The 71,738-nt window shown below is 36.8% G+C and overlaps 6 protein-coding genes, 1 long non-coding RNA gene and 2 pseudogenes across 7 annotated transcripts; 6 read left to right on the top strand and 3 right to left on the bottom strand.

Moving 5' to 3' along the window:
• Positions 1 to 5,266: 5,266 nt before the first annotated feature.
• LOC112089714 lies at positions 5,267 to 6,764 on the top strand. Its single transcript, XM_024160464.1, has 2 exons — positions 5,267 to 5,438; positions 5,620 to 6,764. The coding sequence occupies exons 1-2, from the start codon at positions 5,267 to 5,269 to the stop codon at positions 6,762 to 6,764; spliced, it is 1,317 nt and encodes a 438-aa protein (XP_024016232.1).
• Positions 6,765 to 21,180: 14,416 nt separating this feature from the next.
• On the bottom strand, positions 21,181 to 22,092 carry LOC18025915. The gene has a single exon (XM_006409405.1). It carries the CDS (start codon positions 22,090 to 22,092, stop codon positions 21,181 to 21,183), a length of 912 nt encoding a protein of 303 aa, XP_006409468.1.
• A 4,231-nt stretch (positions 22,093 to 26,323) lies between these two features.
• On the bottom strand, positions 26,324 to 28,351 carry LOC18025914. Its single transcript, XR_002901296.1, has 6 exons — positions 28,213 to 28,351; positions 27,468 to 27,527; positions 27,283 to 27,339; positions 27,083 to 27,148; positions 26,564 to 26,812; positions 26,324 to 26,460 (listed from the first exon to the last, which is right to left on the bottom strand). It is a non-coding gene; the product is annotated as an uncharacterized LOC18025914 (long non-coding RNA).
• A 5,545-nt stretch (positions 28,352 to 33,896) lies between these two features.
• LOC18025913 (coatomer subunit gamma) lies at positions 33,897 to 39,222 on the top strand. The gene is made up of 18 exons (XM_006409403.2): positions 33,897 to 34,040; positions 34,360 to 34,457; positions 34,546 to 34,596; positions 34,738 to 34,851; positions 34,939 to 35,139; positions 35,218 to 35,319; positions 35,788 to 35,895; positions 35,973 to 36,206; positions 36,402 to 36,652; positions 36,791 to 36,962; positions 37,045 to 37,200; positions 37,295 to 37,345; positions 37,534 to 37,671; positions 37,750 to 37,947; positions 38,020 to 38,151; positions 38,242 to 38,415; positions 38,494 to 38,733; positions 38,837 to 39,222. The coding sequence occupies exons 1-18, from the start codon at positions 33,995 to 33,997 to the stop codon at positions 39,029 to 39,031; spliced, it is 2,661 nt and encodes an 886-aa protein (XP_006409466.1). The 5' UTR covers positions 33,897 to 33,994; the 3' UTR covers positions 39,032 to 39,222.
• A 327-nt stretch (positions 39,223 to 39,549) lies between these two features.
• On the bottom strand, positions 39,550 to 43,796 carry LOC18025912 (glucan endo-1,3-beta-glucosidase 7). Its single transcript, XM_006409402.2, has 5 exons — positions 43,443 to 43,796; positions 42,345 to 42,713; positions 41,417 to 41,746; positions 40,386 to 40,662; positions 39,550 to 39,752 (listed from the first exon to the last, which is right to left on the bottom strand). The coding sequence occupies exons 1-5, from the start codon at positions 43,794 to 43,796 to the stop codon at positions 39,550 to 39,552; spliced, it is 1,533 nt and encodes a 510-aa protein (XP_006409465.2).
• An 11,953-nt stretch (positions 43,797 to 55,749) lies between these two features.
• LOC18025910 (adenylate-forming reductase 03009) lies at positions 55,750 to 58,247 on the top strand. Its single transcript, XM_024160817.1, is given in 3 exon segments — positions 55,750 to 56,138; positions 56,140 to 57,172; positions 57,742 to 58,247. Coding segments are annotated over 3 exon segments (1,692 nt in total). The 5' UTR covers positions 55,750 to 55,824; the 3' UTR covers positions 58,087 to 58,247.
• A 5,464-nt stretch (positions 58,248 to 63,711) lies between these two features.
• On the top strand, positions 63,712 to 64,565 carry LOC112089966 (annotated as a pseudogene).
• A 948-nt stretch (positions 64,566 to 65,513) lies between these two features.
• LOC112089713 lies at positions 65,514 to 66,624 on the top strand (annotated as a pseudogene).
• A 2,469-nt stretch (positions 66,625 to 69,093) lies between these two features.
• Positions 69,094 to 71,178, top strand: LOC112089712. The gene is made up of 5 exons (XM_024160463.1): positions 69,094 to 69,447; positions 69,490 to 69,933; positions 70,175 to 70,264; positions 70,349 to 70,690; positions 70,945 to 71,178. The coding sequence occupies exons 1-5, from the start codon at positions 69,094 to 69,096 to the stop codon at positions 71,176 to 71,178; spliced, it is 1,464 nt and encodes a 487-aa protein (XP_024016231.1).
• Positions 71,179 to 71,738: the final 560 nt, after the last annotated feature.

Here is a 71,738-nt window from a genome sequence, read left to right as displayed (position 1 = left end):
TGAAACTTTCTATTTTGAGAATATTTCTATTTTAGGAAAGTTTCTAAATTTGGAAAGTTTCTAATTTGGGTAATTTTCTAAATGAGGAAAGTTTCTATGTCGGGAAAATTTCTATATGAGGAAAGTTTTTATATGAGGAAACTTTCTATTAGAGGGAACTTTCTCGGAAATAGTAAATTTTAAAGGGTATGGTTTTAGTTACCCCGAACATGATGTCAGTTTAATAGCTGTGATTTAATCGGTTAAAGCCGAATATAATTTCGGTTAATGAGAACCAGGTTTAGCCGGTTTTAGGCGGTTTAGGAGGAACCCTAGGGGAGCCGAATATGATTAGGGTTTTATCTAGGGTTTTAACGGTTTGGAAAACATATTTTGGATGTGATTTCGAGATCTATAGGATCTGTGGTCGATGGTTTTAATAATTTCACAAGGACAACAAAGAAATCACGTGAAAAGGACTAGGGTTTAAGCATTATGACTTATAATTTTGAAGATTACAAAATCGTGAATCAAGCTTAGGATTTAGGGTTGATTTTCTTAGTTTATTCAATCAAGTGTTTCAAGCAAGAGAATCAACAATCAAATAAGCTGCAACAAGCTTATTAAACATGAAGAAAATCGAATAGGTTTATGCCATAAACATGGCCAAAAACGGTTGTTAGGTTTTTGTAGATTAGGGTTTTATAAAACGAGTTTAAAACCTTTGAACATGCATAAACTTGTAATTTAAACAATCAATCAACAAGTTATCAATCAATCATCAGAGTATCAAACACTTTCAATCAATTAGAGATCGATTTTTTTTTATAGGGTTTTGAAGTGTTTAAACAACAGGTTCTATGGCTTTCAGTTTTAGAAGATACCTTTTCCACCTTTGGATTTCTGACAGGCTAATGAAACTGGGAGCTAATAGACCTCAGTTAGCCGCTACAAATTCCAAAGATTGATCACCAAAACTGGAGAAGCTGCTAGTTGAAGAAGGAAAAACTCGGATCTGGTTTTTTTTTTTTTTTTTTTTTTTCGGTTGATCGTCGTGTACTGTAAGTGTGCGTGAGGGCGCGTCCGACGTTGGATCGACAAACGGTTTTCACCAGTAGATTCGTCTCGTCGAGGGCTTCGATTTGATATGTAGATCGTCTTTTGGTTCCTCACGGTTTGGAAGATATGCGTCTTTTAAGTTTTGACTTGCTTTTAGGGTTTTGGTGGTGGCCGGATTTATTAGGGTTTTTCGCTCAGAGAGTCTTATCGTGCTGATAACGTGTTGTGAAAACTTAGAAACTTTATTAATCACTGGAATGTATATATAGAGTACATAGGGAATCTAGGTTAAGTACAATGCCCTGATGGGCCTAATGGGCCGGTATAAGAGTCCATATATGATATGTGTTATAACAACCTAAAAAAAATCTGAGTATTGATCTTCTTCTATTTTCTGCGACAAAACCTCTCTCTTCCTCATTTATCTCCATCTTCTTCCTCAAATCGAACTCTGTGTGTTCGTAGTTTAAACGAATCGAGAGAAGGAGCTGCTTCAAACCCATCTCCCAATCTTCTTCACGAGTGATTTTCAGGTTTCTTCAAAGTGCGAGCTCGTTAATCTCTTGCCATAAGTCTTTGTTATTCAATATTTGAAGTAGATTTCATCTATTTGTCGAACCCATTTTTCGTGTTGTTGATTCGCATTGCTGGTTTTTTTGCTTTCAATTCGAGAATTAGTGGTACCTGTTTCGAGTTCTCTTTGCTGGTTTCATGTAAATAGATTTATTGATACCTGTTTCAGAAGCTTACTCCATCTAAATTAGTGACTTATATAAACTTTGCTTTGTTGCTCAAATGTTAGGACTTAGTTGCTTTGTTGTTGATAAACTAAATTGGATTTGGGTATTCTGCAACATAAGTTACTACTACGGAAGAGGTTCCTCTGCAAAAGTTATCAGCATGGTTTTACCAGAAGCTCTCTAAAAAGAATCTCTTAGAGCTTCTCCAATCGGACGACATAACTGCATATATAGCGTTCTTCTTTCTCCAACCGAATTTAGTTGGAATTTCATATGCAACGCCAAAAAAAATTTTTATAGAGTTTTGTGAATAGTAGAACACCAAATTTGGTGTTGCACTATTCACAAAACCTAAAAAAATAATAATATTTTATTATTACCTTTATTATAATATAAATATTATAATATTTATCAATGGATTAAATTTCATAATAAGAATTAATATACCAAATTGTATTTTTATCTCATCATTTATAGTAATATAATTTTTAAGTGTAATTAATATGAAATTTAATTGTAATTAATATAAATACATAAAATATTTAAGTTAATACACACTATCATTAAAATTAAATAAAGTTCAATTAAAAATACTGAAAATATAAAATTACAAAATTAAAATCAAACAAATTAAAAATTTAAATAAAACAAGATAAGTTTTAAAGACATAATATAAATTTAAACAATATTTTCTAAACTCTTATAATAAATCGTATAAACCCTTATAAGAAATCTTATAAAGCCTTACAAGTGATCTTATAATTCCTAGTAATCTTATTAATTTTTAAATAATTTTGAGAATTAGTACTGTGTATTTTAAATTTAATAATATAATAATAAAAATATTTTTTTTTAGTATGAGATTTGGTGTTGTGGTTGGATATGGAAAGAAAATACTATTCATCCAAACACCAGATTTGACACTATTCACAACTCCAAAATATGGTGTTTAGATGAATAGTGATTAGAGATGGTCTTATCTAACCTTGTTGACAGTTTTTTATGTAAAGTCGCTATCTGGTATGTTTTGTTAACTGGTTAGATCACTGTCATCTTAAAGCTGTCACAATTCACTATGTTTGTTCAGTTGTTCGATTATCTTTGGGTATTGGGTCTGGAAGACACTAGTAAATAGCGAAGAAATATTTACCCCTGATGACACTTTTTGAGTTTGTCATACTTTTTGACACTTTGCTTTGAAGTAACACTTTTTCTCATCTTTACCTTGTGAAATGAAAACATGCCACCTCTGTTACCAAACCAAAAATCATTCTACCACTTTAACCGATTATGATTTAATTCTCTTAACCCAAATTTATTAAACCAAAAATCTTTCTTCGTTCCTTTTTTCTTCTTCTTTCTTCTTTCCCCTGTTACTTTTCAATTCTCTTTCATCTTTTTTGCCAACATCTGCAACCCAAGAAGAATCAAAACCAGATCTGAGTCTTTATGGTCTTTCTTGGAAAACACAATACCCATATCCATAAACCCTTTAAGCTCCTTGTACTCCAAATCCAACATACTCTTTCCCTTTCTCATTCTCACATTGCTATGCTTTTTTCTCATGGAAAAAAATCTCGTATTTGGCTTGGTACTTTCGATTCCGCCGAGGAAGCTGCAAGCGCTTATGACGTCACGGTGTGGACGTATCCCTATATTGTTCATCTCTATATGTATTTTCTTCAATGGACTATATTTTAGTGTGGATGCAGCGGTGTGGACGTATCAGTGTAATCTTATATATACCAAGGACGTTAACTAGTTTTGTTAGCCAAGGAAGTGTCTACATATTACAGTGTGAACGTATCCATGAAAGAATCAGCAATTGAAAACATCTATGACTTTCTTAATTAATTCATTAAAGGCTTGCTTCTTATAATTAAAGTGTAGCAATATGTGATGAGGCCATCGAACCATCACCAGACCCAAAGATCGTTCCTGAGCTCAAAGAAGCACCCATGACCCGTTCCAAAGCAAGGAGGCTTAGAGAAGGGTTCAACTTGGCCGTGGAATCATTACTAAGTACCATGGAACTTGGGGATGCATTCAAAACCGTGTCTCAAGAGCATTACACGCGAGACAGCCCCAAAGGACCCGATTTAGAGATAATGGAGGGTTTCGCGCGTCTGAGCCTCAAAGAGAGCCAGCCTCAACTAGAACCAGGTATACATGTTTACTTGGCAGGAAATAGAACACGGAACACCAAGAATCTCGAAGAGACCGCATTGGACCCTCAAGATACAACCGTTTCAAGACTCAGAGCCAATAGCGAGCAAATGAGACAAGAATATGAACATGAAGTGGGATGCGTGAAGATACTTGAAGAACTCGCAGGACACAACGTTAGCAGGACTCTAGACGGAGAAAACATCAAGACTAACGAAGAAAACCTCAAGACTAACGAGCTACTCAACGACGTAACAAGCAAGCCCACAACCCGCCGAGACCAGGTATTTTCCATTTATACGATCTGTGCAAGTAACATGGGAGTATCCTAGTGGTATCTAACACACTAGAGAGCATCAGAGGTGCACGAAACAAGTCCAGAAAAGGTTGCACATGATTAGTTTCTTTTCCTTTTTATTTTTAAGTGAACTTTCCATTTTTGTGTCCAAATGAGACGCTTTGCCATTTTGCTTTATTTCTTTTTATAAGTCCTGTTGTTTTGAGTCCTTAGTGTCGTTTTTTTTTATTTCTTTGAGTCAAACACTTGAAGGTTCAAAGCTGACGGACTGTTTATAAAGTCCCACACGCAGCTCTTGTACTTCAACCTTTTTTTTTCCGATATCAATAAAATAACGCCGTTTTCTTAGCTTGTATCTAAGAGCTTTCTTGCTTGATCTTGCGTGTGTGATTCACCAAGAGTTGAGCCGCAGTATCAGAGATCCTTTCATTATCTCTGTGGTGCTTTCGATCCACCTCAAAACCCCTAACCGATCCCTCAAGAGAGAGCGTTAAAGCCAGCTTGACAGATCCCATCTCGATTCAGGTCTTGTGGAAACAAGCCTTGTCTTACCATCTCCATCCACTGATCTTCACGAGAGAGCGCCATAGCCAGCGTGTTGATCCCACCAAGCCATCGATTCCGCAATCTTATAAGTCTCACCCGAGTCTTATATCATTTTGGTATCAGAGCCAAAGGTTCATGCCTTTGGTTTTCTATCCCTTGCATTCTTTCATTTTTATTCATACTCATTTAGTTTTGTTTAGACTCATAAAACCATAAACCCTAGAAAAACTTAATTGCTTGCTTTCGTATTCATTAGTCAAAAAAAAAAGAACAATCCGTTGCATTGTTAGTTTTAAGACCGTTAAATTCATGTTCATCGCAAAGTAAAATTTGAAAACCCTATAAAAAGTTATTTAGTTTCATTTTAGTGTCGAGAGATATAGTTTATTGCCTTATTACTATTGTTATTCGTTGGTACCTTTGACTTGCTTATTGTTTTCGTTGAGTACAAGAACTTTAAGAAAGCCTAGCTAGCAACATGGCCGAGGGAGAACCTGTTCCGAACTATGCTCTTGTTCAAATGATGACCGCAATGAGAGAGGAGCTGAGGAACATGACTCAACAAATGGGTAACATTCGTCAAGAACTTGGAGCAAGAATAGACCGAGTTGAGGCACAACCAAGGAGAGCCCCAGTTCGAGGAGCACCAAGTGCTAGCCGGTGACGCGAGTGATGATGAAGAGATGCCCGAGTTGGAAGATGAACTTCCACCCGATCCTCTTCAGCATCAACATCAGAGGAGACCGAATCCTCTAAGAAGAAATCCAGCTAGGGTAGTAGATACCCGAGAGCAAACTCATGATCTCTAGCTAAGGCCTCCTACTTTTGCAGGAAAATCGGACCCCGAGGCATACTTGGATTGGGAGAGACGACTAGAGCACATATTTGAGTGCTATGGCTACGCTGAACGCAAGAAGGTGGCTGTTGCAGCTGCACAGCTCACTGATAATGCCTTAGCGTGGTGGGACAGAAACATTGCCGAGAGAAGAAGGCAACGATTTGGACCGGTCCCGACTTGGAGCGACATGAAATTCCTCCTACGGCTTAGGTATCTGCCTGAACACTATCATAGAGACTTACAAAAGCGTTTTCGTAAATTGTCTCAGGGAAACAGAAGCGAAGATGAGTATTTTGAGGAATTTGAGAAGCTAATTAACTCACTGGAGTTAGAAGAATCGGAGGAGGCCTTAATGGCCCAGTTCATTGACGGCTTACAAGAACGAATTGCAAGAAAGGTGGAGAGAGCCCAATATAGTGGACTGCACGAGTTATTACACCTAGCTGTGCAAGTGGAGCAGCAAATTAAGCGCAAAACATCTCTCACCAACCGCAACCGCACGAGCCAGCCCTGGAACGCCATCAGTTCTAAACCAGTGGACAAGGGCAAAGCCGTGGAGATTGAATCAATATTCAAAGGCAAAAACACAGAGGCTCCCAAGTTCAACCGAACCGAGCAAGGTAAGTCCTCTAACCCCACCTCAAGAATTCGTGACATAATGTGTTTTAGATGTCAAGGTAGGGGTCACATGTCAAGGGAGTGCCCAAACCAGCGAGTCATGATCATTACCCTTAGCGGTGACTATGAATCGCAAGATGAACAAGAAGATGAGTCTAACGACATGGATGAAGAGGTTGAATATCCTGATACTGGTGAACTCTTAGTAACTCGCCGAGTGTTAAGCGTTCTAGTTCACCCTGAGGAAACAGCCCAAAGAGAGAACATATTTCATACTAGATGCACCGTCAAAAACAAGGTATGTAACCTTATCATAGATGGTGGTTCATGTACTAACGTGGCTAGCAAGTATATGGTGGACAGGTTAGGTCTTGAGAGAACCAAGCACCCTCGCCCTTACAAGTTAAGGTGGTTAAACGATCAGACTGAGCTCAAGATCTCCGAGCAAGTATTAATACCTTTTAGCATCGGCAAATACCATGATCAAGTCACTTGTGACGTGGTGCCAATGCAAGCATGACATCTACTACTCGGTAGACCGTGGCAATTTGATCGAGCCACAACCCACAATGGCCGCACCAACCATTATTCTTTCATGCACAAAGAGCGTAAGTATAATCTTGCGCCTCTCAGCCCCACCGAGGTACATGAAATGCAAGTGCACATGAAAAAAGAATCCGAGCTAAGTAAAAACAGTCTTTATTTATCATCTAGTGATGTTTATAAAACCATGAGTGCCAATGGCACCGTGCTACTGATGATGTTTAAAGAGTGTTTAAGCGCAGGTCTAGGTGACTCTGAAATACCTCCTGAAGTACAAACTATTTTGAACAAGTTTAAGGATGTGTTTCCCGAAGAGATACCCCCAGTGTTGCCACCACTTCGTGGAATAGAGCACCAAATTGACTTAGTTCCCGGTTCAGCATTGCCTAACAAGCCAGCTTATAGAATGAACCCCGAGGAGACTAAAGAGCTAGAGAGACAAGTACAAGAACTAATGGACAAGGGTTATATCCGTGAGAGTCTCAGTCCTTTTGCTGTGCCAGTTCTCTTAGTACCAAAGAAAAATTGTACATGGAGAATGTGTGTGGACTGCCGTGCCATCAACAACATCACCATCAAGTATAGGCACCCCATTCCACGCCTAGATGACATGTTGGACGAGCTAAGCGGATCCACAATCTTCTCAAAGGTGGACTTAAAGAGTGGATACCACCAGGTTCGAATGCGTGAAGGAGACAAGTGGAAAACCGCATTTAAGACGAAGCAAGGCTTGTATGAGTGGTTATTTATGCCTTTTGGCTTGACTAATGCACTAAGCACCTTCATGCACCTTATGAACCAAGTTCTTCGAGCTTATATAAGTAAATTTGTAGTTGTTTATTTCGATGATATACTTATATATAGTAAGAACCTTAGTGATCATCTTCAACACCTCGAACTAGTGCTTAAAACACTTCGCAAGGAAGGCCTATATGCTAACCTTAAGAAGTGCACATTTTGTACTAACAAGCTTGTTTTCTTAGGTTTTGTAGTAAGTGAACAAGGATTACAATTTGACGAAGAGAAGATCAAGGCAATACGCGAGTGGCCTACTCCAACTACAATCGGTCATGTTAGAAGTTTTCATGGTCTAGCCAGCTTCTATAGGCGTTTTGTACGAGATTTCAGCACAGTGGCCTCCCCACTCACCGCGGTGATCAAGAAAAACGTGTCATTCACATGGGGACCAGCCCAAGACGCAGCTTTCGAAGCCATGAAGAGTTGATTAACACAGGCACTTGTCTTAGCCTTACCCGACTTTGAAGAAATGTTTGAGGTGGAGTGTGATGCCTCAGGGGTGGGAATTGGAGCTGTACTACACCAAAGGAAGAGACCAGTGGCATTCTTCAGTGAAAAACTTAGTGGAGCCACACTAAATTATCCCACCTACGACAACAAATTATATGCCTTAGTCCGAGCATTGGAGACCTGGCAGCATTACTTGTTGTCCAAGGAATTCATCATTTATACTGATCACGAAACCTTGAAGCACGTAAGAGGACAAACCACACTTAAGAGACGCCATGCTAAATGGCTGGAGTTCATAGAGACTTTTCCTTCTGTGATCAAGTACAAGAAGGGACAAGAGAATGTGGTGGCCGATGCACTCTCAAGAAGGCATACATTGATCTCTACAATGAAGGCCAAGGTACTCGGCTTAGAGCATATCAAGGAGCTATACAAAGAAGATCCAGAGTTCGGAGAAGCTTATCAAGGACATGGCAAGGGAGCTTATACCTCATATCACCTACACGATGGGTTTCTTTTCCGAGACAAGAGACTATGTGTTCCACAAGGGTTTTTGAGGGAGCTGATGCTGAAGGAAGCACACGGTGGAGGTCTCATGGGTCACTTTTGAGTGGACAAGACACTAGCCGTAATCGCTGACCACTTCTTTTGGTCGCACCTCAAGAAAGATGTGGAGAGACACTGCTCACGATGTGTTACTTGTCATAAAGCCAAGTCCAGGTTACAACTTCATGGTCTATATTTACCTTCACCTATCCCTAACGCACCATCGGTGGATATTTCTATGGATTTTGTACTAGGCTTACCCAAGATCAGGCACAAAGACTCGATCTTTGTTGTTGTTGATTGATGGTGTGTCGGTGAGGGTGTCAAGTTTTACCCTAATTGAAATCAATAGCCGCAAGTGCACAGCTGATCGATTGTAGTACTTAGGGATCGAATCCACAGGGAAGGGGGATCTTTTCCTGCAAAAAGCCTTTGAAGTAAGTATAAAGTAAGGAATTCTAGAACCAAAACGGTTTTGTGGGGGTTTGGTAGTGTGTTTAAAATGTAAAAACGAAATCTTAAAAGAAAATACGGGAATTAAATGACGTAATAACTAAACTTAACGAAAATGACTAAAAATGTAAAAAACGGATATCTAATTGCTTAAATGAAAATGAACTAAAAAGGAAAGACAATATTGAACTAAAGCTTGAAAGAAAATCGGTGTAAATCAATGGGAAAGAAGGCGTTGGGCTTCAGGGAAGTTTTCTCAGGGGTACGAACGATTCAAAACATTGCTAGAGAGTAAAATTGATAAGATCTTAGCTTAAACTTTTCGAACTGGAGTCACGGACGTATGAATACGCCACTGTCGTGATCATAGACAACTATCTCTCTAAACCCTGACCAGTAGGTTTCCACTCTGGCCTTGGAAGAGAAGAGATGCATAATGTTTAAGACTTGTCCTAATTCACAAATCGCCCATAGGTAGGTTTCCACTCCTATGTTTGTTTTGCTCTCCCAAACTAGATCTGATACCTGATGAACACTTTCGTGTCACCAAGCATCTGGATCAGATTGTAGTTCATGACGCTACTCTCATGCAGTAAAAACGAATTCAGAAGAAAAAGTTCTAAGATTCAGCTCAAAAGCTCATGAAATCCTCATCGAACATATAAATCCCCATTGAAAATCCCTTAATCCCAACAATAAAACTACTCAGACATGATGAACGAAATCAAAGACATAGTATTAAGAAGTAGAATAGAAACCGAAATTGAAAAAGAAAGAACAAGGGTTCAAGAGAACAAATCTCTCTCTCCCTAAAAGCTAAAGCAAAAACAATAAAAGTATGAAGTAATGATAAATGGTATTCGGTTCTTTTTGATTTAGGGTTCCTAAGACATGTATTTATAGTGCTCAAGACCTCTCTGGACGTCACTTAGGGTTTCTCCAAATGTGGGCTTCAGAAATGGGCTTTTTGGGCTCGGAGGTTGATGGCTGCGGTCGGGACAAGTGTGACCGCGGGGAATGAGTGGTTTGCCGCGGTCGGGATGCTCCTGACCGCGGGAAATTGCTTGTTGGCCGCGGGTGGAAGTGCTTGCCGGCTGGTTTACGGGACATCTTGCTCTTCGCGTATCTTTTGATTGAACCGTTGGATTGCCAAGCTGTAAAGTGCACTGGAAAGCTGATACTTCCATCTTTAAGGTCTCCAAATTTGAGCTGGATCAGACGGTGAGAAGGCCTTCAATCAGGGGTGAACTTCTGACGATTTGACTCTAAGCTGAAATCTGGTTTTCTATCCATTTTGTTAAGCTTTCCCCTAAGTTTCCTGAAAAGAGTCTTGAAACTACAAATACTAGAAAAACGTGATAAAAGTACTTAAAAAGAATTAAAAACATAGAAAAAGTATTTCAAAACGATCCATAAAAGTGGTCAAAATACGGTGTTATCAACTCCCCCAGACTTAAACCTTTGTTTGTCCTCAAACAAAGCAAAAGCATAAACTGGTTAAGTGACAACAAAAATAGGAATTGCACAAATCTCATAGACATGAACACCTAAACTAGGACCAAAGATAGTGCATCAATCCACAAATTAGTCTAGAAAATTCTCACCAATGCACAAGAGATACTAGTCCACTTTTTCCGTCATGCAAAACTTAAACAATTTAAATCTTGATTCTAGTCAACTAGCTCTCTACATTCATTAAGTTCAATAGTGAGTTCTCATTAAAGACATTATCCAGGGTAGACGGCGTTTGGCATTAAAGGGCTATTTAAGTGGTGGAGTTAAAGTGTTTTGGGTTACCTGAAGATCTGGAGGATGCAAGATAATATCCAAAACCGCAAGAGAGATAAGGATTTGTTGATGACCACAGTTTTCAGTTACTTCTTCTTGCCAAATGTTGTTGCATAATCCTTCCTCCTTTGTTGTAAACAGCTGTTCCCCCAGACTTAGATTCTTTCCGGGAATCAGAAAACAATCTCCAAAACTCCATAAAATCAAACTCCAGTTGCCTTGGGACTTAAAATTCGAATCTCTAGACTCTCTAAGGCTTTTATTTCCTTTCTTTTCTTATTTTCGGATTTTTTTTTTTTTTTGAAAAGGAAATTCTTTTTAAAGAGAGAGAGACTAGATGACGAGATTGTACCAAAATTTGAGATTTTTCTAAGGCAAACTGAGCTTCCTCTTGTGTTGAATCCTTCCGGGAACTCTTCCGGCAAATCGCAGGTCTCTGTCCTTGGTGACTGAAAATTGCGTCGTTCCTCTTTCTCTCCAACGTTTTTTGCACTTATCTGCATATAAGACAATAGAAAACAAGAGTGCATGTGGTTTGAAAGAGGATTGGTTAAGGTGGGGAACTAGCTAAAGATGAACTAGCCATTCAGGATCAACAGAGAGTGGTAAAAGGATAAAGGAGTCATGAATGTATGATTCGTTTCCCTGGTCTAATGCTTCAATGAGAAAATTAAGTCCAAATAAAACAGAGCTAGTGTATCCCTTCATCTAAATCGAAATTATTCAAATTCCTCTGGGGTACTTTCATTTCAAATGTGCTTAGCTACCGCCTAGTCTAGTCCTAAATCATGAATGAGCATGTCACTAGGAACAGTCTAAAGCACACAGTCAACTATCATTGATTCATGTTCACCATTCCCATTAAGACGTATTTTGTTTTGAAAACCGGTTTTGAAAAACTTTAAGGAGAATGCAAAAAGTGTAGATAATGCAAGACTCATGAAAGAAAAGTGGTTAGAAAGGGATGAAATCCTACTCCCCCAGACTTAAATACACTGTCCTCAGTGTGAAACAAGTCGACATTGGATGAGAAAAATGCATAGATAATCGAATTGGTAAGAACAAAGAGAACTTACCTGGATCTGGGATGCTGGTGGAGATGAACCGGATTCATTCGAAGAGGTTTTGGGAAGGTGATGGGTGGTGATGAAGGTGGTGGAAGGTGATGAATGAGGTGGAGGGTGATTGGTGAGGTGAAATGAGGTGAAAGGGGTGGTTTGGGTCGGCTTTGGATCTCAACGACCAAGTGCCGCGGTCAGGGGCTGCACGACCGCGGCGAACCATTGCTTGGCCGCGGTCAGGACTACGCGACCGCGGTCGAAGGGGTGTTTCCCGCGGTCCGAACACCTGCGACCGCAGGGGCTTATATCGCGGCCTCTTCCTGCTTCTCCTTGGTTCCTGCTGGGCCGAGCAGTCAGGTACCATCCTTCTTTTTGGTTTTTTCTAGTTTTTTTGATTTTTTTGGTTTTTTTGTTTTATAAGAAACACCTGAAACTAAGAAAAAGAAAAGATCAAAAGAAAAAGAAAGAAAAATCCTAAAGAAAACAATACCTAAATGGGTTGCCTCCCATTAAGCGCTTTTGTTTTAAGTCGTTTAGCTCGACTTTTGGTGTTGGACGTGACTTATTCCAATGAAGAAGACCTTGTCCTGAGACAAGTCTTTTTCGACATCTCCTTGCTTTGCTTAGCAGGTTCTTCGTCACTCCAAAGTTCTTCTTCAAATTCTTCTGCTGCAGAACGTTTTCCTGCTCTGCTGTTGTATGGAACAGCTTCTGTGAAGACATCTTTGTCGATATTAGCAAATGAAATCCTCCGGTTTGGCCAGTCCATTATAGCTCCGGAAGTTGTTAGAAAAGACCATCCGAGAATCACTGGATATGTTGCATCTCTTGTCTCGACAATTTAGAAGTCGACAGGCACTATGCAATCTCCTATTCTCAAAGGAATTTCATGAGCTATTCATTGAGGTGTTGCATTGGAATCATCAGCTAAACTAATCTTTGCTCTAGTCCTGCGCAGGTGTCTAATACCAAGTCTCAAAGCAATTGTCTTGGACATCATGTTAAGACAAGCTCCAGAATCACATAGCACATTTTTAAACATATCTCCTCTAATAGAACAAGAGATAAGAAACTGACCTGTAGTCTTGACCTTATGGAGAATTCAAACTTTCCTTTCTCTGTAGGTGTTGGCTGGTGTCTCAAACGCAGAATAGGATTCACAAAAGAAAGCTGCAGCGTCATATTCAATGATTGAATCAATGTATGGCATCTTTATCTCGCTGCACGTCTGGTCTTCTTGGATTGAAGAGTCAGCTAAATCTTCAACACATTCCTTTGCCATCATACAAGGTAATGATTCATGCCAATCTGGTTCTTCATCTGAAACTTGGTTTTCTTTTTCCTGAGTTTCTTTTTTAGGTGCTGGAGGTTGAAGTTGGGACAGAAGATGTATTATTTTCCTCTCAAAACCTGGAGGAGCATCTGAGCGACCAACTCCCGCGGTCAGAGGAGTCGCGACCGCGGGAAACAAGGCTTTGGCCACGGTCGGAACACTCAGACCCGCGGCTCCGGATGAAATCTGCTCATAGTCCGTCTCTTCCTTCTTGTACTTGATACGAACCTCTCCAGCTTCTTTATTGGGTAGACTAGCATCATATGAACTCATACCAGGGCGTTGATGTGCATCTTCATCAGGATATTTGGGAGATTTCTTAGAAAACCTCTCAATTTGCTCAATGTTGGGCATCTGCTCCATTCTTGCATCAATCTCCCGTGCTTTGAGCTCGAGTTTGTTCAGCCTGTGCTCGATCTCTTGCAACTCTTCGTCTGTCTTCTCTCTCTACCAGGAGGCGGATTCTCTGACTTCTTTAATCTCCTGTTTTGATTCAACAATATCACTTGAGTTTTGTATGATGTCATACCCTTGTCTTGTCTGCTCTGTTGCGACTTGGTGGATCATCCCAGCTAGTGTTTGTGAGTCCTTGTGGGTTTTCTCTTCCAAAACTCGAACATGATTGGCCATATCATCGAATTTCTTGTTGAACTCTTCAAAAATTGAATCAATTTTCTTGAGCAGGGTGTTTTCGGCGAGAATCTGCTGATCAAGGAACTGGTTTATCATCCCTTCGAGGCGTCCCAAACGTCTGCTGATCCTCAAGTTGTCCTCTTGCTGGCTAGGGTTCTGAAGTGGAGGATTATAGGCGTGTGGCTCGAAGTAGGTCGGAGGAGGGCCATAAGGATCTTCCCGGCGTCGAACAGTCTCTCTGCGCCGGTGGTAAGGGTGGTTTGGCTGGCTGTATCGATCCATGTAGCTAAAATTTCGGGCTTGATGTTCTTCTCTGCGTCTGGTGGCTTGAGGAGTGTTATAGAAACCTTCCTCATAGGGTATATTTCGATTTATAGGATCCATATCTTCTGAAATGGAAACAAAATAACCAAAAAATGGAAAATTGCAGAAAAGGGGGTTCTAGAGTCGATTTACTAACCTTTCTCGGGGTTTTGCAGAAAAGAAAACGCGTGCCTTCCCCGGCAACAGCGCCAAAAACTTGATGGTGTGTCGGTGAGGGTGTCAAGTTTTACCCTAATTGAAATCAATAACCGCAAGTGCACAGCTGATCGATTGTAGTACTTAGGGATCGAATCCACGGGGAAGGAGGATCTTTTCCTGCAAAAAGCCTTTGAAATAAGTATAAAGTAAGGAAGTCTAGAACCAAAACGGTTTTGTGGGGGTTTGGTAGTGTGTTTAAAATGTAAAAACGAAATCTTAAAAGAAAATACGGGAATTAAATGACGTAATAACTAAACTTAACGAAAATGACTAAAAATGTAAAAAACGGATATCTAATTGCTTAAATGAAAATGAACTAAAAAGGAAAGACAATATTGAACTAAAGCTTGAAAGAAAATCGGTGTAAATCAATGGGAAAGAAGGCGTTGGGCTTCAGGGAAGTTTTCTCAGGGGTACGAACGATTCAAAACATTGCTAGAGAGTAAAATTGATAAGATCTTAGCTTAAACTTTTCGAACTGGAGTCACGGACGTATGAATACGCCACTGTCGTGATCATAGACAACTATCTCTCTCAACCCTGACCAGTAGGTTTCCACTCTGGCCTTGGAAGAGAAGAAATGCATAATGTTTAAGACTCGTCCTAATTCACAAATTGCCCATAGGTAGGTTTCCACTCCTATGTTTGTTTTGCTCTCCCAAACTAGATCTGATACCTGATGAACATTTTCGTGTCACCAAGCATCTGGATCAGATTGTAGTTCATGACGCTACTCTCATGCAGTAAAAACGAATTCAGAAGAAAAAGTTCTAAGATTCAGCTCAAAAGCTCATGGAATCCTCATCGAACATATAAATCCCCATTGAAAATCCCTTAATCCCAACAATAAAACTACTCAGACATGATGAACGAAATCAAAGACATAGTATTAAGAAGTAGAATAGAAACCGAAATTGAAAAAGAAAGAACAAGGGTTCAAGAGAACAAATCTCTCTCTCCTTAAAAGCTAAAGCAAAAACAATAAAAGTATGAAGTAATGATAAATGGTATTCGGTTCTTTTTGATTTAGGGTTAAGACATGTATTTATAGTGCTCAAGACCTCTCTGGACGTCACTTAGGGTTTCTCCAAATGTGGGCTTCAGAAATGGGCTTTTAGGGCTCGGAGGTTATGGCCGTGGTTGGGACAAGTGTGACCGCGGGGAATGAGTGGTTTGCCGCGGTCGGGATGCTCCTGACCGCGGGAAATTGCTTGTTGGCCGCGGGTGGAAATGCTTGCCGGTTGGTTTACGGGACATCTTGCTCTTCGCGTATCTTTCGATTGAACCGTTGGATTGCCAAGCTGTAAAGTGCACTGGAAAGTTGATACTTCCATCTTTAAGTTCTCCAAATTTGATCTGGATCAGACGGTGAGAAGGCCTTCAATCAGGGGTGAACTTCTGACAGTTTGACTCTGAGCTGAAATCTGGTTTTCTATCCATTTTGTTAAGCTTTTCCCTAAGTTTCCTGAAAAGAGTCTTGAAACTACAAATACTAGAAAAACGTGATAAAAGTACTTAAAAGCAATTAAAAGCATAGAAAAAGTATTTCAAAACGATCCATAAAAGTGGTCAAAATACGGTGTTATCATTGATCGCTTTTCAAAAATGGTGCACTTCATACCCTGTGACAAGACTAATGATGCCACACAAACCGCGGATTTGTTCTTTAAAGAGGTGGTGAGATTGCATGGAGTGCCAAGAACGATTGTCTCTGACCGAGATTCTAAGTTCTTAAGCCACTTTTGGAGGACCCTTTGGAGAAAGCTTGGCACCAAGCTTCTATTCTCTACAACTTGTCATCCTCAAACGGATGGGAAAACTGAAGTGGTAAACCGTACACTATCTACTTTACTTAGGGTCACTCTTGGTCGAAATTTGAAAACATGGTTAGATTGTTTGCCTTTCATTGAATTTGCTTATAATCATGCTACCCACTCGGCTACTAAGATGTCTCCTTTTAAAGTTGTGTATGGATTTAATCCACTGACACCTTTAGATCTCTCGCCAATACCCCAAGCTGAACAAGTTAATCTAGACGGCCTCAAGAAAGGAGAGTTTGTGAAAAAGATACATGAAAAGGCCCAAGATAACATAGTGAAGAAAACGGAGGAATACAAAAGGAGAGCTGACAAAGGACACAACAAACTTGTATTCGAACCAGGAGAGTGGGTCTGGCTACATATGAGACCAGAAAGGTTCCCACAGCAAAGGAGCTCCAAGCTTGCCCCTCGCGGAGATGGACCCTTCAAAGTGCTGGAGAAGATCCATGATAATGCCTACCGATTGGAACTCCCAGGTGTGAGCTAAACATTTCACATAGATTTAATGTTGCTGATTTGTCTCTTTATGATGCAGGTGAAACAGTTTAGAGAACAAAACCTCTCGAAGAGGGAGGGAATGATGAGGCCATCGAACCATCACCAGACCCAAAGATCGTTCCTGGGCTCAAAGAAGCACCCATGACCCGTTCCAAAGCAAGGAGGCTTAATGAAGGGTTCAACTTGGCCGTGGAATCATTACTAAGTACCATGGAACTTGGGGATGCATTCAAAACCGTGTCTCAAGAGCATTACACGCGAGACAGCCCCAAAGGACCCGATTTAGACATAATGGAGGGTTTCGCGCGTCTGAGCCTCAAAGAGAGCCAGCCTCAACTAGAACCAGGTATACATGTTTACTTGACAGGAAATGGAGCACGGAACACCAAGAATCTCGAAGAGACCACATTGGACCCTCAAGATACAACCGTTTCAAGACTCGGAGCCAATAGAGAGCAAATGAGACAAGAATAGGAACATGAAGTGGGACGCGTGAAGATACTTGAAGAACTCGCAGGACACAACGTTAGCAGGACTCTAGACGGAGAAAACATCAAGACTAACAAAGAAAACCTCAAGACTAAAGAGCTACTCAACGACGTAACAAGCAAGCCCACAACCGGCCGAGACCAGGTATTTTCCATTTATACGATCTGTGCAGGTAACATAGTAGTATACTAGTGGAATCTAACACACTAGAGAGCATCAGAGGTGCACGGAACAAGTCCAGAAAATGTTGCACAAGATTAGTTTCTTTTCCTTTTTATTTTTAAGTGAACTTTCTATTTTTGTGTCCAAATGAGACCCTTTGCCATTTTGCTTTATTTCTTTTTACAAGTCCTGTTTTTTTTAGTCCTTAGTGTCGTTTTTTTATTATTTCTTTGAGTCGAACCCTAGAAGGTTCAAAGCTGACGGACTGTTTATAAAGTCCCACACACAGCTCTTGTACTTCAACCTTTTTTTTCCCGATATCAATAAAATAACGCCGTTTTCTTAGCTTGTGTCTAAGAGCTTTCTTGCTTGATCTTGCGTGTGTGATTCACCAAGAGTTGAGCCACAGTATCAGAGATCCTTTCATTATCTCTATGGTGCTTTCGATCCACCTCAAAACCCCTAACCGATCCCTCAAGAGAGAGCGTTAAAGCCAGCTTGACAGATCCCATCTCGATTCAGGTCTTGTGAAAACAAGCCTTGTCTTACCATCTCCATCCACTGATCTTCACGAGAGAGCGTCATAGCCAGCGTGTTGATCCCACCAAGCCATCGATTCCGCAATCTTATAAGTCTCACCCGAGTCTTATGTCATGCACATTAGAGGCTTGCTTCTTATAATTCATTAGAGGCTTGCTTTTTATAATTACATTACTAACTGTCTACAAAGCATTGTCCATACTATATCGTCCATTATTAATTTTCTAATTGTTAACGTACATTAACCATTATCGCACTTCTATGGTTGTATCCATCGCCCACCGTTATGTCTCACTGATTGTTTTGTTATCGCGTGGACTTAACTGGACGCCATGTGGCCACAACCATACCCAAATTATAAATGTAACAAATGGAGGTTCCATATCCACCCTCGGCCATATCTCAGCATCTACGGGTTCAAGTAGTATGTTCATTTAGTAGCATATATCTATAAATTCGTAATGGCCATATCCATATTCGTCATGTTCAGCAATAAATGTCCATGTCTCAGCATCTAGGGATTCCAAATAGCATGGTCACAGTCTCATTATCCACATTTGTAATGGCTATATCCATATAATGGGTATGAACATATTTCATCTTTATTTAGCATACTATTTGTGGTCTCTCCCACCTCTAACTCCATATCCACAATAACAATGGATACATCCACATAGCCTCTATCTTACTACATTGAACTCTACTACATTGAACTCTACTAACATCCAGATAAACTGCCTCTGACTGCTTTAGACCCATTATCTATGGATGCATCCACATTCACACTTACTCATCTTTAAATAAAATACATAGTCTCACCTTCCACTCTTCTATGGTTATATCCATATTCTTTAAATATAGCTGGTCATTTCTTTTATATACACACCGAAATTGTTTTCAAATACTTACGCACCCATTATTATCGAGACGTCCACACTAACTTTAGTTCTTTTGATATAAAATACTTAGCATTTTCATCCATGCTTGTATGGTTATATCCATGTTCTTTAAGTATAGCTGCTCATATGATTATATCCACATTCACGCTTGTATGGTTATATCCACGTTCACAGCTGCTCGCATTTGGTAACATCCACGTCATGTGGATAACACAATCGGTTTCATTGTTCAACTTCGTCATGTCTGCCACCGATGAAGGTGCTTCAAAGTAAACTCCAACTTGTTTTACTGTTCCTATTCTTTTTCATAAAGCCTTTAACTGTTCAGCATCTCTCCAGCTATAATCGTCTTTTGTTAACTATCGGCTACGAACACCGCCGCAGAAGACATATATCAGAAAGATCCACTGTTCCAAAAAAGGATCGACACATAACAACTATCAGAATTGGTAGACAAAGTGACGAACTGAAGATCGCGGCGGTCGGAGGTGATCGGAAATGTTGTCTCATAATCAACGTTCATGATTGAATATGAGAAGGTGAGAGAGAGAGAGAGTTGTTTGCAACATGGATCTCAGAAGCTTAAATCTATATCGGAGTGAAACCAGATTCCAGTTCGGTTAAGCAACTTAATTCAAACCGGCTATTGTTATGAAAATGGGAAGGAGGGACTGAATTGGATTTTCCAGTCCACAAACTACAAAAAAGTGTCATCTTGTTTGCAAGTGTCAAAACCTGTAATATAAAACTTAATAAGTGCCATCACGTGTAAGCGACTCAATAGCAAATCAGATTGGCCAAACTACCCTGAATTAATATTTAGGTTTCACGTCTCATCACCTTTTGTTGAGAAAGAAGTGACAAACCTGATAGTATTCTCTTTCTTAGTCAACTCGATCGTTTATTAATTGGGCTTTGCAAGTTATGCATTGTGTAGTAGACTAGTAGGTTATGGCTAAATAGTTCATAGTAGAATATGATGTGTTAAAAATCCTTTGAAGGCCATGAGGGCCAAAACTACGGTATGCTCACATAGGTCTTCCTTCTCCTGCTACAAACAGGCACATAGGACCTTGAAATCTGAAAAGAAAGACCCTTTTAGTCAATCATGCAAACGTCAATACATAAAAAGAAGAAAGAACATAAAGAACTGGGTGTTTTTTTTTTTGGGTGTAAACAGGAAATGCTTGAAGAAGTGTGAAGAGAAAGGAGTAGGAGGAAGCAGAAGAAAAGAAGAGCAGAAAGAGTGGAGAAAGCAACAAGGAAGGGAGAGGCTTGGACGTTCTCTGGTTCCTAAAGCCTTGCACAATGGCCAGCTAAAAACTTTTCAGTTTTCATCGATTCTTTTTTCTCTATTGATTCATTCTTTTGTTAATTTCATTTTATTCAACTGTAATTAACATGTAATTCTGAGCAATTTGTATCAGTCTCACTTTTACAGACAAATAAATATGTTTAAATAAAGAGAGTTAGAGAACAAAAAGAGGATTTTCAGATCCATCAGTACTTATTTAGATCAACAACAACAAGAACAAAAAAAAAAGAACTAAATCTCCCTATCATCGATTTTGAATTATCCCAAATCGAATACATATACGTGATCAACACAAGAAGAAGAAATTTATAGATAATTAAAATTTGAATTAAATGAAAAAAACAGTTAAAAAAAAAGAAAAAAACGGTTAGCCGTGCAGCTATTAACCGAACAAACCCGCAGCTAGATGCTGCGACCAAATGAGCGGTTGACAAACGAACAACTGCTTCTGGTCGTAGCGTCTAGCCGCAGGTCGCAGTCGCGTTCGCTGGCTGCTTACAAACGAACAAGCCCAAGTTTATAACTATAACTAATTTTAATTTCAAAATATATCCCAAAAATTTATATTCACAAAAACCCCTAGATGAGTGTTTCTTTTTTCCTTAAGGGCACGACCCTGCCTCTTTCCCTATCATTCAAAAATCACCAGATGTAAAACTGCGCAGTATTGTTAGAAGTTGAGGCGCAAGACACTAGAGATCTTCCAATCGATTAAAATTGATGAGTCATTCAAAGAATAAACTAACAAAGAAAAATTACGTTCTCTGGCTAGAAAGACATGCAAATTCATGGTCTTCATGTTTTTATTTCCCGAGGATCTTCAAAGTGTTCATGAATTATTCTTCATTTTGTTTCCATTTCATCATTTCCAAGAGTACTGTTTCTTTGAGTTCAATAACAGGATTTTTTCGCATTTATTATTAGAGTAATCATTGCATAAAGAAATTAAAACAAAACGACAACTTACGCATTGAAAAAAAAAAAACCTGCGTGATCCCTAAAAAGTCCTAAAGTGGACACACGATGAACACCAAAGCAAACCCTAAAAACCTAATAATCAGCCGGACCACATTTCAAAAAAATGAGTCAGAGGCTGAATGTTTCGCAGGTCTTGAGCTGCCTCAATAGACCAAGATAAGTGAGGTAGAGAACACGATCCTTTGCACCGGTTCGATGTTGCTTAGTCTTGTCACAAAAGTACCTAAGCTGTTCCAAAGTACAACATCCCAACATTTGCCCTAACAAAAGAAACAACCAGTTGATTTCTTCCTTCTTCTCGCTAATCACCGGCTTCATCCCACTCTCGCATGAGCCACACGGAATCAGTTTCGGATTCGTCCAAACAATAGGTGCTCGTTGACGCAGCGCCTCCTTGTTGTTGTTAATGTATTGAAACAATTCGTCAAACTTCTCCTTGAGATTATACTCCACGGTTTGAGTATTCTCGCATGGCCTACAATGAACTTGTCCAGAGATCACGTTTATATTCTTAGAAATCAAGTACCTGAGGCTTTGAATAAAGGCTGGTCTTGTGGTGGCCCATGGATACGGTGGTTCGATCTCCTTATCACCAGCGTTTTTCTCAACCGCAACCGCTCTCGACGAATTATTACGACGTGCTTGATGTCCAGCGGGTGGCCGGCCTAACCTAGCTCCCGACCGGGGAGCCTCCAAGGCCACAGCTTCATCTTGGATCTGTTGAGGAGGCTGAAGGAGTTTCCCTGACTGTGGATAAGGCGATGGAGACGGCAAAAGAGCCGTCCCGGGCGGTGGAGATGGAAGAAGAGCCATCCCGGGGACATTCCAAGGGTTTATGACGTTGTTGTAGTATCCATGAGGCGTCATGTGATGTGGAGGAGGAGGAGGAGGAGGTTGGATACTTGGTTGAGGATCACTTACTGATCTCAAGAGTTGCATGAACTGGCCTTGTTCTTGATGAGGACCAATCCCCAAGGAGAGATCAAGGCTGATACGATTGTTTTGATTGTTTGGATTCATGGTTTAATCAGAGAGAAATCTAAGTTTCTCTGTTTTTTAGGATTTTTATGGGATGAAGGAAAACATGATGAAGCTCTATGATGTGATGATATTGAAAGGATGAACACTTCAAAACAAATAATTCGTGTATATATATTTTTATTTGTCAACAGTTGAGTGTATCAAAATCTGTTATTTTCCCGCATCAAAAATCTTGTTTTCATTCAGGAATAAAGATTTTAGTAGATATTACTCTTTTCTAAAAAAAAAGTAATATTGGTAGAATTTATCTGTAACAAAATTTAATATATAAAAAAGATTTTAGAAAAGATTTTGTTGACATTGCAGATCGTATGCATGATTTATCATGAACAAACTGTTTTACACTTCTTACACCTAAGCATAATATTCTGTGTTTTTTTTGTTTTTTTCTATCGAAAACTAAGTACACACATTTTCGTATAGCACATTTTCCGATGTCAAACGGGCTAGTAGCCCGATCCGATGCGGATTTTTTTTTGAGGTCTGGCGGGCTAGTCCACCATAACCTGCGGTTCCAAATTGATGTGTCCAAACCCGACTCGTTTATATTCTACGGTTTTACGGGCTGGCCTGCGGATTCATACTTTCTTTTTCATCTTAATGTTCTTATGACATTTAAACTTATAGAACCAGAAAATCTGCAAGAGGAGAATAAAATTTTGCTCGTAACTGAATCACAATATGCATAAGAAACAAAACTAAAGAAAATTCGTGTCTAAGGAAATTCGATGAACAAACAAATAAATTCGATAAACCTCTTATACAAAACTCTTAACCCTAGGATGCCATAAGATTTGAAAAATCAATTTAACGGTAAAAAATAGTCACTTAGTTTTAAAAAGCAAATAAATGAATTACAAATAATGATACACATCAAAACTGGTAATTTAAGCTAGATAACCATCAAGATACAAGCAACAAGACATTCACATATTAAAAAAAAAAAAGATGAACAAAGCTTATTTGTTTGTACAAACAAATGTGATTCTCAAGCAAACCTATTTATTGTCAATTCAAGATTTAAGCGTATCTTATGATATAGTCGATGAACAAAACCAACAAAAAAAGCAAACTTATGACATTAAAGTGAAATTAAAACTCTAAAAAAAAAATACTAGTTTTTAGCTGGGAAGACAATGACCAGATTTTATCCCAAATTCAAAAATTCAATCACAGAACTGAATCGAATATAAAACACATATCAGTTTGATGATTCTTTGATCTCATTGAAATGAAGTTATCACAAAGCCCAATAGCTGAATTGTATAACTCCACTAGCTTCGATTCATTCCATGAAATTACTACTTCGAAATCCACCAATCAAAAATGACAAAATACTTCACTTTTTGAACTTTACAAGAAAACATCAAATTTTGCGGGTTGACCCGCAAACCCGCGGATCCACTCTGACCCGGCCCGCAAACCCGCGGATCCACTCTGACCCGACCCGCAAAAGCCCAACTTCCACGCGGGTTTGGACCGTGAAACCCGCTATTTATTTGGACAAAATTTTATGGAGCCCAAGCCTGCACCGCTGCGGTTTTACTTGGACCGAACCCGCGGGTCAGAGCCCAATTTGACACTCTTTATGAAAGAAAACAGAAAATTAAATACTATTTAATACTCCCTCCGTTTTTTATTAGTTGTCATTTTAGAGAATTTTGTTTGTTTTAAATTAGTTGTCGTTTTCAGTTTTCAATGTAATATTTATTAGTTTTTTATTTTTTATGATTATTTTTATTATGAAATTTGTTTTATTATTGGTTGAATTGTGTTTAAATAGATAATTAATAATGTTTTTATATTGAAAACCTAAAACAATTAATATTTTCTTAATCTGTGTGCATAACCTTAAAACGACAACTAAATAAATTCGGAGGGAATACTCCATATAGTTCATTAGTTCTAAATATATGTAATCAGAGACACACATCATATACTAGTACAATTTTTTTTTAAGATATAAGTTTTCAATCATAAAAAAATTATAATTGTTAAATTAAAGTTGACGATATATTTTTTCACTTAAAATATTATATAGTATCAGATGTTTCTCAAACTAAAACCTCGTGCTAAATCACCTAGCTATCTAGAAAATAAAATAAAAGAAAAAGTGTTGGATAATAATTATCCACGTAAGTAGAAGTAGATAATAAAATTTGTTTTCCATTTACTCTACCTACACCTTTCCCCTTCCCTGTATAAATATATGTTGCACAACAATAATGAGAAGCTCTAAGAAAAAAAAATTAGTTTTGTGCTCCCTCTCCCTCTTATCTTTCTCTTCCCTTACCTAAACAAAGAATAATACAATATATATATATATATACATATACAAACACAAATAATCTTACCTTATAATATATAGAAAAGAAAAATTTATAAGACGTTATCAGCACGAACGTTTATCGATCCGTTCTTATATCCAAAGAGGTAAGATTTAAATTTATGTTTAATTTATTTCAAGTTTATGTATTATTTCAGGATGATAGGCTCTGCCTTCTCCAAACCGTTGATTTAAATTTATGTTCAATTTATTTTCAAGTTTACGGGATGATAGACTCTGCCTTCCCCAAACTGATCGTTCTAGTAGGTTATGCCTTCACGATCATTTGATCATATGGTAGACTATATCTCCTCGGATCATATATATGGAGTGGAAGGCTAAGTCTCCTCCTTGATTTTATATTTGTAGAATAGAAGGTTATACCTCCTCCTTAAAATTAATGCTTCCTCAATTATATAGAAAGTTCTGCCTCTATATTGCCTAAGGGCATGTACATTAGAGGATTTCATTAAAAGTTCCTTAAGAATATTATAATATTTTTTTATAAGCAATCTTCTAAGGACCAGCCCTAAAAACTCTTCTGCAAGAATCAGCCTTTATATTTTGGACTTCCTTTTCATTATTTTAATTCAAAATATTCGTTAGCAACCCAATTAAAAAATGTGAAGGGCTCTCAATGAACATGGTCTAAGTATACATTTTTATATATGCATATTCCAAAGTTTTTATCATGTTTCTTTAAAAACAAAATTTGAATTAATTTTTTTTTGTTAAATTTATGATATATATACAGTTATCATGTCAAATTTGGCGAAGCTCGAAATCCTTGTCTTTGATGTGTCTGGTAAAAATTACATGTCATGGTCAGTAGGTGAAAAAATGCATCTAAGAGGAAACGGGCTTCTCGATACCATCGATAAGTCGGAAACGACATCAGATGAGAAAAATGCAAAAGCCATGATATTTTTGCTCCACCACATCGATAATAATTTAAAAGAGGAATACATCACGAAAGAAGATCCTGCAAATCTTTGGCAATCTCTCAAAGATAGGTTTGACCACCAGAAATATGTGATCTTACCGAAAGTCAAACATGAGTGGTTGAACCTCTAGTTCCAGGATTACAAAAGTGTTGGTGAATATAATTCCGCAATGTTCGGAATTACTTTCAGGATGATGTTATGTGGACAGGAGGTAAGTGATTTCGACATGATCGAAAAAACTCTCCAAACATTTCATCCGGGAAATGTAATCTGCAACAACAATACCGGAGAAAAAGTTACACCACTTACTCGGAGTTGATGCAAGTCCTCCTTGTGGCTGAACAAAATAATCAGCTTGTGATGTTAAACCATAAAACTCGTCCAACTGGATCATCGCCATTCTCAGAAGCGAATGTTGTGCCATCCAGTCAAAATAATAGGACTGAACGCGGATGTGAGCGCGGTCGAGGCCGTAACTACGGTCGCGGACGAAGTCATGGACGAGGAAGGCAAAATGATGTCGGTTGGGAAGCAGAAAAACATAAAGAAATTGCTTGTTACAGATGCGGCATGAAAAATCATTGGACCACTAAAAAAACGGCAGTTAACGTCGCTTATACATGGACGTAACGTCGGTTATAAACCGACGCTAAAAACATAGCGTCACTTACTTAACCGACGTATTAAGGCCTGACGTAAAATAACTTTGCGTCATTTTAATAACAGACTCTAAGTTTAGCGTCAATATATTAACATCGCTTTTAACATTTTTGACGTCAGTTTTATCATTTTTAACGTCGGTTAAAGTCTGACTCCAATACGCAAAAACATAAATGAGTTACTTATTCAACCGATGTTATGTGTGTATTTTTCGGGTTTTCTTTTAAATATATAAATTAAAATGCAATGAACTAAAACACTGAAAAAAAAACTATCGGTCCATTAAAATTTAATTAATCAAATATATAGTTCTACACAAACATATCTGTCTTACAAAATGTAAAATTCACACAAGCTATAAAATTCCAAACAACTCTTCAAAGCCTTCCAAATTGCAGCTCTAGTAACTCTACTTGCCTGAAAATCAAATAAAATTACATAATTTATAGTCAATAGAAAATTGTATTGACCGATATGGTTGAGGCATGAAAAAAAAAATGATTAGAGTTGGATGAAATACCTCCAAATGTTGAAAGTTTGAACAACAAGTGTTGCCTGAGCTAGCAAAATGGTACCATCCATCCAAAGCATTTGATCGAGAACGGCATTATGAGAAGCCCCCGAAAGTCCTACTCTTTAAGGCATGAATCAATTGACAATATATTTTATATGCGTAATCTTCATCTATTACCTGATCACTTTGATATATCGTCAGCTATACATCTATATTTTGATTTAGTATGAACTTGACATCATCGTTTATGTCTGCCTGTATAATGGTGAAGCAATGAAAATGATTAACTGAGATCAGAAAATTGAAGGCCTCACAAATGCTCTCTCTAGCCAAGAGGAAACCTCAAAAGACTCTACCAACAACTTCAAATTTAGACTCAAGCTGAAGCTTTTTGTTTCAACATTAACTGATTCTCTCAAAGATGAAACAAAACCCCGTACGAATCTCAGAAACAAAGAATATGGGAGGACAAATGTGAACCCATTCATTGTTATGTGTGACACTCAGTTACACGAACAGTCATACCTTAAGGAACAGAGTGGTTATCCATTGTCGTGTGTGACACTCAGTAACTGAAGACGAGAGAGAAGCCTGGACAATTTAGAAAGAACTAGTCACTAAATGGAGTGTTAGACTGATGATAGTTGATTATTAGTTCAATATAAGAAACAAATGGTTGAACAATTTACGAAGACTGGAGCTTGCAATTGTAGTGTTTTTCGTACCTCACATTGAATGACCCATGTGTTGAACGACCCATGTGTTGAAGTCATTGAAAGTATCTGCAAAAAGGAAGCAAAGATCACTCTGGTATTCAAATATGTTCGAGCACAAGATTGCCAACAACCCAAGGCTTTGATGCAAGATTATTAGAGGATATTCATGTGACAAGCCTGCGATGTAAACTTACCTATAAAAAGGGATTGGAGCAGAAGGATTTACTTTGTTTCCTCTCCTCTATAACAGATGCCTGAAAATTGCAATAGCCAAGCTACATTAAACTCAAAATCTAGAGCACAAAAGATCCAACTCAAGGCTTCTCACATAAGATAAGACTAGCTTTAAGCCTTTAAGAGGATGATGAATATACAGCAATTACCAAAATATCCAAAACTCAGAATCGCAAAGAGAGAGTCTTGGCCCGGGCCAAGAAATCTAGCATTAGTAACAGAAAAATCTCAGCTCGGGCACAACAATTTCTTCCAAATTCTGAGAAAGTAGAGAAATCAAATCAACTTGGGATCTGATTAAGTATTACATTAAACTCAACTTTTCCTTTTTTGTGATTCATAGTCGAAAATCTTATCTGAAAAATTCCCCCCAATGAATCCTTGTTGATTTCAACCTATTCAATCAAACACAACAATATTTTCCAATACGTCACGGAGAGAGTGACTGAAACAAAATAAAACCCAATCGGAAATCCCCTTAAGCCTAGAACAATGATTTCTGAAAGTTCCACCTCCAAATATCTTCATGGATCCATGTCAGAATCATGTAATCAATCAGAAACACAGTAAAATCTCATATAATTCGACTATACATAGCAATTTGAGAAGCAAAGCATCTAAGACAGAAATCTAACCAGTGGATCAAATTGAGATACGGATAGATCGTTGAAACTAAATCTGAATAGAGGATCGATCGATATTAACCTGGATATTGTCGAAAATTGATGAGAATGATTGAGCTCTTCGTCTTCGGAGAGCTCTTCGTCTTGGAATACCCTCTGTATGAGCTCTTCGTCTTCGGAGTTGCACACTCGCAAACCTGGATATTTTATTTTGCACGTCTATTTAATTCAAGAGCCATTTATTTATATTTAGTATTAAGAGTTAAGTCGGTTAACGAAATAACGCTAACTCCCTTCTAATATTAAGTTTTTAAGTCGGTTAACGAAATGATGTTAATTAAGTGACGTTTTCTGGCGGATTTCTTGACACGTACACCAAGACATTTAGTCGATCTGTATCGAGCATCACAATTTCCTCTCTGATGAAGTTGGACCTTCTTTTGATGGTATAAGTGATTGTACGCATCTTGATATCACTGATTTCCGTGTTGATTCTGAAGAATCAATAGAAACAAAGCAATTAAGATCGATGTAATATAAAGTCTTATTAAGAAGACAAGAAAAACCAATGTATTTTTAAATAAAAAATGTAATATATTTTCTGAATAGAAAATAATTTCTAAAATCATGTTGTGGTTTATTAATACATTTTTTGCATATTGTGATCCAGAACATGTCATCGTTTGAGATTCAGGATGAAGATACATGTCTAGCAGACAGTGCTACGCAGAGCCGTGCTTAATGAAGAAAAATAAGGCATTTGCCTTGGGCCTCTTTAATATTAAGCAAGTTTTAGGGCCTCTAATTTTTATATTTTTATTTAGTATATTGGTCAATATGTATTTTTGTGTTATTTTTTGTGGTTGAAAATTTATTATAAATTAAGAAAAAAGCATTAGTAATCTATAATATATTATAAATAATATTTAAATCTAATTTACAACTTATACTCCATTTTATAGATATTATAGCAAAATAAAGTATTTTTTTAGAAATAATTATAGCAAAATGGAAAAAAAAAATTTGTCATTTGCCTTAGGCCCTTATCACTCTAAGCACGGCACTGGTGCTACGACACATATTATACTTAAAGATAAAAAATATTTCTCTTGTCTCAAAATAAAGGACTCCGCCGGAAGTGTGAGTACCATATCTGATAACGCAAACATTATAATAGGCTCCGAAAGAGCTTATTTTTCAATGCCAAGGGGAACAAAGTTTGAAATAAGTGATGCATTATATTCTCCAAATCTAGTAGAAACTTGCGAAGTTTTAAAGATATCCGAGGAAATGGATATCATATAGCAAGTACAAATAAGAATGGCATTGAATATCTTTGCATTACATCTGAGAGGAAACATGTATTGGAAGAATTACCAATGATGTCCTCTGGGTTATATTGCACAAAAATAAATATGACTGAATCCTATGTTACAGTAAACTTGGGGTTTACTAGTACATTTAGAGTATGGCATGAAAGATTTGGCCATCCTGGATCAGTCATGATGAGAAGGATTGTACAAAATTTGAGTGGCCACCCATTGAAAAACCATAAATTTTTTTAATCAGGAGAGTTTTCATTTCAGACATCTTCTCAAGGAAAACTCATAACTAGGCAATTGCCAGCCAAAGTTGTGAATGAATCCCTTGTATTCTTAGAGAGAATACATGGTGATATATGTGGGCCGATTCACCCACCGTGTGGGCCATTTATATATTTTATGGTATTAATCGATGCATCTAGCAGATGGTCACATGTGTGTCTATTGACCACAACAAATATGGTTTTCGCAAGATTCATTGCCCAAATAACCAGGTTAAGAGTGCAATTCCCTGATTATGTCATAAAGAAAGTCAGGTTTGATGACCTTGGTGAATTCACTTCAGCGGCCTTTAATGACTATTGTATGTCATTGGAAATCAATGTTGAGCATCCGGTTCCACATGTTCATACACAAAATGGCATGGCTGAGTCTTTAATAAAACGGTTGCAGTTGATTGTAAGACCGTTAATATTGAGAACAAATCTTCCAATTACTGTATGGAGACATGTTATATTACATGCTGGGGCATTAGTCCAGATGAAGCCAAGTGCATATAATGAATATTCCCCGATACAGTTAACATCTGGCAAGGAGCCAAATGTATCCCATCTCCGTCTTTTTGGATGTGCGGTCTATGTTCCGATAGCCCACCGCAAAGAACAAAAATAGGGCCACAAATGAAATTAGGAATATATATCGGCTATATGTCACCAAATATAATTAGATATCTTGAATCGGTAACTAGAGATATGTTTACGACACGTTTTGCTGATTCCCACTTTGATGAAATTGAATTCCCAGTGTTGGGAGGAGGATCAAGAGAATCACCAAAGGATATCACATGGTGTACACAAACCTTGGCTTATCTCGATCCCCCTATCCATCAACGCGAGGTGGAAGTTCAGAAAATTATACAATTGCAAAGTTTGGCAAACCAGTTACCTGATGCGTTCACAGATACGAGAAGGGTGACAAAATCATATATCCCCGCTGCTAATGCTCCATCAAAAATAAATGTTCCAGAACAAGTTATTGATGGGAATAAAGCAAATGAATCGTGGGTTCAGTTAAAGCGTAGGAGGCCGATGGCCTCGAAGGATAAAAATCCTCGAAAGAAAAAGAAATTGGGAGACAAGGTTCCAAAAGAACCAAATAAAGAAAAATGTCTTGAAGACATTGGTGAAAAGGTTATAGAAGAACCATATAAAGATATATGTCTTGAACACATACATGAAGAGGTTCCAGAAGAATCAGTTAAAGAAGTTCATCCAGAAGACGAACATGATAATAAAAAGTATGAGATTTCCATTAACTTCGCCCAAAGTAGGAAATTATGGGCTAGAAGTGAGATAAATAATACAAATATAATGTTCTCCTTTTCAGTATCCAAAGAAATTGATAAAGAAAATGATGATCTAGACCCAAGGTCCATGTCAGAGTGCCAAAAAAGGCATGACTGGGAGAAATGGCAGATGTCAATGAGAAATGAATTAATCTCCCTGAATAAAAGAAATGTCTTTGGATCTATAGTCATTACACCTGAAGATGTAATGCAAGTCGGGTGCAAATGGATCTTTGTGAGAAAAAGAAATGAGAAAAACGAGGTCACAAGATATAAAGCCCGACTTGTGGCACAAGGTTTTTCTCAAAGACCGGGTATTGATTATGATGAAGAAACATATTCTCCGGTCATGGATGCAATCATATTCAGGTACTTAATGAGCCTAATGGCATCTAAAAATCTAGACATGTACCTTATGGATGTTGTGATTGCATATCTATACGGATCACTTGATAGTGACATATATATGAAAATCCCAGAGGGAGTAAAGATCCCAGAAGGATCAAAGATTCTTGAAGCATCTAAAGAAATATGTTCGGTCAAATTACAGCGATCACTTTACGGATTAAAACAGTCCGGACGCATGTGGTATAATCGCTTGAGTGAATACTTGTTGAGTAAAGGATACATCAACAATGCGATATGCCCTTGCATGTTTATTAAGAATCCTCATCAGGATTTGTGATCATTGCTGTATATGTTGATAACCTGAACATAATTGGAACTCAAAAAAAGATTGATGATGCAAGACTCACATGAAAGAAGAGTTCGATATGAAAGATCTTGGAAAAACAAAATTTTGTCTAGGGCTCCAGATTGAGCATTTCCAAGACGGAATATTTGTGCATTAGTCAAATTACACCAAAAGGGTGTTAAAACGTTTTAAAATGGATAAAGCAACTCCTTTGAATACTCCAATGGTCAATAGATCACTTGATATTAACAAAGATCCATTTCGACCTTGTGAAGATAGCGAAAATGTATTAGGTCCTGAAGTACCTTATATGAGCGCTATCGGTGGGCTTATGTATCTTGCATATTGTACTCGACCAGATATAGCTTTTGCTACTAGTCTACTTACAAGATACAGCTCATCTCCTACGGGCAGACATTGAATGGGATAAAGCATATCTTTCGTTATCTCCAAAGTACGATTGATCTGGGTTTATCTTATCATAAAAACCCCAAAGTTGGTCTAGTTGGTTTTGCAGATGCAGGATATTTATCAGATCCGCATAAAGCTCGATCGCAAACTGGATATGTTTCTATAATTGGTGGAACTGTGATCTCGTGGCGTTCCCAAAAACAAACTTTGGTCACCACTTCTTCAAATTATGCGGAAATCATTGCTCTTCATGAAGCATGTAGAGAATGCATATGGCTCCGATCTATGCTTCAACATATACAAAGTGCAAGTGGAATAGTCATCGATACAGAACCAACAAAAATATTTGAAGACAATGTTGCATGTGTCGCTCAACTTAAAGAATGTTTTATCAAGAGTAACAGAACAAAATCATATTCCTCCAAAGTTTTTCTCTTACACTCAAGAACTCGAGAAGAATCAGGTTGTGGATATTCAATATGTTCGCTCAAGTGACAATGCATCAGATCTCTTTACAAATGCGCTTTCTACTACATCATTCAGAAAACATGTCCATAATATTGGAATGCGCCGACTGCGAGATATATGAAGAAAAGTTATATCTATCACTTGTAGGGGGAGATTACGTTACTGTACTTTTTTTCTTTGTCATGATTTTTATTCTAATATATTTTTCCATGATAAAGTTTTTAATGAGATAATCCGTAATAAATTATTAGTGATCCATAATTAAGAAGGAGTATTAGATAATAATTATCCAAGCAGGAGTAGGTAACAAAATTTGTTGTTCATTTACTCTACTTACCACATTTCCCTTTCTTTATATAAATATATGTTATACAACAATAATGAAAAATTGTAAAAAAAAAAAGAAATCAGTTTTGTACTCCTTCTCCCTCTCTCGTCTTTCTCTTCCCTTACTAAGACAAAGAATAATACAATGTATATACATATACAAATACAAATAATCTTACTTTATAATATATAAAAAAAAATTATAAAAAAGATCATTATTGTAGCAAAACTTTTTTTGCGTTTTGTCCCTACAACACTATTGAATTCTAAACTCAAATCTTATATAATTCATAATTATATTTTCAAAAAAAAAAACAAATAACTACAATATTTAAAATAACAATAACATATTTTACAGCTTATCAATCAAACTTTTATCAACATTTAAAGTATTAATTTACAATTAGTACATCTAAAATCTCTACATCTAAAAACCTACCGTTATTATCTACACCGACTTTTATGACCAATCGAGGTCAATGTTTAGTTTATATTCTATTATTTCTATTCTAGAAATCTGAAAATCCAAAAAACATAAACTGAAACAATTACAGAAAAAAGAAATTTGTGCCTCCACTATGGTCAATTATGAAAATTCATATTCGAATTTTGAAGTTGTGGAACCGTGCTGGAACTTACATCAATTCTTCAATTTTTAAATCTTCATATCCGAATTTTGAGGTTGTGGTTAAAATTTACATTGACCTAGACGACATTAGTCCAATCGTTAAAAGTGTGTTAATTCGGATTGTTAACATTAACTAAATCGTTCACAATTGCCAAGTCAACTGCTCTATAAAAAAATTAAATTAAATTTTTTCAAAGGTTTCCGAAAACGCTTACCAAGACCGTCAAATACCAGAGATATGACGTGGCGGAAGATCGGGCACTTTGTACTTGGGACTAAATCTGATGCGGATGCAGCGGATCGCAGCTCTCTCATCGTCTAAAATTTCCCTAAGTTTTTCTAACTCATTTTGGCCTTTCTTCTCAATATTCTTCCTTTTCGCGCATTTTAGTAAATCGAAAGCAAGAGATCTGAACAAACCACTTGAATCGAGATCTCAGAAGATCAGCTATGGCGCAACCACTCGTGAAGAAAGACGATGATCACGACGACGAGCGTATGTCTTTTCATTTCCCCTTTTTTGTTTCCACCAAATCTGGTTTTCAAAGTCTCATATCAGTTGTTAGCTTCTAGATCTGTGTGGTTTTATGCATCGTTCTTAATTGCAATTGATGCGTAGATCTACAGCCTTCGATTCTGATGGACTCTGAGGTTTTGGGAAATTACAGAGTGTTATTCAGATTTCACGAATTGATTACTGCGTTTTGTGAATTAGAATCATGGTGGAGAATGTGTTGTTGTTCCTCAGATTGTTATCATTCTGGATCCGATTCTATATGGTTACTTATTTTGGTTTGCTAATGTTTGTGGCTCAGTGGAGTATTCTCCATTCATGGGAATTGAGAAGGGAGCAGTGCTTCAGGAAGCTAGAGTCTTCAATGACCCTCAGCTTGATCCTAGAAGGTGCTCGCAGGTAAGTCTCCAAAAGCTTTTGTATTGTGTCTTTTTCTGCCTTTCTTTCTGTGGCATCTTACCAGATGTTTCCAAATAAAATTTGGTAGGTTATTACGAAACTTCTTTATCTGCTTAACCAAGGGGAGTCATTCACCAAGGTCAGTTTTTGTTATGGTTTCATGGATTCCAGTTTTGTTCATCTGAAACCGATATACATGCTTATGGAACAATTTATAGCGATATTGTTCCTCAATGCATTGTTATTACTGAAGTTATCATCTTCCATGCTTCTTGTGCAGGTTGAAGCAACAGAAGTTTTCTTTTCCGTTACAAAGCTTTTCCAATCTAAAGATACTGGTTTGAGGAGAATGGTGTACTTGATCATAAAGGAATTATCTCCATCAGCTGATGAGGTTCGCGGTCCATATATGGCTTAGAAGCGGTTTTCTACTCTTTACCGTTTGTATAACTTCTGATAAGTTGTTTGGCTGTCTCTATAGGTTATTATTGTAACAAGCTCCCTGATGAAAGACATGAACAGCAAGATTGATATGTATCGTGCAAATGCAATCCGTGTCCTATGCCGAATAATAGACGGATCCCTTCTTACACAAATTGAGCGTTACTTGAAACAAGCTATTGTGGATAAGAATCCTGTTGTTTCAAGTGCAGCTTTAGTCAGTGGCCTTCACTTGCTAAAGGTATCCTTTATACACCAAATATATTAGGCTGTTTCTTAGTTTAGCTTTAGACTGATTCACTTACATTGTTGTTTCCAGACAAACCCAGAAATTGTTAAAAGATGGAGCAACGAAGTTCAAGAAGCTGTCCAGTCCAGAGCAGCCCTTGTTCAGTTTCATGCCTTGGCTTTGCTGCATCAGGTACAATGCTTGATCTCGTATTACGAGAAAGTAATTTTTTTTCCTCTTTTCTGATCATGAGAATTTAGGTAAACGCTCATTGATAAGTAGCATGTATGACTAGAAATATAATTAAGCTTCTGTTGTTGCTTTGTAGTCATATACTTATATACAGTATGATCATTGCTGCAAACCTTTCAAGTGTTTATGTGGACACGTGTGCTTCATTTCCTAGCTACTCTTTCATGAGACCATGCCACAGATGTTGATTCGAAAACCTGAGCTGCTTATCTACCTATATGGTTCAGTTATATTAGGTCCGATTGACTACATATCATGTAACTCTGCTGTGGGGTCTTGTAGATCGTATAAGCTTAGCTACAGTTACATCGATGTAGATGTTTTTCAAACTAGATGTCTGCCTTCTTTACTATATGGTAATGAGAAGTGAGCTAACGAATGCTTACAATTATTAAATATTATGTCCAGATACGCCAAAATGACCGCTTGGCTGTTAGCAAGTTGGTTGGTACCTTGACCAGGGGAGCTGTCCGCTCTCCTTTGGCCCAGTGTCTCTTGATACGTTACACCAGTCAGGTTCGTCCTCTATAATCATGATAATGATATGTGGGTGAAATTTTTGGTTTGATCCAACTTTAGTTTTTACTATTTAGATAATCCGGGACATGGCCAACCACAGCCAGTCCGGGGAACGTCCGTTCTATGACTTTCTGGAGAGTTGTCTTCGCCACAAGGCAGAAATGGTGATCCTTGAGGCTGCCAGGGCTATCACTGAACTTGATGGTGTGACAAGCCGAGAATTAACTCCAGCAATTACTGTTCTCCAGCTATTCTTGAGTTCCCCTAAACCAGTGCTGAGATTTGCCGCTGTCCGGACTCTGAACCAGGTGTACACTTGTTTTCTTGGAAACATCTCATTTAAAAGTATTCACTTTATTCCTGGAAAACGCAGAAAGCCTGTTCCTGTGCTTTCCTAAAAAGCTTCGATATTGTCTTTAACTAGAGATACTGCACCAGTGACAGACAATGAAAAACTCTTCTCTTTATACACTGTATACTGAATGTTGGTCTGAAATACACAGGTTGCAATGACTCATCCCATGGCTGTCACCAACTGCAACATTGATATGGAGAGTTTAATTTCTGATCAAAATAGAAGTATTGCTACACTTGCTATCACCACACTCCTGAAAACAGGGAATGAATCTAGTGTGGAACGGTTGATGAAGCAGATAACTAATTTCATGTCAGATATCGCCGATGAGTTCAAAATTGTGGTCGTGGACGCCATAAGATCATTGTGTTTGAAATTTCCACTGAAGTATAGATCACTGTAAGTGAAATTTTAGGTTTTGTTATTGGTAGTTTTGGTCTGTAGAATTGCTATTTTTGCTGACGACTTCGCGATGTCAAGATTTTTATTGCATCATTGGGGCATTTGATAAATCTCCGTCACCCTTTTCATGTGTAGGATGAACTTCTTAAGCAACATTCTTAGGGAAGAAGGGGGATTCGAGTATAAAAGAGCAATTGTAGATTCTATTGTTACCATTATCAGAGATATTCCAGATGCAAAGGAAAATGGATTGCTCCATCTTTGCGAGTTCATTGAAGATTGTGAATTCACATACCTTTCAACACAGGTACTTTTTTGCCATCTAAAACCTGGGCTTGTAATTGGAGTTTACGTTTTCTTTGGTAACTAATTTTTTTTTTCTTGCATAGATTCTTCATTTCCTGGGAATTGAAGGGCCGAACACCTCAGATCCTAGCAAATATATCCGGTATATATATAACCGTGTGCACTTGGAGAATGCAACTGTACGAGCTGCTGCGGTTTGCACACTCGCAAAGTTTGGATTTATGGTTGAAGCTTTAAAGGTATACTAATCTCATTAAGCATTATTAATTTTTATTTCTTATTTATCATTCTTTTTTTATCACAAAGATAATTTGTTTAATGAATGTCTTGCAGCCCCGGATTACTGTCTTGTTGAAGCGTTGCATCTATGACAGCGATGACGAGGTATGTGCCTAGTCGTATTGTAAAGTTGCCTTGTAGTCATTTATTGCACTAGTAAATCTGTGGATATCTGTATGCCTCGTTGTGTACCGGTTGCATCAGTATGCATGGATTGCTCTATGTGCATGCACTTTTCTGCATTAGTATAACATTTTTTTTCCTGAGTTTCAACCTCTATTTTTTATCTTCAGGTTCGTGATAGAGCAACACTGTATTTGAGTATACTTGGTAACGATGGCCTTGTTGACACTGACAAAGATAGCAAAGAGTTTCTATTTGGTTCTCTGGAGGTACCTCTTGTCAACATGGAGACAAGTCTGAAAAACTACGTGAGCTTTCCATTTCTTTGTTTCGTCCCTTGGTCAACTCTTTGGAACGTCAGTTAGCTTATATCTTTGATTCTGCAGGAGCCTTCTGAAGAAGCTTTTGATGTTGACTCAGTGCCTAAAGAAGTCAAATCGCAGCCGCTTGCAGAGAAGAAAGCCAAGGGTAAAAAGCCTACTGGTCTCGGTGCTCCACCACCAGCACCTGTTTCTGGTTTTGATGCATATGAAAGACTTCTATCAGCCATCCCAGAGTTTGCTACCTTTGGCAAACTTTTCAAGGTTTGTACAAAACTTTCTGCACATCGCTTCTCTTATTCACTCATCCTGATTGGTTAAACATGTTCTTCTCAGTCTTCTTCACCTGTGGAGCTAACTGAAGCAGAAACAGAATACTCAGTCAATGTCGTAAAGCATATCTTCGAGAGTCACATTGTCTTTCAGTATAACTGCACAAACACAGTACCACAGCAATTATTGGAGAGGGTAAATAACGAGCATGATGATATATTACTGTGTAGCCACTGAAAGCCTTTTCTCCTTGACAATTCTTTTTCCTCCTCCCTTGTTTTGTAGGTCAATGTCATTGTAGATGCTTCAGAAGCCGAGGAGTTCAGTGAATTATCTTCAAAGGAACTAAACTCACTCCCATACGATTCCCCTGGTCAAGCCTTTGTGGCGTTTGAGAAACCAGAAGGTGTCCCCGCCGTTGGAAAGTTCTCAAACACACTGACTTTCATTGTTAAGGAGGTACGCACATGCTTCGTACGTTTTCACTTTCACTCGCTTTTAGTTGACTGACTGAGAAATCACATGGATATGGAACAGGTTGACCAAAACACAGGTGAACCAGAGGACGATGGTGTGGAAGATGAGTACCAGCTCGAGGACCTCGAGGTTGTCTCTGCTGACTACATGGTGAAAGTCGGTGTCTCCAATTTCAGGAACGCATGGGAAAACATGGACCCAGAGAACGAGCTTGTAGATGAGTATGGGCTTGGCCAAAGGGACAGCTTAGCGGAAGCTGTAAAAGCTGTAACCGATATTCTTGGCATGCAGTCTTGCGAGGTTAGGGGCGTCTAATACGTTTCTTACTATCGAAGCTCTCACATTGTCGTTCTCAACTCTGATATGCAATTTGTTTTCTTTTTTTTTGGTGTTTTGGGTTTAGGGGACGGAGACGGTTGCGAGCAACGCAAGGTCACACACATGTTTACTATCAGGTCTGTACATAGGGAACGTGAAAGTGTTGGTGAGGGCACAATTTGGAATGGACAGTACAAAGGAAATTGTGATGAAACTGGCTGTTAGAGCAGAGGATCGATCGGTGAGCGATGCGATTCACACAATTGTTGCCTGCGGCTAAACTTAAAAAGTGTTCTTGGTAGAGAGAAAGTTTATGAGAGTTTATAACTGTTTTCCCTCAGATTCGCAGGGAAATTTTCCCCTTTGTCTTTTGGTTTTTGATGGTGCTTCTTATTGTCATGGTCTTAAACATTTTTTTTTGGTGGGGATTTGCTACTTTTTTACCATTTAGTATAAATATTCTTTTGAGCATTTGAGGAATTAACCACACAAAATCCTTCTACCAACTAAGAACACCCATAGAATTAAGAAGTCTATCAATCTTTACTATGTTACCTAATAAGTTTTCTCATGTTCAATCAGTGTCAAGTGTTCAGTTAAATTAAGTCATTTGATCCTTAAAAAGCAACCTCTCTAGGGTTTTCTTTCTATTGATAAAATCTTTTTTAAACAAAGAGCAATGATGAATGTTTAATCATAAATTATTTTATAATAATTGGAGAAAAACAAAATCATTAGATGAATTGAAAGAAGGAAAAAAATAGAGAAGTATGAACTAAGACTATTATAAGGCAACATCTACATAATTCGCAAGGAATGAAAATGAAAGAAAAACGAAAAAGAGATGATGAAGATAGGCAAAGACAGAAAAGATGAGCATTCTGAGCAATTCTGATCCATTGCTTTGTCTGAAGTCACATATTTATTCATCACTCCTTTTATGCTTCCATCTCCAACTTCTCCAACCTCTCCTGCTCTTGGGTAGACGCAATTGTTATAACCTAAAAACAAGAGAAGCAGGTACAGAAAAGAAATGAATATTGGTGTGTGATTAGAAGTAATGTAGGAGACTTTCTTATAGCCTTAAAGTTAATTTACATATTTAAGCTAATCAACTTTAGAAATTGGAGATGAGTCATCGAACTCTTAGTGTAGGCCAATAACATGAAAAAAGACAGTTAATATCAAACTAATCTATATCTAACTTCTACTTAAACACAAGTTTAAGTTTATTAGTTTATATTAAGAAAAATATATCAAGTAAAAATAAGAACCTAGCTAGATAAAAACTTATATGAACATGTTGGACAATATATGCTTGTTGATGCGGAGTAAGTCAACCTAACCCCTAATGAATGGTTAGGTTTGTCCTGAACTATTGGTATATGATTATTGGATTTATGGTTTTTCGATTCGTTCTTTGAGTAGATCACATGTAGCAGAAAGAATCAAGAATTGATCGAACTAATCAATGCATATTGATTAGAATTTATCACTTTCTTGATCCACAAGAAAGAAAACTATAGTCACAGCCTCTTAGTAAGATTTTATTCCATTTCCACCAAATGAAAACTTATGATACAAACTCATGATTTTATAACAATTAAAGATATATGAAGAAGAGAATAACTTACTCGGGTTATCGGAAGTGATCCTCGCGGTTTGAGAGAAATCGCAATCCGTCGGGTTTTCAGGAGATTTCTGGAAATTGAGATTCATGGCATAGGCTGCATGAGAGGCGATATTATTAGGCTCGAAACACGCACCTCCTGGCATTATCGGACGACAGTCAATGCCCTGTCCGCAAACCCAATCTAGACTTGCTTGCAATTGCTCTTCAGTCGCATCCTCCTTTGGGACACACCAACCCGTAGATGTTGTTTCTTTGCCCAATGGTGGAGACTGTGACGCCTACTACCATCACAAATAGCATTCTCATTAGATATGGTTAAGTAAATTGGGTCAGCCCAGATACTTCTGAGGTCTTAAACCAAATTTGTAAACGGTCATTTTTCTTTTAATTTTTTTCGTAATCTACTATATACTTCTTACATTCAATATAAATGCATATTTTGATAAACTCAACAAAATAGCACCAGGAAAAGAGCTTTTTTTTTTCCTAACAACATGCATTACGTCGGATTTGAATTCGGATGATGACATAGCGGTGGCACTAAGTTGTGAGAAAGAACAACCGTGAAAAGTGTAATGACAACTAAAAACTAGGAAAACTAGGGAAACAGAAAATAAGCAATATGCAAAATTAAAAAAAAGGAGAATGTTGATAATTACGTATGAGTGATTTAAACGAGAGACTGAAGCATATGAATGGCACTAAACTATCATTACTTCCCAAAACGTGGCCTCAATATATGAATGATTTGATCGTCGAAATAATAAATATATATGAATAATTTAAATATGGCATAAAGCATAATGTTTTGTCATTTAAGGTTGGGCATGGTATATATTGAGGTAAGATCGTATATTCTTTACAAAGTATTTCATGTTATTTAATTTATAGCTAATTCCTATTAGGATTGGGATACATACTTGTATATATATAAATACTTTGCTTGGTGAATTTATACAATCAACACTTTTTTACAATTCATTACAAATGCCTTGTTTTATAACCTTAGAAACTAAATCAATTATTGATTACCTGACTACTAGTAGTTTTAGTGAGGCCAATGTCGTAAGCCATGGAAAGATCAGGCTTAAAAAGCCCAAAAGATCGCTCAAAGGAAGGTCCAGGCTTGAGATTCTCGTCGAAGAGAGCGAAAGTGTATGTGTCCACGGATTTTCCGGGCATGAGCGGAGTGCCAACCATGGACCTTAAGTGAGCAATGAGGTTTCCATTGTAAGCCTTTGCGTTTTCAACACTTGGACCAACCTCGTTGATATCACCACTCGTTGGCCAACCTGTTTCAGCCACGACCACTTCCACTTTCTCGAATCCCATCGATTTCAAAGCTGAGTGAACCGCATCAACCTAAGCAAAATCCCATGTTTTATTGGATCAGTATAAGAAACAAATGCTTCTTTGATCTTATTATAGTGACATTATTTGAGTTCTTGTAAGTGGAAATGCAGAGAGACACCAAGATCCTTGCTACAAAATCTATTGCGAATATTAATGTTAGATCAAAATTGATAGATAATTGAATTTCCAACGTTCAACTACCGAGTTTTCACATGATTTACAATCATTATATAATTACAATAAAGAATTGTAGATCTCGGTGTAAGTTGTAACAATAGATCATATTAAATGAACCATTGAGAATGAATAAACAATGCTTTGCTGTTAAATTTGATTAAATTAATTAATAGTATTGTCCTTGACCAAAAAATAATACTTAATTAATAGTCCTATATATCATGAAGTTTCAGCTTGGTTGTGATTTGTAAGATTAGATATAAAACAGTCCACCAAATTCAAAACCAAAGACTTAGCTACTTTGAGCAGGATTAAGAAAATAATTATAGCAAACTCATGTTATAAACCTTTTCTATATGATATTATATCAAACTAATTAATATTCCTCATTAATTAATTTTCTAATGACTCTTAGCCTCTAATTAATTACCTGAGCATCGAACATGTTCATGTACTTGATTCCGGTATTGGAGTCGACCCGTCCAGGGTTAGGCTGGAAGAGACAAAACGACAGCGTTTCAGGTCTCGGGTCGCTAAGGTACGCAAAGAACGGGTACGGGTTAATGACAAAAGACGACCCGGTATCGCTAAGAAACTGTAGAATGCCCTTTAAACCGGCCTGATAACTGGGAGCAAACAAACCAGCCGATGGCGGTTCAGATTGACCCAACACCGTCATCGCATGAACCGTAGACACCTTGATTTTCCCGCCGAGCGAAACCGCCTCGAGGGCCTTATGGACATTTTGCATCGCCGGGAGAAGCTGGTTTACCAGATTCAGATCATTCGACAATAAAATCTGCATTAATTGCGAAGGTTTAAAGGGGGTATTGGGAGTTAAATTTATGAAGATTCTATTTGATTTTAAAAATCATGAGATCTATAAGAGTTTTGTTGGATTTATAAAATTTAGAGAGAGTTCTATGGATTTAAACAATTTATTAAGAATTTTTTAATATGACAGATTTTAAAAATTCAAGGGATATAGGTAGTATTTTTGAGAATCATGATTTATGAATTAAATTATAAAGAATCATTATGCCAATAATACTAGATTATAACAGAATCATAGAATCATTAAAATGCAGATTTTTTGAATAATAATAGATTTTGATTAGATTATAAAAATCATCATATCAATAACAACTGATTTTTATAATCTCTAAATGAATAACAGAGGAATCTATTAAGAATGTAAAAATCCACAAACCAATAATTATAGAATCTTAAACTCTAAAAATCTTTATAAATCAACTCTTCAATAACATCCCCAAAGATTTTCTCGAGAAGTTTGATAAAAAAAAAAAAAGATTTTCTCAAGAAAATAAAAGAAATTATTGTTTTTTAATAATCGGAGTCATCTTAGACCAAAAATGACATTTAAAGAAAGTTTTGTGTGTTTTCAATAACCGGAGTCATCTTAGACCAAAAATGACATTAAACCGGTCTGGACCTTTGGTCCCTAATCTTTCCGGTACACCGGAGTCAAGATTTTAGATATTCTTGAAGCTTAAGTTGTGGCATTGACCTCGTTGCCGACATTGATGAGGATGATTTTGGAGGCAGGATAAAAAGGGAGGACATTGACATCGATCCATTGAGAAGCGACGTTGACGTCGGAGGCGAGAGAAGGAAGATCGCCGTTGGCTACTCCGATGACGATTTCGACGCCGGTTCCGGCCAAAGATTTGATGATGGTGGGATCAGCGCCGTATAGCCTTACTTTTTGAATGGAGGTGGATTGGAGGAGTTTGGCCGTGTCAGATGGTGGCGGGAGGTTGTCGGCGAGCAAGCCGTAGTTTACTCCGATGTATGATTGTGCATTTCCCGACGAAACAGAGAAGAGAATGAGGAGGAGAAAGAAGAAGATGGAGAGAGCCATGGAAGCATAGGAATGTGGAAGAAATGACATAGCCAAACTCTTTATCATTTTATTTGAAAAATAACGGAGGATAAAATTGTCATATATTATCGTATGTTTTTTTTTTCTTTCAAAACATTATACATAGTTAATCAAAAAGGTATTCACTATATCACGTTATTTTACATTAAACTATAATATAAAAAGCACTAGTTATTAGAAATTGTGCCACCATGTCATTTAAAAAAAAAATTACTTGTGAAAAGATGTTCTACACCTAATTAGTTGTATTGCGTGAATAGCGAGAAGCTGGTTTTTACAGAATCCCAAAGCTCACATGTGCTGGTTTTACGACAACGCACGTGCTGACTTCTTTGCTTGGATCTCTATGTCTCTTAACGATATTATTAAAGGATATGTAACTGAATTTTTTAAGGTTTTTTATAATATTTGAATTCGTCAGAACTGACATGTGTATTTTCAAAAAATATTCAAAATCTTTGCTGCGATAGGATATAATACTATACTCTATTGATGGCCGTGGTAAAATATAGCAAACAAAATAATATTATGGGATTTACAAAGACTACTTGAAACAAGAGGCTTTTCATTAAAAGGGATATATATGGCTAACGAAAATGTTGCAGAAGATTTTTTTTTCCTAACGATGATCTTATAAATTTGAATGAGAATCCTACGAGGATAGCATTTATGTGTCTTTAAAAAATGAAGAAAGAGCTCCATGGAGATGTTACTCTCAAAAATGAAAATTTTGTGCGTATTTCATGATTTCTTATATATCTAGATGTCCCTTTATTTTCACTTCTAAGTTCTCACTTGTAAGAGTTTTATGCGAAAGCGTTTAAATCGAAAATATATGTTTGCCCAATTTAGCGATGAATATAATTCGATATGATCTGAAAACGGATGCAGAGATCGGGGAAGAGATCACAGATGGATATCAACCACTTATCACCGTTCAAATGCCCTTCCAATTGATCTCTCCAAGCTTTTCCTCTCTAAAACGTTTTCTCTCTCCTCTGTAATTTCTTTGTTTACCAACAGTCACAAACTGTTGTAAACCAACACAACATTCTCTCTGCAATGTCTCATATATATACATATTGAAGAGACACAATTTGAAGAGTCACAACTCTTCATATATGGAAGTTATAAGAACCAATTTCTCATAACTACTGGTTTAATCAAACCAGTTTGGTATGCTGCCAAATCATGGGCGCAAACCGACTATAAACCAATATCTCCCACTCGCACATGATAGGGAGCATAATAAGCATTGAAGAAGTATTAGAGACTAAGCTTGAGAATCGTAAATTGGAAATCATACGGCAAATGAACTGTGCGACCCTTGCGAATACACCTACACTTGGGAGCTAAAATATGCACCTGTTAGGGATACATACAAGCTACAACCCTAAAAAAAAATTTGAATTTCAGCATGTCTCGCTGTTCCCCAAACTCATTTGTCTTTTATATCAGCCATAACATATCTTATCCCTAAAACATATGTTGGACATTTTCTTACATCATGTGTTCACTATATACAAACTCCAATTGAGTGATATAGTGGCTGGCCAGCAAACACATATGTCAATATAAAAGCAAATAGTTTTCCCTTCCTTTCTCATGTCTATCGGATCTGAACTAACTGCTTTCCTAGCATGTTTCATAAGGCTAATTATTTCATCACCGTCGAAAAACATACTAAAGTAGCAAACATTAGCTCATCCCTTCAAAACATAGCCGAAGGTTCAAGGGTAACTTTGGAACCATAAATAGGTTAATAGGAACTCACATTGCAAGAGATAGGGATTATAAAAAAAAAATATCACTTGCTTCCTATATGGTCGTATTAGCACATGTGGTATGACTCACATGCTATAGCGATTACCTCTTCTTTTGAGTATTGTCCTTTTGGATAAACCAAGCACCACTATATGGATCAAGCTACTACCAGCTCGCTTTCTAGCGCCTGATTATGTACTTATCCAGCTATGCCAAGTATTTATGATTTTGGGACAATCATGATCGATATTTAAAAAAAAATATCTCATCTTAACTTCTTATTAAGGCGACATTGATAAGTTATATAAAGCAAGCTCCCACTAGCGCCAAACTCATCACGTCTCATCTTAGCCTTTCACAAAGAAATCTAAGGCGATTGTTCATGTGAGTGAACCAATCTCTAACTTGGGGACACTTCTCAAAATTTATATGTAAGTATGCAAACTAAAAGAGACCATTGTAAAATGTTTGAAATATTCTTAGATATGTATTAAAAATCAAACATAAATACAATGTCAAATAACTAAGCTCCATTAGTACATACATCAAACTCTACGCAAACCTAACGCTCGAACATGTGCAAGGAACACATCTCTAGGAATGGGCTTAGTAAATGGATCAGCGACCATCTTATGCGTAGATATGTACTTAAGGACCACTTCTTTCTTTGCCACAATGTCTCTAACGAAATTATTCTTAATTTCAATGTGTTTTGTCCTTCCATGATACTTGGGGTCCTTCATGTAAGCGATACAAGCTTGACTATCACAATGGATAGTCACAGGACACGAAGCCTCTCTTGTGACTTGTAAGCTCTCTAAGAACCTCCTTAGCCATACAGCCTCTTGAACTGATGCTGAACATGCAATGAACTCAGCTTCCATCGTGGATAATGCTGTACAAGACTGCTTTTTGCTACTCCAAGTAATAGCACCATCACTGAGTAAGAAATCATATCCTGAAGTTGACCTAGGCTCATCCAGATCGCCAGCCCAATCGGCATCTGTATAACCCGTCAAGCGTAAATCACTTCCTTGATAACACAAGGAATAGTCCATTGTCCCCTTCAAGTATCTGAGGATCCTCTTCACTGCCATCCAGTGTTTCTTCCCGGGATTTGATTGGTAACGACTTACCAAACCAACCGAATAACAAATATCCGGCCGGGTGCACATCATGGCATACATCAAACTACCTATAGCACTAGAGTATGGGACTCCTTCCATCTCTCTTTTCTCATCATCGGTCTTAGGGCACATATTACGGCTTAGGCCTTCACCTTTTGTGATTGGGGTTTCAATGGGATTACAGTCAAGCATCTTAAACCTTTCAAGGATTGTTCGAATGTAAGACTCTTGTGAAAGAGCCAGTAATTTCCTTGAACGGTCTCGGTGTATCTTAACACCAAGTATGTAATCAGCTTCTCCCATATCCTTCATCTCGAAATGAGATGATAACCATTGCTTAACGGTTATTAGAAACTCCATATCATTTCCAGCTAATAAGATGTCGTCAACATAAAGAGATAGAATTACAAAGGATTGTCCAGTACCCTTGACGTAGACACAATGGTCTTCACTAATCATCGTAAACTCATAAGATGTTATAGCTTGATGAAAACGAAGATGCCATTGCCTAGAAGATTGTTTTAGGCCATATATTGAACGTCTGAGCTTACAAACTTTGTGCTCCTGGCCTTTTACAACAAACCCAGCAGGTTGTTGCATGTAAATATCTTCTTCTAATTCCCCGTTAAGAAACGTAGTCTTAACGTCCATCTGATGTAATTCTAAGTCTAGTCCGGCAACTATAGCTAGAATAAGGCGAATTGAGGCAAACCTCACCACAGGTGAAAACGTTTCCTCATAATCTATACCCTCCTGTTGGGTATATCCTTTCGCTACTAGGCGAGCCTTGTACCTATCTATGGATCCATCCGCCTTACGTTTGATCTTGAAAACCCATTTGTTTCCGATTGCTCGACGTTCAGGCGGAAGATCAACCAAGTCCCAGACATGGTTAACTTTCATAGATTCTAATTCTTCTCCTATTGCACTATTCCATTCAACTGAGTTTGGGCAAGAGAGAGCTTCTTGAACTGATCTAGGCTCTTGATTATCATGTAGAGCAACCATAAAAGCTTCCCCTTCAATCTCAAAACAACATCTAGGAACTTTTCCACGGTTACTTCTACGTAGCTCAGACTCTTGTGCTTCCTCCATAGAGGAATCACCAACCAATGTCTCTCTCCCACTAAGTTGTGATAGTTCATGTGGAATTTCATCAACTTCCATGAATTGGTTAGTAGAAGGAACACTAGTTGTCTCTACTATCTCTTCGAGATGGAGTCCTTTATCAACCTCTCCCCTTCTAGGAAAATCATTTTCCAAGAACGTGACATCTCGTGATTCGATTTCTGTTACACTTCCATCTGATTGTTCCCCGATAAGGACATAACCTTTAGAATGCTCAGAGTATCTTATGAAGATACACTTCTTCCTCTAGGACCCAATTTTCCATGAGGATGAAAAATATCGCGAACAAATGCTGCAGACCCCAAGGTCTCAGATGCATTAGGTCGGGTTTTCTTTCCGTCCATAATTCATAAGGAGTAGTAGTAACAGATTTGGAGGACTCAAGGTTAAGTATATAGGCAGCAGTCAGTAATGCATCCCCCCAATATGAAATTGGAAGGTTAGCCTGCGCCATCATAGACCTAACCATTTCAAGAAGAGTTCGATTTCTTCTTTCCGCTACACCATTTTGCTGTGGTGTATAAGGGGTAGTCAATTGTCTGACTAGGGCTGGGCAATAAAACCGAAACCGAAATATTCAACCGAACCGAACCAAATTTTTTCGGTTCGGTTCGGGTTCGGTTGTCGCTAAAATCCGAATGGTTTTTAAAGCTGGTAATTTTCGGTTTTCGGTTCGGATCGGTTATTATACTGATAACCGAAATAAACCGAATTAATTAAAACCTAAAATTAAACCGAAATAAACCAAATAATCTCAAGCCCTAAATTATCCTAAGCCCACCGATACTTCATCTTCCCCTTTCTGCAACTTCAATCGACAAAATCTCTACTCTCAAACTGGAATCCCGAAACCGAGCTGGTCCTTTGCCTTCTGAGACGTCGAGAAATCGATCTCAGGTAAGTTTTAATTTAAGCTTTGTTTATGTGCTTTATGATGAGTTTGAATCGATTTTTTTTTGTTTTACACAAAGTCTGCATCAAATTCGAATTAATTTGGTTTGGTTTTTGCTCTTGACAATTTGTAGATGTTATGTGCTGAATCGATTTATGGTGATTTTGTTTGATAATTTGATTTATGTTTGTTTGATTTATGTGCTTTAGTGTTTGAGTCGATTTTGATTTATATGCTTTAGCTTGTTTGAATTATTTATCTGCTTTAGCTTGTTTGAATCGATTTTGTTTAGCTTGTTTGTGTTGAACTTATCAACGACAACTTCCAAAAGTTTGGTCTCAATTAAGATAATTACAAAGGTCTGGTCTCAATTAGATAGCATAATTTTGTAGTTTGTCGTTGTCTAATTTCTGTCTTTTGCTGGTTTTTGTTCTCTGTTCTTAATCCATCTTTGATTGTTTGAACTTGGGCTTGAAGTAGCCATTAACATCGATTCACAAATGTAATAATCTATTTTCCTTTTTTGTTGCTAAAATGATTCTCATTGTTTTTTTTATGTTTATAGGTATCAGATGCATTCTTTGAAGTTTGGAATTTGGAGTTTAGACTTGGTATGATTGGAAGTTGGAACTTTGTTTCTTTGTCTTATTATTTTCTGGATTGGAACTCAGCTTCTCTGTTTGGATTGTGATTGTCACTTATCTTTTATGTTTGTGTGGGATTGAAAGCTGAAACACATTTTGTTTTTGCAAAAATTTCGGATATATTGGATAATTTTCGGTTTTTTCGTTTTTTTTTTCGGTTGTTTCGGTTTTTTTGGTTGTTTCGGTTTTTTCGGTTTACAAAAAAACCAAACATCCATTACCACCAATTTTTTCGGATTATAATCGGTTGTATAATAACAATCCGAACCGATCTGAACCGATCCGAACCGAACCGAAATCATCAAAATAACCGAATGGATATTTAATAAGAGAACCGAACAACCGATTAACCGAAAATATCGGTTCGGTTCGGGTTCGGTTAACCGAACGCCCACCCCTACTGTCTGACAATACCCTTTTCATCACACAGTCTTTTGAACTGTTCAGATAGATATTCACGACCTCGATCCGTTCTTAAACATCGTCCTTTCCAACTGATTCTCGACCAAAATGATATATCGTCTAAAGCACTCTAGTGCTTCTGACTTATGTGAAATTAGGTACACATACCCGAATCGAGTGAAATCATCTATAAAAGTGATGAAATATGAAGCTCCATGCCTCGCCCTCACATTCATCGGACCACATATATCTGAATGAACTAATTGCAATGGAAATTCAGCTTTAGTCACTTTTCCAAATGGTTTTCTTATTGCTTTTCCAGCCAAACATGGTTCACATGTGTCAAGATCAATTCGGGCTAGTGAGCCTAGAAGACCTTCTCTAGCCAATCTATTCATTCGATTGACTCTAATGTGACCAAGTCTAGAATGCCACACATTCATTTCAACATTTTCAGAACTTGTGATATATGAAAAAAAATTATCAACATTACTTCTAGTAGTAACATTTGTAGTACAATCAAGTACAATAAAACCATCACAAGCGTAACCAGAACCAAAGAACACAGACCCTAGAGAAATATGCAAACACATGTCATGGAAGTTCAAACCAAATCCTAACTTAAGTAGAGCCAAAACAGAGACTAAGTCCCGACGGATTTCAGGAGCATACAAGACATCATGTAATATGAGAGTTTTTCCGCCACGCATGTGTAGCTGGCAAGTGCCGATACCCTGAACAGCAACTTTGGAGTTGTTTCCCACATACAACCATCTTGTACCTTTAGGCACCCGTCGGTACTCTACAAATGCTTCTCGACTTCTAGCTACGTGGTCTGTTGCTCCTGAGTCTACAATCCACGAAGGATGAGATTCTGTAAGCATTACACAACTAGAAACATAAGCATATTTGCAAGTAGAGTTTAAGGATAAACCTTCTTTGCCTCAGTGCATTCACGAGAAAAGTGACCCAATGAGCTACAGTTGTAGCACTTCATTTTGGTCTTATCCTTCTTGCCTCCACGCTTGCCACGCTTGGCATCTTTCTTTTGTCTCTTAAGTTCAGACTGGTAGGGTGCCTTGTGTCCCATGTTACCTTTCTTGCGTTTCAAACCTGAGTTTGAACTCGCAAAGTTGGCCTCGCTAAAGGATTTAGAAGCCTCTAAGCGTTCATCCTCTAACTCAAGATGATGTGATATATCTTCAAATGTTTTCTCATTTTCATTGTGCGTCATCTGAACCTTCATATGGTCCCAACTTTCAGGCAACGAGCGGAGAACCGCTTGGACTTGCTGTTCATTAGACATAATCTGACCAGCATTTTTGAGCTCTCTAATCATGTTTGACATGATTCTAAGATGCTGCCTCATTGATTGATTTGGGCGCTTCTTATAATCATTAAACTTTTGATTAAGTCTCCTAAGTTTGGTAGCCGATGTGGCACCAAACTTATCTTTCAAGGCCTCCCACATGCCTTTTGCAGTTTCGTACTCTTCAAACTCACACATGAGAACATCTTGCATACAACTCAACAACGTGATACGAGCAATGCTATTCTTTCTTTTCCAAACAACACATGCCTGCTGATCTTTCTCATGTTGAGCCGTAGTACCCTGCTCAGGCTCTTCCATGTGATGGAAAAGAGTCTCCTTAACCTCTTGCTCCTCGAGGACATACTGGACTTTCCGATACCAAATATCGTAATTGTCACCATCCAATTTGTCTCCTCGGTTGAGCTCAGCAATGATGTTCTTACAAGCAGACGACATACCTGCTTGAACATCTTAGAGACATTATTTTCTTTGCATACTCTTAACATATAACATATAACTTTGCCATGAACACAAACTAATAGAAAATAACTCAATTTTGATATGAAATCGAGAGTTCACTATGTTCCCAATCATCACCCATATCAAAACTTTGTTATAATAAATTCATTTGTTCCATGCAAAATTTTAAGTTCTAAACTAATCAGAACTCCCACTTGATCAAAGTATTTTATACATAAATTAACAAATAAAACATATATAAAAAAAATTGATCCAAAAAAAAAAATTCGAAACTTTCAACCCTTATATCTCCCTAACTACGTAACCAAATCATGCGTTCTATATATCAATCGAAAGATAATTTCAATATCTATGCACGGAAACTAAAATCACGTAATTCCGAATTATAGATAGAGAGATATGGACGAAACAATAGTTTCGGTTTTTCTCACTAATTTTCGAAATTCATTCAAACTATTGCGGTTCTCAAAGTGATATTTTCCAGAATCATTCAAGCCTATATGACGAACATATATGCAAAGTTTCAATCCATTTCATTATATATTCACGAATCCACCATTTTCAATCATTTAAGCATTAACCATTTTCTCCAATTCATAATGAACAAGTATGACTGACACATAACCGTTTTAATTCATGATTACTATGAACGTGTTCATTCCAGAACCGAATCCTAATGCTCTGATACCAATGTAAGAGTTTTATGCAGAAGCGTTTAAACCGAAAACATACCTTTGCCCGGTTTAGCGATGAATATGATTCGATATGATTTGAAAACGGATGCAGCGATCGGGGAAGAGATCACAGATGGATATCAACCACTTATCACCGTTCAAATGCCCTTCCAATTGATCTCTCCAAGCTATCTCTCTCTAAAACGTTTTCTCTCTCCTCTGTAATTTCTTTGTTTACCAACAGTCACAAACTGTTGTAAACCAACACAAAATTCTCTCTGCAATGTCTCATATATATACATATTGAAGAGACACAATTTGAAAAATTACAACTCTTCATATATGGAAGTTATAAGAACCAATTTCTCATAACTACTAGTTTAATCAAACCTTGGTATGCTGCCAAATCATGGGCGCAAACCGACCATAATCTAATACTGTAGGAAGTAATTTGGGTCCAACACTTACTTCTTCCCACAATTCATGTCATGTCCTCATAATTATATAGCATCGTATATAGAGTGGATATATTTCCTTGAGCGACGGTGAGATTATGCTCTTTCCAAGCCCAACAAATTGTAAAAATAATACTGTTGTCTAACCATGCTTCTTTACCGCTTCAATAGATATACTGGTTATTTTATCATTTATCTCACAGTTTTATTTTCTCAACATTATTTCCCAACTTACTGCCAAACAAGATTTCTACAAGATCAAGTAAATCGTGTTTGTCAATCTAAGTACTGCAGTAAGTGTTAAGAAATTAGACATGTTCCAAGAAAATGCGGTGGAAGTTCCTAAGGTAATGACCCATATTTCGAAATTAATTATTTTAAAAAGAAAATCATACAGTGACTCGTAAAAAAGGTATGGAATTTCATATATCATATTATGAAATATAAAATTAAAGGAATTGTGGTTGTGCGGAAAAAAAAGAAAAGCAATAATTAGTTTCTTTTTTCAAATAAGTTTGTTTGTTTGTGAAAGGTCGTCAAATATGTTAGGTTCAAACTACAAAATGAGTATGCAGCCATGGAAAATAGTGGGATTCAACAACAATTCACTCCTTTAATTGTTGGAATCCTCAGGGAATTATACAGTTCATATTACAGATTGGTTGAGTAGCTTTATCAAGGTTAGATAAGGATCTTATCTGATCCCTTTTCCATACGCAAAAAGTCTTCTAAGGAGTTATCCTTTTGTTTCTACACATGTTGGTGGTTCTAGTTTTCTACATTACACCACTCGTCTTGTAAGCATTTGATTTAAAACAAAAACAAAAAAGGCTGTAAGATTACAAGATTACTAGCTTAAAGACAATGAGAAAAATACTGATTAAAATATATTCTTCCTATAATTAAAATTAGCGGAAAAGATGTAAAGAAAACCCATTTTGTCGCGTGGGATATACCCCTAGTTATATAAATGGACAATTCATCCAATTATTGCACATCATGTGTAGTCTCACACGTAGAGAATTAATTGACATAGTTCACTAAAACAAACTGGGAAAATTCGATGTATATTTATTTATTACAAGGTGACTGATGGAATTAGTCAAGAATACAAAATAGTAGGGGGAATATTCTCCTACCGTCCTACGTACTTGACTGTGTTGAAGCTCTAATCAACTTATCAAATAGCTTCCTTCACCCAACTCATAGTTAGTTTACTTTCTTCATTGAGAGTATGGTTACTACTTACTTTGAGAGAATGGTTGGTATTACCTTGATATAATGGGGTTTTCGATGTTGGTTATATGGCACCCTAAGTTTTAATTATTGTACATATTTATTTCTGTATTAATGAAGATTTAGTTGACGACAAAAAATAGAGTCAAGAATAAATTAAAATAGTCAGGATTATATCAGTGTCATAATTATTTACCAAGGAAGCTACTTGGATCTTTCAAAAACAGTTTTTTATTTTTAGAAAAATGAATTTGAAAAATACATTTTTTATTTCTATTTCTATTTGACAAAAAAAAACCTATTTCTCTCTTGATGAAGAAATAGATGAATACACATACTTCTCTGAGCATGTAACAAATGAATACACATATCCATCGAAAAGATCCCTACCTAATAGTCATAAAATATTACATTCTTTCAACGCGTAATGTATGAATGGGAGTCTATGTCATATTATAGCATGGATTTTAAATATCATATTTAGGCCTTGAATGTTTGCAGATTTTAGAATAGATTTTGGTTTTTGTTTTTCAAAAATCTATTTTTTCATCCATTCAAGATTTTAGTAAAACTGATTCCCTATTTTTTAGGAAAACTAGTTTTTCAAATAACTACCATTTTGTAAACAAAAACTAAAGTCTACTCTTATATAGTTTTTATCTCAATTGTCGCGACTTTTTGTTCTATAAAAATAAAATATATATATATATATATATTAATTAAACAATTCTTAGCCATCAATATATTTTTTACATAAAATCATCAGTCTCATACTATCATACATACAAAACAAATCTCATAATTTTGTCAATTAAATTTCTGCAAAATAAATTTAATTTTATTAATAAAAATATATCTAAATTAATAACTTTAAAAGCATACATATTTACATACACATTCATATATGCATTTCAGTAAAAATGTGCTTGTTTTTTTAAACACTTAAAACGAAACAAAGTTTGAAAAAACATAAACAAATATAAATCAAGGTTTAAATATATATATATATATATATAAAACAAAAACCAAAATATAAATAAACCACCATTCAAGTTTTTTGAACCCAAAATCTACAGCAAAATCAAAAACTGAAAACTCAAAAACTAAAATCTAAAAACCAAAAACCAGAAGTCAAAAACCAAAAACTAAAATCTAAAAACCACTCAAACATTCATGGCCTTAACTCTAAGATCAGAATGGCAGTTAGTATTTCAATATCAAATCCATGTAATAAAATGTCATATCCTATTCATACATGCGCGTTAAATATTATTTTTTCAAAGAAAACAAAATAGTTAATAGAAAGAAATATAAACAGCAAAAAAATTTTTTCCCTAAAAGGTTTATAAGTCAAATAGTTACTTATTAAAAGGTAGTTATTGATTACAATCGTCAGGAGATGAAGTGTGATCATAATCTGTTTACCAAGAAGCTTCTTATACATATCGTTCTTTTTTTTTCGACTTTTGAAATCTTTCAAAATACTTTTTCAGAAAAAATAAAATTCAAACCCTTTTTTATCGACATCTAATAGTCATATACTCTTACTTTCTTTCTTTTTTTTTTCTTAACTAATATTCTTTTATTCATCTTACATTCTTACATTCTTTAACGTGTATGGATTTTAACATACTTAATTTTAAGATCAAATTGGTAGTTAGTAATTCAAAACAAACTCCATGCTATATTATGTGCATAGACTCCTATTTATACATACTCGTTAAATATTTACTTTCAAGAAAACGAAATTCAATACCAAATTATTATATAAAGAGGAATGCTCTTCACAAAGCCACAACAAGCCCTTACACAAGACAATCAGAGCTCATTAAGTTAGTATTATGGCTTAAGTCTTTCTAATAAAACCAACAAAGGAGAAAGAAAGAAAAAAGAATGGAAAACGCTTCGACCGTGAGATTTTCTAGCTGTCGAGGAGTATCGTTTGAAATTAAACCCCATGCAAACCCTTTCGCTATCGAAACAACTGATCAAAACCGCAACGCAAACGCTGAAAACGAGGAAACAAGCAGCAGGTTTCGACTTCCGTGGGATTTCATGAGAAATGCCTCACAAGTTTTCCCTTCATCCATTCAACACTCCATGAGCCGAGCCAGCAGCCATTTCTGCAATTTGGATCCCGACAACAAAGAAGAAGAAGAACAAGAAGAAGAAGAAAGAGACGAAGTTTACTACTTAGAAGAAGGTGGGAATCAATGAAGGAGACGAAAAGGCCATCCTTGCTTCTTCCGCAAGAAAAGACAGCGAGAAACCGCCGGTTCCAAAGAAACGCGGTTCAAGACTATCCATTATACTTTTTGATCAAGGATTTTTCACCGTTTACAAACGACTCTTCGTTCTCTCTTTCTCTCTAAACGTCCTAGCTCTCGTCCTCGCATCCACAGGACATTTCTCTTACGCTAGAAACAGAGCATCTCTGTTTTCAATCGCCAACATTCTTTCCCTAACTCTTTGCAGAAGCGAAGCCTTCTTGAGACTCATCTTTTACCTAACTGTAAACCTCCTTGGACGCTCCTTTGTCCCTCTCCGCGTCAAAACCGCGGTTACATCGCTCTTGCAAAGTCTCGGCGGTATCCACAGCGGCTGCGGCGTTTCCTCAATCGCTTGGCTCATATTCTCATTAGTTCTAACGCTTAAAGACAGAGACAACACTTCAACAGCGATCATAGCGATTGCTTCTGCGATTCTCTCTCTCCTTTGCCTCACTTCTGCAGCAGCCTTCCCTCTCGTTCGTCATCTACACCACAACGTCTTTGAACGCGTCCACAGATTCGCCGGCTGGTCTGCTTTAGGCCTTGTTTGGGCGTTTATAGCTCTGACGGTTTCCTACGATCCAATATCAAGATCCTACACCGGTAATCTCGTCTCGAAGCTGATCAGAACACAAGAGTTTTGGTTTACGCTAGCCATCACAGTAGCCATTTTGCTCCCTTGGTTAACCGTGAGACGCGTTCCGGTTGATGTATCATCTCTCTCGGGTCACGCGTCGCTGATCAGATTCAGAGGAGGCGTGAAATCAGGGATCTTGGGTCGGATCAGTCCATCGCCATTGTCGGAATGGCACGCTTTTGGGATCATCTCTAATGGGAAGACATCGCACATGATGTTAGCTGGTGCTGTCGGTGACTTCACCAAGTCCTTAGTCTCAAAACCTCCAACACACTTATGGGTTCGTACGGTTCACTTTGCTGGCTTACCCTATCTCGTTAACTTGTATGACAAGGTAAATAAATCTCTAAACTTAGAAATTTAACTGGTGACAATTTTCAACAGTTTATTATATTAGATTTTTGACAATTTTCAAAAGATTTTGACGCTTTCTGAAAAATTAGAAATTTTTGAAGATTGTTATTATAAAACCTTTTTTTTAGTTCAGTTGAGATACCATTTAAAGTTGCATTTTCTGAAGAAAAAATGCCCTCAAAATGACATTTTTGCAAGTTAAATCTCAACTTGCAAAAAAATGCATATCATACCTACGAAATTGAATTTTTAGTCGTAATAAAACATGTTGTCAAATTTGTTGAATTATATATCAAATTGAAACTCTCACGAAGAGGAGTCCAAAACTACTCAAAGAATTTAGAAACTACATTATAAGGTATGTGATCGTAAAGGCTTTTTAAAGAATGACAGAACATATATATTGTGAGTTAGATTCGACTTCGTGGGTTTGATCTGCTTTTTTGACGAATTGAGAGTAAACTAAGAAAAGAAAAAAATTATTTCAAGGATTGTGTTGCTGAAAACCCTTTAAAGTTTAATATATACTAACATTTGTTTTTTCAATAGGTATTACTTGTCGCCACGGGTTCGGGGATTTGCGTATTTTTATCATTTTTCATGCAGCAGAGTAAGGCAGATGTGTATTTGATATGGGTGGCTAAAAGATTAGATGATAATTTCGGATCAGAAATTGTGGATCAGATTAAAGACTATCCTCATCAAGACAGGATCATAGTTCATGATACTGCAATTCTAGGACGACCTAATGTGTCTGAAATGAGTGTGGAAGCTTCCAAGAAGTTTGGAGCTCAAGTCGTGATAGTTACAAGCAATCCTGAAGGAAGTCGTGATGTCGTTAATGCTTGTAAAGCTTCTGGTGTTCCTGCTTTTGGTCCCATTTGGGATTCTTAGATTTCTAATTTTATCTTCTTTTACTTAGAAAAAAATCATATTATGAGTTCCGAGTTAATAAGATAAGACTTCGTTAGCTTACCCCACGAAAAAAAAGAAAAAGAAATAGCGTTAAGTCAAGTAGTAATCTTCGAAGACTTTGACTATGTATTATATACGAGTTATACTTCTAAAATCTAAACAAACAGTGCAACTTTGACTTAGTTCTTATTAGGAGTAACCCGGATGGTTGGTTAACCTTTTTTTTTACTTAACCATGATTGAACCGTTGTATATATATGTGAACAATGTATCACTTTATAAGTTTAGGTCTATTTGATGATATTAGTAGTATTTTTGATACTAATGTGAACTTCCCGATAGTACTCAGATTGCTATTACTCGATCTGGTACTGTCAAGTTATCAGACAAACTCACCCTTAAAAACGTCATCTTCATTCCTTTTTTCCATCTAAACTTGATCAGCGTAAGCTCCTTACTTCAACATTGTGCATAAGTGCATTCTCAGTTAACTTCTACCCTTCATTTTGCACAATCCAGGAGTTTACTTAGGGCTCGATGATTCGGAGGGTAAACTTCAAAACAAACTCTACCTTCTGGAACAAGAATTCTCACCGTCATCCCCAAATGCTCCTCTCATTTGTCATCTTTCTGATTCAAGCACTCTTTGGCATTCAAGGCTGGGTCACCCTTTTTTTTCAAAGATTCAAACTCTATCTGAAGATCTTTCTATCCCCAAATCCAAACTCAAAGACTGGTCACATTGTAAAACTTGTTATTTGGCATAACAAAAACGTTTAGCTTTTACTTCTCACAATAATCTTTCAGATCATCATTTCGATCTTATTCATATGGATGTATGGGGGTTTTTCTCAGTAGTTTTTATAGAAGGTTACAAATACTTTATAACTCTTGTTGATGATTGTACTCGGGTGACTTGGGTATATTTGATGAAATCAAAAAGTGATGTTCTTACACTATTTTTCTCATTTCTCAACACTATTGAAACTCAATATTCCTCAAAAGTTAAAACTATTCGTTCAGACAATGCTCCCGAGTTAGCTTTTACCTCTCTTCTTTATTCAAAAGGGATTTTCCACTATTTTTCATGAGCTTATACACCACAACAAAATTCTATGGTGGAAAGAAAACACCAACATATTCTCAATGTGGCCAGATCTCTCCTCTTCCAATCCAATCTACCTTTACAATACTGGACTGACTGTATTCTTATAAACAGAATCCCATCACCTCTTCTCCAAAACAAAACCCCATTTGAACTCCATCTAAACAAGAAACCAAATTACTCTCTCCTTAAAAACTTTGGTTGCCTATGTTATGTTTTGACTTATGCCAAAGACAGACATCTCTCCCCGATCTGAAGCTTCTGTATTTCTGGGTTATCCATTGGGTTATAAGGGTTACAAAGTCCTTAATCTGAAAACACAAGCCATCACTATTTCCAGAAATGTTACATTTCATGAAGACATATTCCTTTTCCACTCCTCTTCCTTATCCGAATCCACCATAGACCTTTTCTCCAACACCATCCTACCTCTTCCTATCCCTGACACAACTAATCTATCACCAACTCCACCTATGACCGAAACATTATCTGATAACACTAGTTCCCCCTTAGAGTAAGAAAATACTACTGATATGAATGCAAATAGACCTAAGCGGAACACTAGAGTTCCTTCTTATCTGTCAGATTACCATTGCAATATGGTAATCACATTGAGGTTTCAAAAGATTCCACTGCTCATCCTATCTCTTCAGTACTGGATTATTTGAGATTGAATGCTGATTATCAAGACTACATACTGCATATATCTACTGAGTCAGAGCCAAAGAATTTTCTTGAAGCTGTACGAAATGAAAAGTGGAAGGTGCTCCTGAATGAAGAGCTTCAAACATGTGTCAAAACTGGCACTTTCTCAGTAGTATCATTGCCTGAAGGGAAACATCCAATTGGTTGTCGCTGGGTGTACAAAATTAAATACAATGCAGATGGAACAGTTGACAGATACAGAACTCGATTAGTTTCGAAAGGGTATACACAGCAAGAAAGCGTTGACTACATTGATACCTTCTCACCTGTGGCAAAGCTTGTGACGATTAACTTGATTCTTAATCTTACAGCAAAGCATGGTTGGTCCTAGACTCAAATGGATGTTACTAATGCTTTTCTGCACGGGGATCTTGAAGAAGAGATACATATGCATCTTCCTCCAGGCTATACACCTCCTCCAGGTGAATCTCTGCCTCCAAATGCAGTCTGGAAATTGCTTAAGTCTCTATATGGACTTAAACAGGCGTCACAGCAATATAATAAGAAATTCTCTGATGTGTTGCTACAAGATGGTTTTATTCAGTCTGAGACAGAACACACTTTTTTTGTCAATCATCATGGAACAATCTTTATTGCTTTACTGGTATATGTGGACAACATTCTCATTGCAAGCAATAATGATGATGCAGTTTCAGCCTTAAAAGTGACTATAGCTCAAGCCTTTAAACTTAAAGACCTTGGTCTGGCTAAGTACTTTCTCGGACTGGAAATTGCAAGGACAAGGGAATTTCAGTGTGCCAACGAAAATATGCATTGGATTTGCTCAAAAGTGTGGGATACTTGGGTTATAAACCTGTTGCTACTCCTATTGATCCTACAGTGAAATTGAGTTCAGAAAGTGGTGAGCTTCTTACAGACCTATCTGTTTACTGTGCTCTCATAGGCAAGCTTTTGTATCTCACAATAACAAGGGTATGATATCACTTTTGTGGTTCACAAGTTGAGTTAATTTTTATCAACACCACGAACTCATCATCTTGATGCAGCCCACAGAGTTGTCAAGTACCTGAAAGGTGATCCAGACAGAGGTCTCTTTTATTCGGAAAACTCAGTGGTTTGCCTACAGACTTTCTCGGATGCAGATTGGACAGCTTGTCCAGATTCCAGAAGATCAACTACATGATTTTGTGTCTTTCTTGGTGATACTTTGATCTCATGGAAGTCTAGAAAATAGAAGATTGTTTCTAGAAGCACTGCAGAAACCGAGTACAGAGCGTTGACTGATACAACATGTGAACTAGTGTGGTTGAATCAACTCCTGCAAGATTTGAATATTCAAGTTGCTGGACCGGCAAACCTCTTCTGTGATAGCACATCGGCTATACAAATTTCTTCAAACTCAGTCTTCCACGAACGCACGAAGCACATAGAGAACGATTGTCACTTGGTTCGTGAAAGATTGAGAGCTGGATTCTTGAACTTGATGCATGTAACAACAGGGAATCAACTTGCAGATTTGTTCACCAAGGTTTTACCTCGTAAGACCTTCAAGCTTTTGATGACACGATATTCATTTTTTCAAGTCTTTTTGTTCCTCCTTAATGGGTTTGGAAGAATTCGACTTAAAGGAGGGGTATTAGGAGTAAACCGGATGGTTTATATTGGTTAAGCTTCTTTTTACTTAACCATAATTGAACTGTTGTATATATGTGAACAATGTATCATTTTGTTAGTTAATGAGAAATATCATCTTTTTCTCTCTCTTATCTGATAGTTCTCATCATATATACAATATTTGAACAATTAAAAACTATAAATTTTTTTTTTGGGGTTAAATCCATAAACCTTGAATGCTTACCAAAAAAACCCATAAAATTTGAGAAATTAAAAAATAGTTTTTTTTAATCAACCACACATTTATTAACCATAAAATTTGGTTCTCTAATCTAAAAAAATAACGTTTACATTAAAAAATCAACAAATGTGACGCTAAAAACAAGAATTAATCACTTTGTAATATTCGAAGAAAACAAAAAGCAAGAAATTAGGAAATTCAACGATGATATCGGAGTAGTCCAAACTCAAAGATTATATAGTCAACACTTAATTCAACGGTTTTGATTTTCAAGAATAAGGGTCCGAATGGCAACAGCGTTTTTGGCTGTGCGGAAAAAGCGGTTTCAAACTGTGGTACGGTTCAACTGCGGTACGTGTGGGAAAATATATTAGCGGGACAAATGCGGTTTTTATATAATTAGCAGTACAAAATAATGTTTGATTAGTGAAAAAATAATTTGCGATCCACAATAAAATGTTAGAATGGTGAATAAGAGAAAAATATAACTTCAGTGCATAAAAAATGTTTTGAATATAAATGCAGTGAATGGTAACAGATGAAGTGCGTATTTCGAAGAAAATTTTTGAAAAACGCAATAAGTCCACCAATAAAAAAAAAATTAAGTGAAAAAGCTGTTTTTTTTTTAAAAAAGAAAAAAAAACATCTTCAGCGGCTTTATTCAACAGATAATAGGACGACCGCAGTTCAAAAACGTCTCACACCTCTTATCCAGTGGATTTTCGAAAATCGCAGTGGATGATAATTTACTTTTTATTTATTTATTTAAATTCGATTATTTAATTATTATATCAATCATATATATACATATATCTATGCAACCTAAGTTTGCACACAAAGCAAAAAAAAAACGCAATTACATAATAAGTATTAAAAAAAAAACTTCTTGGCATCCTCTCTCTCACTCATTTAGGTAATTTTTTTTATAAGTTAATGCTTTTAAGTTAACTCTTTTTTTCATACCCATCATTATATTTCATGAAAAATCGTTTTATAGCAATTCAAGATATTTGAATGGTTTTTTAAATGATTTTTGATTTTTGAAGTGTTTTCTGGTTTTAGATAATCCAAAAACAAGTTTTATAGCCATTAAAGATTTTTTTACAAAAATTCTACAACTTAGGAAAATTAGTGTTTGAGTGAGTTAAATATTTATCAAAAAAAATCAGAATATATTTATATAATTTTCATATTAAAAATGGATATACTTTATAATGTAAGCATATAGTATTTATAATTAGTTTATAAATTTTAAATTATATATAATTTTTGTTATTGAGAAATAGAAGAAACTGTGTTTTGCATATATATAATTATTATTATGAGACAAATAACTAGAATAAAAGTGAACACATATATATCTTTTCAGTCCCATTTTAAAAACATTATATATGTATAATAAAAAAAATTTAAAAACTAAATAAATTACCTTTCAATTTTTTTTTATCAAATTATATAGAGATTTATAAATGTCAATTAATTGAAAAGATCATCATTGATGTGTCTTTAGGTTTATTAGCTTTTTTGTATTTTTATTATCATTTTTCAAAAATTATTGTTGTGTTTTTATTTTTTTATGTTAGTTCTATACACTGGCTAGTAAAAAATTTGAATTCAATTCTAAATATTATTATTAAAACAAGAAATTGAAATAGTTAAAATTATATAAAATTAATTTATAAAAACTTTAAAAGTAATGCTTTAATTTTTATCGAATGTTGATATGTCGGGTAATCGACGACGCAACATAATTTCCTCCAGACAAACATAATCAACTCGTCCGGTTGAAATTTCAACTCCTCCGACAGAAACGACTGTTAGGGTAAATAATATTTTGTTTTTTTCATATTTCTATATTAATTATATGTACGATTATAAGTAACAACGTAATTTAAAAATTTTGTAGAACAAAGACAAATACAAATGGTCATACATACAAGAAAAAACATTATTTCAATTATTCGACGAAGCAATTGCTATGGATAATTATACTCTCAAGAATCCTTCTGCTGCTGGTAGAGAATATATGGTTCAAAATTTTAATAGAGTGTTCAACTTGAATATAACTTATGCATTCTTCAAAAACAAGCTTGATGAATTTAAGAAAAGATACAAGAGATGGAAGGCTCTTATGAATTATACTGGTATCTCGGTTGATCCTGAAACATCCATGATATATGCATCTGAAGAATGGTAGAAAGAACGTGAATTTGTAAGTACATTAATCCTTCTAATAACAAAAATATATATTCAACATATGGAAACAAGAAATCTTATGATTTCAAATTTGTAGGGATGCAAATTAACAAAAAGCTTTAACCGACAGCCGCCAGAATTTTGGGATGTGATGGTAAAATGCCTTGTATTACATGATGTTCACTCACGGCAAAGAAGAGAAGAACTGATCAACGAAGATGCACTTGACGAAGAAGGCTTTGATGGCTCAGACACCGACAGCGGTGATATGCAACAAACACAAGTTCCTGATACACAAGAGGAAGAAGAAGTTTATCATGTAACCGTTGACGATAATACATGCCATTCGAATGAATATAGAAGTAAACCAGTACAAAATTTTGCTCTTATAGGCCAACGAGGGAGGGTCAATTTGCGGTCTAGCGTTAGACAAGGGATTAGTTCCCAAAGATTAGGTGGAAGCTCACGGATTTCTGTTTCTAATGGTTCACGAGGAGGTCATAGAAGACAATCATTCGAGACAACCATACAACACACCATTTCAACGAAAAAGTTTACAACAACTTCGTCCAGGTGCTTTTGACCAAGCTGAATATGATGAATGGAAAAAAGCAGAATCCATATTCCTTGCGCTAAAAATTTCAAAAGGTACTAAATTTTAATGGGCATGCCTTAATACATTGAAGGAGTTAGTATTTTGGCGTAAGTACTTCATTGATATAGCGGAAGGCATAGACGAGGATAAAGTACAGCTGCTAGAAGCTATGACTGGTGTTTCACGGAACAATGAAGATGTGCCAAAACAGTTAGGTTCCGGCCAATCGTTTGGAAGTCCAAATTCAGGAGGCTTATCATATGGTAGTCCATCTTCCGGAGGGCAAAATTCAGGAGGATTATGGCCCTCCAAATTTCAACATTGGGGTACACCACCAAATGCTCAACAATGGGGTTCACCTCAACCATGTCAACAATGGAGAACACCACCAAATGCACAACAATGAGGCACACCACCAAATGCACATCAATGGAGCACACCACCAAATGTGCAACAATGGGCCCCAAATGCTCAACAGTGGGGCTTTCACCAAACTTTCAACCTTGGATTCCACCATCAAACTTTCACACAAGAGGTGAGACACAAAATTTTCAACAAGGCGGCTCATCAGGAATGACTCCAGCCAATGTTCAATATGGATTTTCTGTTGGAGATCAAGTAGGAAGTACGAGAACTAACGGATAAGAAACTTCAAGAGCTTCCCCAAACGTTCAACCAACAACATCACGCGGTCTTGATTTCATAAATTATTTTGGAACTGAACATCAAATACCTAGACCAGGAGGTATATTTAATATATGGGGTATCACGCCAAGAACAAACACAAATGTAAACGAAGGTCGTCAAAGTTGTTCAGAAGATGAAGATTAGTCTGTAACAATTGTGTTTCATGTAATGAAGTATTTCATACTTTTTTATTTAAAATTTTTAGTGTAATTGTTTAATTTAAATTTATAATTTCTAATGATGTTTTTTATTTCGTGTTTAAAATTTCAGGCTTTTTTTTATGTCAGTTATGATCACAATGCATGTACAACCTAAGTTACGAAGAGAGAATTGAATTGTGGAATTTGGAAAATGAGCAATTTATGGAGTTAATAATTCAGCCAATTTTGAATTACTATCATCGATATTTTGAAAGAGCACCAGACCTTACAGACAGAGGTTTGGGATGGACAAATATTTGGCCTCAGCTACAACGAGATGCTAGGGCTTGTCTTCAGTTACTACAAATGTCAATGCCATGTTTTCTAATGTTATGTGATATGCTACAGACAAATTACGGTCTTCAACCAACATTAAATATTAGCATTGAAGAAAGTGTGGCTATATTTTAACGGATATGTGGGCACAATGAAGTTCAAAGAGATGTTGGTTTGAGATTTGGTCGAAATAAAAAGACTGTGCAGAGAAAATTTATTGAAGTTCTTAGGACTACTGAATTATTGGCATGTGACTATATTAAAACTCCAACAACAGAAGACCTAGACAGAGTTCCTGAAAGACTTATACAAGATCGAAGATATTAACCATATTTCAGTGGATTTGTTAGAGCTATGGATGGGACTCATGTATGCGTAAAAGTAAAACCAGAATTACAAAGAATATATTGGGATCGACATGATAATCCATCTTTCAACATCATGGCAATATGTGATTTGAATATGTTATTCACATATATTTGGAATGGAGCACCAGGATCATGCCACGATACAGCAGTTTTGGCAATGGCACAACAAAGTGACTCTGAGTTCCCTTTGCCGCCACCTGAGAAGTATTATCTCGTTGATTCTGGTTATCCAAACAAACAAGGATTTTTTGGCTCCATATAGATCATCATGAAACAGAGTTGTGAGATATCATATGGCTCAGTTCAATTATGGTCCTGCTCCTAGGAATAAACAAGAACTCTTCAATCGAAATTATGCGTCTATGCGTTCTGTTATCGAGAGAACTTTTGGATGTTGGAAGAAAAAGTGAAGAATTGTTAAGGAATTTCCAAAATATAGTGTTAAAATCCAAAAGACGGTAATAAAGGGTACAATGGGATTAAATAATTTTATCAAAATTTCAGATTTCGCTAATCCAGATTTTGCAAATGCAATGACAGAGATGAAAATTAACAATATAGATTCTTAATATGATTTAAATGACGTTGAAGGAAAAGAGGCAGCTGATGGACATTATATGGACCAAATAAGAGACAGAATTGCAGATATGTTATAGAATCAAAATATTTGATGATTGTTTTTATTGAAATATATTTTATTTATTATGATTTATGGTTTGATCTTGTTTTTTCGTATTTTTATCGCAAAAATTAAACTTTACCTGAAATAAAATTTGAATATTTAAAGTTCATAAATATATAAAAAATTTAGTAACCAAAATTAATAATTTAATTACAATTATATTAATTGTTATATATATTTTTATAATATTTTATCTATAATCTGTAATCTGTACCGTTTTAGTCTTATTCACCATTCAAACATTTTATTATGGACCGCAAACTGTTTTTTTTCATCAATCAAACATTAATCTGTACCGCTAATAATATTTAAACTTGTCCCGCAAATATATTTTCTCGCACATACCGCAGTTCAACCGTATCGCATTTTGAAACTGCTTTTCCCGCACAACCAAATACGCCGTCACCGTTCGGCCCAAAATATATTACATTTATCAAGAAACTATTCTTAAAATAATTATTTTAATTATTTTTAATCTAATGAAAGTTATAAAAAATATATTTGTGGAATAAGTGCAGTCGGTTAAAATTAACGATGTAGAATAATAATTGATTGGTGAAAAAATGAAGTTGTAGTAAATAAAAATTTAAATGGTGAAAAAAATCATAATAAATTTACAATGTAATAATTTATTTTTATTTTTAAATGAAATAATTATTCTAATTACTTATAAATTGATTAATACATAGGGTTTTTGCTAAAAATAACCTAAAACTTAACTTTGAATACAAAAGTAGACCCCTAAAAAAACATTTGGCAGAAATAACCTAAAGGGGTAGTGAAAAGATCATTTAATCCTGTATGAGTAAACAAAAAACAGATGTCCTAATTACCGTTTACACCTTGACAAAGTTTACTAAAGAGAGAAAGAAGTCTAATAGTAGACTTCTTTTATCGAAATAAAGTCTACTAAGTAATTAAATCTGGAAATTTAATTTTATAATTTAGAAAAAATTATTTTGGTATCAAATTTACATTCATAAATTTCGTAATTGTAACCCAAATGTACATAAATTATTTTTTCATATTGCTAAATGGGAATTTATGTTTTTAAATTAAGTAGACGTAAATTTATTATTTAGGTTTTAAAAGTTGTAGACTTCTATATTGAAGTCTACTAAACCGAATAAATTAACCTAACCAAAATTTAAACCGAAATTAAACCGGGAATAACTTCCTTAACCAAGAAAAACTGCCTGTAACCGGGTAAATTTACCTAGACCCCGTAAAATTACTAACCCTAACCGGAAAAAACTTACCCGAACCGAACGGAATTACCAGACTATATAAAGGAATTTTACAGATCCCGTAAAAAAAAACCCATCGAAAGTTCGTGTTAAAAAAAAAAGTCGAAGGCGATTTCTGTTTCTCTTCTCTGGCGCCGCCGACTTACAGAACCGCCGCCGATAAACCCGTTCAGGCAAGTTTTCTTACTCCAACCACACCCCCATGCTTCCTTACTCCTCCGTATTCATCACCTTTCCGTTTTCGTAACCACCAGTGTCCAGATCTGAAATTAGGGTTTTTTTTTTTTTTTGCAGATCTGCTTTCGCCGCTGGAGGTTAAAGTCATTTCCTGCCTCAAAACGGTTAGTAGATGTCCTTCCGAAGATATATACTTAGCTATTCCTCTATTTCTTCTATCTTCCTGTAATTTTGTCCGTCAGGTTTGAGTACTTAGGTTTTTTTTCCCAGATCTGGTTGCATTTTCTCGACGCCGGCTTCATCTAATCACAGCTGTAAACACTATACACTTTGTAGATTCCATTGGATGATTGGTTTTAGTAAACTTCATATACAGTATTTATCATGTATTGATTGCTTCGGTTGGGTTCAGTAGACTGCATATGCAGTATTTATGATGTTTTGATTGCTTCATGTGGCTTCCGTAGACTTCATATACTGTTATTTTTTATGTTTAGATTGCTTCGGTTAGCTTCAGTAGACTTCTCGACTCGGATTGTACTTAGAATGTGAAAGTAGACTTCCTTTGGCAAAATAGACTTCCTTTGGCAATAGTAGACTTCATTTTGCAAAAAAGTAGACTTCATTTTGTAAAAGTAGACTTCATGTTGCAAAAGTAGACTTCATTTTGTAAAAATAGACTTCATTTTGAAAAGGTAGACTTCATTTTGAAAAAGTAGACTTCATTTTGAAAAAGTAGACTTCATTTTGAAAAAGTATACTTCATTTTGAAAAAGTAGACTTCATTTTGAAAAAGTAGACTTCATTGTATCAAAAAGTAGACTTCATTTTGTAAAAGTAGACTTCATTCCTGTATAGTTTCAAACCGTTAGTTATAACTAATTTTCTCATAAGAGCTTTGTTACCGTCGATGCAGAAATCTGTGTTAGACAATGGTTGCCTCTGAATTACCTAGAAGACTGTACACCAAAGGCGGTGAGCCAGCCCCGGATAAAAGCATCGGCTATTATGCTGATGATTATAGGCTGGTACCTGCACTAAAGTCAGCTCTACAAGAGGATGAATGGGAAGAGATTTACGAGTCACCGTTGGGTGTCTTTTTAAGGTTCCACGACTTGGATTTTGGTTGGGCTTCTAGGCTGGTGCACCACATGCTGACCTTTCAGATAGTTTGCAAGCAGAGGTATGAGATATGGAGCCTGATTGGTACCACTCCAGTTCGGTTTTCATTGCATGAGTTTGAGGAGATCACCGGACTCAACTGCGGGTATGTGGATGACTTGGCTGTAACTGATCTTGAGCTTTCCGATGACATGCGTACATTTTAGGAGCTAATGGGGGTCGATTTCGAGTCGGGCCCAAGCACTATCGAAATTATTGAAGTCTGTTCCAACTGCTCATCATGGTCTCGGGATGATAGGCTGCGGTTGGGATATCTTGGGATATACGCTGGTTTCATAGTGGCAACGAGACCAGGCTTATCCACAAATGTCAACCATGCCAGACTAGTGATGGATCTCGAAGGTTTTATGGAGTTCCCATGGGGAAGAATTGCTTTTCAGCATCTGATCAAGTCTGTTAAGGAGAAAGATCTCAGCAAAAACATTCATATAGAAGGATTTGTGCAAGCTCTTCAAGTGTGGGTGTACAATGCTCTGCCGGATTTTGCTGCTGAATTTGGCAAACCATTGCCAAATGATCCTACACCTCTTATGCTGGCTTACAAAGGATCAAGAGGACAAAAGAAAGTCAAAGCCAACATGCTAAAACATGTACTGTATTAGTCTAGTCATTCTCATTTAGAAGTCTTGTTCCGTAGTAGACTTCTATGTAGTAATGAATTTACAAAGTAGACTTCAGGAGCAGACTTCATGCATAGACTTCTATATAAAATCTTGATAGTGGGAGACTTCAGTTGTAGACTTCAGTAGTAGACTTCAATGGTGGACTTCATACGTAGTTTTTCCAGGCTTCATATGGCTAGTAATTCATTTACTTATTGTGTTTTTCCAGGCTCGCATACAGTGCTGCGTGGCTAAGGACTTGGCGGATATGTTTCCAGTTTGGGATGATGAGGAACAGGATCCGGATATTGTCAAGATTGTCTATGCAATCCATGATCCCCATTTCAAGTTCTAAAAAAACCACTGGCCTTTGGAAGGTGTTTTGGGTGCACACATCGTCAAGGCAGAAGCAGGAAAGAGGAACCTTCCCTCAGTTGAATCAAGTCGCAAGAGAACCTGCACAGCCTCTGCCTCTGCCGCCTCTTTCGTTGGTGATGAAGGGGTCGGAGTTGTCGCTACTATGAAAGCGTACTTCGACCAATACTTCAAAAGCTTTTCAACCAAGATGCTGAATGGTCTTGGTAGCTATGAAAAGCAGATCAAACTTCTCACCGACAAGGTTGAATCTGTAGAGCGCGCGGTAGAGGAATTGACTACAGGGTCGGCGAAGTACACTGAGGAAGAGGTTAAGGACAATGTTCAGCAAAAACAGCAGCAGGTCACTGGATCCAAGAAGCATGAAGGGGTTAGTACCAAAAACCCTCCGCCTATACAAAAACATTTCATGCGAACAAGATCATCAAAAGATAGGAACACTTAATACTAATATCATTTGAATTTGAACATGTTTAATAGTGCTATGTACCATGTGAGATTATTTACTTATGTTTTTAAAACTAGTTGTTTACAATTTTCAGATTATGATGAAACATGTTACTAAATTATAGCAATGGTGTTGTCATTTGTATATTCATGCATGTTTGTGACAATAAACTGCAGAGTAATTCAGAGAAAGAAGATGCTCCGATGAAAGTTAATGTCAACGTTGGTGCGAGTGAGAGTGTTAACGCCCCCGGGGATGCAAAAGGAAAGAAGGCTGCCATGTGTGATGTTGACGTTGACGCAGTTGCACTAGCCAAAAATGCCAGAGCAGCGGCTCAGATAGTTGGCCGAGCAACGAGTGCCAGAAACCGACAGCTGGCTGCGACAGAAGAGTCCTTTCTTAGGAAATAGCACCGCAAAGGCGATCATTCTAACGTTGGCATCTCACTCCGATCGTGTCCGTGGATATGATCCTTTCGATCAAACAGGTGTCAGGACGAAGCATACCACTCTAATGAACTTTGTGAAAGCAAACCCGTGAGTAGACTTCTATACTTATGTAAGTAGACTTCCTCATATTATTATTTTCCTGTCTGACTTTTTCACTTATACAGTGCCTATCCAAGACGTCCAAAAAACTCTTCGGTCGACTGGTATTACATTCTCCGGACACCGAAGAAATGACTAGCTGATACGGTTAGTGTTTTACTATTTCATATTAAACTTCATAGTTAGACTTCATACGTAGACCTAATATGTAGACTTTTATAGTAGCCTTCGTTTGCAGACTTCACTCATGTCTTATTTTCATCAATGTGCAGCACATGGAAGCTTATATTAACGTACTCAGGCTGCGATTATCCAAGCATCCGGAGTGGTTTGTATCCGACCGGATTTGCTTCCTCAACTCCATGTTTGCTACGGTTTGGAGGCGTGACTACAATGACTTCAAAAACTCTGAGCCGAATGAC

The sequence above is a fragment of the Eutrema salsugineum genome, unplaced genomic scaffold, assembly GCF_000478725.1.
Source record: "Eutrema salsugineum unplaced genomic scaffold, Eutsalg1_0 scaffold_11, whole genome shotgun sequence".
NCBI classification, from domain to species: Eukaryota; Viridiplantae; Streptophyta; class Magnoliopsida; order Brassicales; family Brassicaceae; genus Eutrema; species Eutrema salsugineum.
This window is presented reverse-complemented; position numbering and strand designations above follow the sequence as displayed.

Bases quoted from the DNA above. Each gene is read 5' to 3' on its own strand.
- LOC112089714 (XM_024160464.1), top strand. From the start codon at position 5,267: ATGGCCGAGGGAGAACCTGTTCCGAACTATGCTCTTGTTCAAATGATG. The intron at 5,439-5,619 runs GTGCTAGCCGGT...CTACTTTTGCAG, and splicing joins CCCAGTTCGAGGAGCACCAA to GAAAATCGGACCCCGAGGCA.
- LOC18025915 (XM_006409405.1), bottom strand. From the start codon at position 22,092: ATGAATCCAAACAATCAAAACAATCGTATCAGCCTTGATCTCTCCTTG.
- LOC18025913 (XM_006409403.2), top strand. From the start codon at position 33,995: ATGGCGCAACCACTCGTGAAGAAAGACGATGATCACGACGACGAGC. The intron at 36,207-36,401 runs GTGTACACTTGT...TGAAATACACAG, and splicing joins CTGTCCGGACTCTGAACCAG to GTTGCAATGACTCATCCCAT. The intron at 37,201-37,294 runs GTATACTAATCT...AATGTCTTGCAG, and splicing joins TTATGGTTGAAGCTTTAAAG to CCCCGGATTACTGTCTTGTT.
- LOC18025912 (XM_006409402.2), bottom strand. From the start codon at position 43,796: ATGGCTCTCTCCATCTTCTTCTTTCTCCTCCTCATTCTCTTCTCTGTT. The intron at 42,714-43,442 runs GTCAATGCCACA...CAATTAATGCAG, and splicing joins TCATCAATGTCGGCAACGAG to ATTTTATTGTCGAATGATCT. The intron at 39,753-40,385 runs GTAAGTTATTCT...TCTTGTTTTTAG, and splicing joins GATCACTTCCGATAACCCGA to GTTATAACAATTGCGTCTAC.
- LOC112089712 (XM_024160463.1), top strand. From the start codon at position 69,094: ATGGTTGCCTCTGAATTACCTAGAAGACTGTACACCAAAGGCGGTGAG. The intron at 69,934-70,174 runs GTACTGTATTAG...GTGTTTTTCCAG, and splicing joins AAGCCAACATGCTAAAACAT to GCTCGCATACAGTGCTGCGT. The intron at 70,265-70,348 runs GTCTATGCAATC...CACATCGTCAAG, and splicing joins ATCCGGATATTGTCAAGATT to GCAGAAGCAGGAAAGAGGAA.